Source organism: Artemia franciscana, chromosome 1, assembly GCF_032884065.1.
Source record: "Artemia franciscana chromosome 1, ASM3288406v1, whole genome shotgun sequence".
Classification (NCBI taxonomy): Eukaryota; Metazoa; Arthropoda; class Branchiopoda; order Anostraca; family Artemiidae; genus Artemia; species Artemia franciscana.
This window is the reverse complement of record NC_088863.1, coordinates 16,925,934-16,998,022: the sequence shown is the minus strand read 5'-3', so window position 1 is coordinate 16,998,022 and position 72,089 is coordinate 16,925,934.

Here is a 72,089-nt window from a genome sequence, read left to right as displayed (position 1 = left end):
TCTGAAATTTGCCATAATAATGCTGTGTTTGTACTAAGTATGAAGAATAGAAAGTAATAAAAAAATCTACCAATAGGGAATTGTAGTCGAGATTTAACATTGTAAGTGTTTGAAGGTTTAAAAATATCAAAGTGATGACATAGTACATTAAGTTGACATAATCAGTAGATGAAAAATATAGACAGAGTATTGTGATAACTGTGTAGATAGTATGTATAGATAGCAGTATAGATAAAAGATAGATAACAGTATAGATAGACAGTCTATTGTGAAAAAGTCGACCACACTATGTTAACTAATTTCTATCACATTGGAACGAAATAACACAAAACTATTTAAGATTGAAAATATAGAGGCTATTCTAAAATTAATTCGTAAGTTAAAATCAGAAGCAGAATATTGAAAGTACCAAGAAAAGAAAAGGCAGAACTGATTCTAGGAATTAGCAAAAGTGAAACTTGCACAATCATTTCTTATGTGGGAATTCAGTAAAATTGGGAATTCAATTTTTATTTAAAAAGGACCTCCATATATAGCTATGCAGGTTTTGGTAGCGGCGCGCAAAAATTAAAAAGATAGAAGGAGAAACGAGGTTTCGACTGAAGCCTTACAATACAGCAAAATGAATGCTTTCCTTTAGCCTAATTCGCACTTTTTTAATTTGATTAATTTCAGTGTAAGTAAATGAAAATTTGTTCTTTCAGTACAATTGCTAATTAGTACCTCTTTGCTTAGAATCAAAACTTTCCCAACATCTCCTTGACTGTGTCAAGATAATTGACTATTTTGTTTATTATTTATCAATATTCACATCTCTTTGCTTAACTTAGTCGATTTGTAAAAAAGGATATGCCTAATGAATATTTTCTTAGTGCAACTAAATGGCAGTATTACGCGCATTTTCAGGCAACTTCTACCTAGTGGCTCTTTGTTTACAACAACAACTTTTCCTCACCGGTGGATCCGGCCAGCATGTTCAACTTTAAAGCAAAGCTTCTTTTCCAAGTGCTTTGGACAATTTGAGTGATTGATAATTTTGCATGAGATTCATCAATGTTGACATCTTTTGGCTTACAGTAGTTTTTCAGATTTCATTTTACGACAGTGTTTTACCCATTTCCAAGCAATTTCTGCCTTATAGCCCCTTGTTTAGAATCACAACTTCTCTTCCCCAGTGGATAAAGTCAGCATGTACAGCTTGGAAGCAAAACTTGTTTTCCAAACGCTTTAGGCAATCGAGTTCTTCATTTGCATAATATAGATGTAAAATAAATTCCGTGTTTCCTTGAGTACTATCTTTAAACTCATTCAAGTTTAGAAAAACAAAGTTGTCTACTTTCTAGAGTGAATCAATTCGTAACAAACTGTACTTGGTAATTATTGTAAAAAAAAAATGTCTGTCACAAAATAATTTGTGGAGACTAAAGAGAATGGAACTAAAGAATTGTTTTTTTTCTAGTAGTTATACCTGTCACACAACAGGGAAAAAACAAATCCCTGTTTAATTAGGTACCTTTTCCACCCTGCATAAATAAGTCAAATATTGATTTCTTATGCCACAAACGCAACTTTTACGCCAAAGGTTGAGCAAGTTGTGCTTAAAATTGTATTAGTTATTAAGTAGGCTACTTAAGAAGTTTATTTATTCTGCCACAACCGTTATTAAGAGAACAGGGCTTTCAGTAATAGAGGAAATCGCCTTCATACGGTTCCCATCACAAAAGGGAAAAAACCATGAATGTAGAATGAGAGTTGAATAGGCAAGTGATTCAGTGATTCCCAAGGGGATATTTTTCTTTTAAACTGGATGTCAGGATTTTAATTTGATAGACGATGACGCAGCAGTTTTCCCGCAACTTCTTTTTACAAGATATTCCTTAGACAAGATCTTTTTTATCTTAGGAATTTTTCTTTTTTATTTGCTATCATTATTATTTTTGCATTTTCCTAGAAGGTGAAATTAAATTAGAGCTGTACTGATACCTTCTTTTTCCGCTCTTAGAACAATTGTAACCCATTAATTTTAAGTTGCAGTTTCTGCGTATCATACAGTTGGTTGGGACAAACTGAAAGTAAGGAGTGACACGTCTCAATAGTTTCTGAATCTCTAAAAAACACAATTTGATATCAATAGATATATCAGACGAATTGGTTTATGAAGTTTCAAATCAAAAGCTACGCGCTAGAGAAAATTTGCTTGATTTTTGAAAAAGGCGGAAATAGCCCCTAAAAGTGAAGAGATCTTAACGAAAATTACATCATCAGATTCAGCATATCCAAGAACCTTCTATTCTAAGTTTTAAACTCCCACCTACAAAAATATGGAATTTTGTTGTTTTTTTTCGCCAAAAAGAAGGGTCACGGATGCGTGTTGATTTTTTGTTTGTTTTTTTCCTCAGGGGTGATCACATCGAACCAAATGTCTTAAAACATCGAGAAAGGGCTCATTTGAACGTAAATTAAAAGTTATGTTGCCATTTCTAAGTGACCAAAAAGATAGGAAAGAAACTAGTCTCCTCCCACCCCGTTTTTCCTCAAAGTCGTCCGATGAAAATTTTGAGATAGTCGTTTATTTCAGTATAGTTGAAAGGGCCAATAACTGTGCCGTTGGAAATAACAAGACCCACCAGATCTCCTGGGGTAAGGTCTTTAAGTTATAAAATTTGCCCATTGTTTACGTAAAGTATTTGTTATCGGGGAGTATGCATGCATTTTTCAGGTGGGAAGAGGGGTGGTGAATTTTATGGTGGGGATTTTGAGGGGATATTTTTAAATGGAGAGGGAAGTTTCCGGGTCGTGAACTTTCCAAGAGAAATTTTACACTAGGGGATTTGCTCGAATTCCTATACACATTTCTTTTTATTAGTCTTAATTTCTCTTTGCTGACTGAATTTTACATGTGAAGATGTTAAGGGAAATTGTCCCTGGGAGAATCTTTACCGGGTTGGAGTTGTCTTGAGTATCTTTCCGTAGGAGGAGAGATTTTTGATGGGAGAAATTCACCATAAGGTAGTTTTCCAAGGGATAAATTCTCCAGAGGGAAGTTTCTGCGGGAGTAATTTTCTACCAGGGGTGAGTTATTTGCAGAAAAAATTTTCCACTGAGGAGGGAACTTCCAGCACGATTTTAAAAGTAATCTTTTCAAATGAAAGATTTGTTTTCAAATTAAAGCGTGCAAAGAATATTTTTTGAACTGGGATCGCCCGCAAGAAATTTTTGAGGGGGAATTTTCTAAGAGAATTTTCCTGATGCGGGGTGTTTTACGTGGGAATAACTTTCTATGGTATTATTGTCAATGGGGAGAAGTAACTCTCCATAGAATGGGAGCCAGATTTCTTGAAATTATTGAAAAACGATCCGAAATTAAATAAAAAAGTATTTTTCAACTGAAAGTAAGGAGCAACATCAAACCTTAAAACAAACAGAAATTGTTCTTTATATGAGGGGGTGGGGCTTCCCTCTCCTCAATTGCTCGCTGTTTATACCGAAGTTTGACTTTTTCTCCCAATACTTCAAGAACGATTCATGAACCACGCAGTTCATGTATTCTGAATAATAAGCTTTTTTTAAATGTTCTAAAAAAAAACTTCTGCTTAAAGAGCGAAGTATTGTGGAGAGGTGAGCCCCCCTTTATATATCTATCTATATAAGTAATAGTTTTTGTTCGTTTTATGTTTTGATGTTGCTCCTTAATTTCAGTTAAAAAAAACTTGTTTTTTTAAATATTTAGTTTCTTGAAAGCTTGAAGGACATGCAAAATATACACAACGTTTAATTTCTTTCAGTTATATTTTATGTGAAATATGAGCTTATAAAATTAAAAAATAAGACCACTCAACTCCTAACTTTGAATATGCCAACCCTGAAAGTAAACGATATTTCACCATTACCGGCATATTATCTAATATGTTTTTTCGATCTTATAAGAATCTTTACTACACATTTTGAACACCAAACTACTCCTTAAATTAAAACCACAGAAAAGCAGTGGGACTATTTGTAAACATCTTGTGACTCAGACCATACTGGTTCAATGTTACAAAATGGCTGGGGCTGAGGACAGGTGGAAACTCCTCGCCCCACACTTTCGAATAATTCTGAATGCTTTGTTTGAAATAAAAGTATAGACAGCTTAGAAAAGTCCAGTTTCGAATCGATGACAACGCTCTTGCGTAGCCTGTAGAAAAGAGACCCCGAGACTTCAATGTTTTTTCTTTTTTTTATGACCATATCACTTGTACTTACTTGTACTTGGGTCACGTTCGAGCCTTGTCCAGGCCCATCGTGGCATCCAGAATTTGTCGACATGCGTCTCTCCATTGCTCTCTTTCAAGTGCGATTGGCTCGATCAACTGGATCCATTGTCTATTCCATCGGTGCCCGTGCTTCTTGAAACCTCCCATGGGCTCGAGGTCGGCTCTGACTGTTGATAACCATGTCTTTTTTTGTCCTCCAGGCTTCTTCTTCCATTGCACGAGGGGTTGGCATTTCAAGCATTGTTTGCTGAACGAGTCATCCGGTCGGCGCAGTGTATGCCCGAACCATCGTTGACGTCTCGCTTTGACAACATCAGAGACAAGTGGTATATCACCACATCTTCTTCTGGTGACATCGTTACGGACGCGGTCAGAGAGACGCAGGCCAAGACATTCAGGTTATTAGCTTCCCAGCTCTGAGGGGCCACGTTTCGCAACCATAAAGAAGCACAGAGAGGACCAAAGCGTTATATATCCGGAGCTTTGTTCGAAGGGAGATTTCATTTCGTAGCCAGAGGCACTTCCGAAGCTGGATGAATGCTGCCCAGGCTGCGGAGATGCGGCTTTGTATTTCGCTTAGAGCTTCGCCCTTGGGATTTATTAGGGAGCCTAGATATTTGAATTTCTGGACGTCCTCGATTGGGATGCCATTCAATGTGATTGGAGTTTCATCTAGCCCAGAGGTGCGCACCGATTTTGTTTTCGATTGGCTGATCTTTAGTCCAGTAGCAAGGAGTCTAGCAGCAATGTCGTCTATCATGAGCTGTGCTTCTATTACCGACTCAGTCAAGATATCCACATCATCAGCGTAATCAAGGTCTGTTATTGATAGTGCTGGACTGATTGTCACACCTTTGTATTTGTCAAGAGTCTTCATGATCTGGTCAATGACAAAGTTAAATAAAATAGGCGATAAGGCACAACCCTGTCGCACTCCTTTGTCAATTGATATTTGATATTCCTTTGACCATATCAACGTAATATCGAGGTTTTGGCATAGGAACTTTGGACGGGGCTCCTTTATTCGAAGTAGGGCCCTTTTTGAGAGCCAAAAGTTTTTGAAGGGCAACCTCCTCCTTGGTATTTTTCGCTATCCGGTACCCCATAGCCACCAAATACATCGATCAAGATTTTGAGATAGCAGTTTTGTTCAAATAGTTGAAAAGTCCAACGAAAATAAATTCAGGGTTGACATGACCCCGACTGGCCTTGGATTAAAGATTATAAAATGGTATCTGTTTAATTATATACTTACAAACGGAAGAGGGGGCTTGTGTAACCTTTCAGGAGTATCAAAGGATATTAAGCTGAAAACAGGAATATAGACGGGATGTTGACCTAAATCAAAAGAAACTAGACCTACGTTGCCTGAGCAACGAGAAGTACTGCGGCAACCTTTGTCTGGCCTCACAGAATAAAATTTTGCGAGAGCAACACTTTGGTTTTGTTTCTTTGCTATCGGTTAAACGCTGAAGTTTTCAGCCTATCAAAGCTTTTAAAACATTATGTTCAAAGAAGAACGCGATCGTGACGGATCAGGACTTCGAACAATATCTTATAATTATAATCTAGTTCGTATTATAAAGCTATCCGTAACTTTTCAGGATCAAAATACCATAGATGACACTCTGTTAATAATTACGAAACTGCCTCGTTGTTTTACGTTATCGTTTGTACCCGTTTCGTAAACACTTAATTCTAGGTTACAGTGAGTATTGGTAGGCTACACCAACTAGAATAAGCTACAGACCCCTCTTCAATAAAGATGATTGTAGCCTAACAGTCGATTATTACTTACAAGTCCCCTACATGTCTTACCACTGGAACCAACTCGGTCTTAACATCAAATACACTGGAAACAAACAATAGGTATACCAAATAACAAAATTTGCAAGCCCCTCACTGCCGAAGATGATTATGAGCTAACAGCCGACCTTTCCTTACAAGTCCCCTACATGCCTCACTATTAGTATCGGATTATATTTGGTTTCAGTGTGTACCCTACTACTGAAGTTGTAAACCCCTTAAAACTTTCAAACTAGTATATCTCATGGAGGAATTTTTGTACCAAAAAATAGATGATATATACTTTGATCAGCTCATCAAGAGCTATCGATTGCCGTCGAATTTTTTTTTTCTGTCTTAGTTCAAAAGTTGATTTTTTTGCCGTAGGCCATCTTTCTAACGTCACCACTTAGAAAGGAGCAAAGGATAAGCTCCACTTTCCTTAGCAATGACAGAACTTTGAAAGTTGATGAGGTATATCTGATAACATTTCTCTACCTCAATCCCAAGTCCAAAAAAACAAATGATAAACCCAGCCAAAATCACGGCAGCACTTTCGGACCCGTGGGAAAATGGCGCTTTTTTGCTTCTGTAAATTTTTCTATTTATCACTCAAAGAAGATATATTGGCTGTGGGGCTGGGTGACTCCCGCATATATTTAACACTTATAGATTTTGGTCCATCTTCAATTTGAAAGTGGTGCCTGCCTGCTTGCCTGCTAGAACGGAGCTTTCCACTCGAAAGCAGAAACATGGTCTGATGAAACGAAAGCTTGGCTGTACAAATTCAGACACTCTTCTCTGACATAGGCTACATAACTCCACTTCACTTCGCACACCATAGGCTCTGGCTCGTGGCAAGCAAAAACCATCCTTTTTGTCCCCAGGCAAGAGTTCTGCGGAGCTTTCCAAAATGTAATTTCATATTCATCAATCCGTCCTGAGGTCCACACTTTCCGTAAAAACCGCACAGGTTAGACCCTTACCAGTTTCCAGGAATAAACCAACATCGGCGGCATAGGAAAAAAAAGAGACAAAACCAAAGTGTTGCTCTCGCAACACAACAATACACATCCCGGTTGTTATAAGGGATTGTCTGCAAAATCTAAAAAACAGCTTAAGGTATTAAGTTGAAACTTTCAAGGAATACTAAATCTAGTAAATCAAATGACACTCTGTTCATTCAGACTATCAAAAGGGCGTATGTGCAATATATCAGGAATGGCAAAGGGGGCAAAGTGGAAACTTGTTAGGAAAGGCTAAAGTTATTAAGCTGAAAGATCCAGGGAAAGTTAAAGGGTATGTTGGACTAAATCGTAAGACACTATGTATATCCAGCTTGTTCAAAGGGCGATTGTTGAATATCTTAAAAAGCCTAAGGACATTGAGTTGAAATTTTCAAGGAAAGTTGAGGGGGTTGAACTGAATCAAAAGGTGCTATGGAAGGGTGTATCTAAGGGAGAAGGCTATGGGTTTGAACCTCCCCCGAAATGTTTTTCCGAATCGTCCAAAAGTAACAAGAATACACATAATACATGTATATTAAATTTAAGACGATTCTAGGCCCTTACCTCCTGGAAAATACCCCCTAAAAATACGACACAGAAAAAAAACGGAAAATACCCCCCCGGATAAAACCCGCTGCAAAATACTCCCTCGAAAAATATCCCTCCGTGGAAAATTGCCCACTGTAGAAAATATCCCAAGCCCAGAAAATCTCTCTCCCCGAAAATACCCGCCACGCGAAAAATATCCCTGTAAAAATACACACCCCGCTGAAAGTAGGTTTTCCAAACTTGAGAATTTTATTTTAGTTGTGTTTTTTTTTTAGTTTTCTTGAAAAGTGCTAAGGGAAGTGAAAAAGAGGAATTTACACACCATAACTATCTTAAAACTTAAGAATAAAAACGTAATTCTATTTTTTTTGAAAGGACTTCCATACGGAGCTCCAGAAGTTTTGCCAGGAGTTGGAGCCAGAAAAACGAAGAAAAAAAAACAAGATTAAATAAATGTAGGTGAAAAATTATCAAAATTAGGCTTAAAACATATTGCACCAAATATCAAACGGTTCGTGGTAACGAACTGTAGTAAGGAGCGACCCGGATCAATAGTAAACGAAACTCTAAAAAATGGAATTTTGAAATCATACTATCAGATTCAGCGTATCAGAGAACTTTATATATTTATCAGAGAACTTTATTTATCAGAGAACTTTTAATATTTTCATGCTGATTTTAAATATACAAGTTACATCAAATTTAGTCTTTTTCATCAAAAGTTACGAGCCTGAGAAAATTTGCCTTATTTTGGAAAATAGGGGGAAACACCCCCTAAAAGTCATAGAATTTTAACGAAAATCACACCATCGCATTTGGTGTATCAGAGAACCGTGTAGCAAAAATTTTAAGCTCCTATCTACAAAAATGTGGAATTTCATATTTTTTGCCAGAAGACAAATCGCGGATTCGTGTTTATTTGTTTTTTTCCCAGGGGTCATCGTATCGACCAAGTGGTCCTAGAATGTCGCATAAGGAGTCATTCTAACGGAAATGAAAATTTCCGTTAATGAAATTCGTATATAAAAGGGGCTGCTTCCTCATCAACGCCCCGCTCTTTACGCTAAAGTTTGACTCTTTCTCTCAACTCTTCTTTTTAAAACAGTAAAAAACTTTGGCGTAAAGAGCGGGGCGTTGATGAGGAAGCAGCCCCTTTTATATACGAAGTAATTTCTGTTCGTTTTCTCAACTCTTTTGACTCTTTCTCTCAATTCTTCTTTTTAAAACAGTAAAAAATTTTAGCGTAAAGAGCGGGGCGTTGATCAGGTAGCAGCCTCTTTCATATACGAAGTAATTTCTTTGCGTTTTAAGTTTTAATGTCGCTCCTTACTTCCAGTTAAAAAAATTGTTTTTTTATTTAATTTCTGAACGTTTTTGAATCAATGCATGTTTTGATTTTGGCTCTCCGCAGAGGAATAATCAAAACGAAATTTTCATTTTTTTTTTTTTTTTTGGCTAAATAGCTTTCTCATAATTTTGATCGAATGATTTTGAGAAAAAAAGAGCGGGGGACGAAGCCTAGTTGCCCTCCAATTTTTTGGTTAATTAAAAAGGCAACTAGAACTTTTAATTTTTTACGAATCTTTTTATTGGTAAAAGATTTACGTAACTTATAAATTAGCTTACGTAAAGAACTTTTGTATTCTCATGTTTTTATTACATATATGAGGGGATTCGCCCCATCGTCAGTACCTCGCTCTTTACACTAAAGCTTAAATTTTATCCCAATTCATTAAGAATGACCCCTGAATCACAAAAGCCGTAGAATAAATAGTTGAAAGTACTAAAAATACTATAGCGTAAAGAGCGAGGTATTAGAAGGAGGTGAGCCCCTCATATGGGTAATAATTTCTGTTTGTTTTAAGTTTTATTGTTGTTCCTTACTTCCAGCTGAAAAAGCTTTTTCACATTTATTTTTAATTGTTTTTTTTTTTAAATAATGCTAGTAAATCCTGCTCTCCCTTCATGGAAATTTTCTTCTCCCATGACAAATTATCGATGTAAAGTTCCCCCAGCATATCCCTCTCTTTTCAACCCCTCCCCCAACCAAAATAATCCTCCTGAAAACGCCTGTATACTTCCCAATAACCATTACTACATGTAAGCACAGGTCAAAGTTTGTAACTTGTTGCCCCTCCCACGGGGACTGTGGGGGAGTAATTCGTCCCCAAAGACATGGTTATAAGGTTTTTCGACTACACTGAATAAAATGTCTATCTCAGAATTTTGATCCGTCGACTTTGGGAAAATAATTAGCGTGGGAGGGGGCCTAGGTGCCCTCCAATTTTTTTGGTCACTTAAAAAGGGCACTAGAAATTTTCATTTCCGTTAGAATGAGCCCTCTTGCAACACTCTAGGACAACTGGGTCGATACGATAACCCCTGGGGAAAAAAAACAAAAAAACAAAAAAACAAATAAACACGCATCCGTGATCTGCCTTGTGGCAAAAAATGCAAAATTCCACATTTTTGTAGATAGGAGCTCGAAACTTCTACAGTAGGGTTCTCTGATACGCTGAATCTGATGGTGTGATTTTCGTTAAGATTCTATGACTTTTAGAAGGTGTTTCCCCCTATTTTTTAAAATAACGCAGATTTTCTCAGGCTCGTAACTTTTGATGGGTAAGACTAAACTTGATGAAACTTATATATTTAAAACCGGCATTAAAATGCGATTCTTTTGATGTAGCTATTGGTATTTCTGGTCAACAGTATTATTATGAATGTAAAGAGTAACATTAAACCCAAAAATGCGCAGAATTTATTCCTTATTGGAGGGAAACTGTGCCTTCTTTATCCATACCTCCACCTCTTTGTCGCAAAAACTTTGAAATGCGCTCATTAGATTAGAAATTGAGAATTTTAGTTTTTTTTAAGTCTAAAATGATTGGAGACCAACCAGCCGCGTGGGGGTGGTATTTCTAAACGGACTGTTTACCAAGGCGATACTTTCGGCATAGGGTGTATTTTCTGCAGGGGATATTTTCTAGGGATATTTTCAATGGGTGAGAGGGGTATTTACCACGGGGGGTATTTTCCGCGTGGGAATATTCTCCGGGGGGAGGCCAAATACCGGACACCATGCAAGACATTTTCACGGAAATATCTTTTTAAAGATATCTTTTGGAATTTTTTTAGATATTAAAGATTCTTTAGATGGCGGGGCCTTCCCCCCAGAAAAAAACAATCCTTGTTACAGCCCTGGCAACTAAGTAGCTCTAGGTCAGTAAATAACATTTGTGCAACGTATCGAAAGAGCCTAAAGTTATTAAGTTGGGATTTTCAGGGAACGCTGTGAAGGGTGATGAACTAAATCAAAAGACACATCCTTGTTGTGAAAAGGGCGTGTGTAATAAATATCAAGAACATCTAAAGATATTAAGGCAAATCTCTTGGATAAAGCTGAGGGGGATACGGACGGAAACAGCAGGTATTACGAATATTCCGGTTGTCAAAGTGGTGTATCGGAAATATCTCAGGGACAGCTGTCTGTTTTAAGCTGAAAATCTCACCGAATGTTGAGAGGGCCATTGGACTAAATGAAGAGATGTGCATCTAGTAACACAAATGCGTGTATCTGCAACATCTTGGATATGGCTAAGGATATGAATTTGAAGCTTTCAGGGAAGGCTGGGGGGAATTTGAACTAAATCAACAGACACTTAGTTTATCCAGGTTGTAAAAACGATTTATATGCAATATCTCAGGGACGGCTGAGGGTGTTAAGCTGAAAAATTCACGGAGTTCAGCTAAAGCCGGTTGTTGAGTTAAAGCCGAAAATACTAAATTCATTCAGGTTGTCAAAACGGCGTATCTGCAAATTCCTGGAAAGGCTTAGGGTATTAATCTGAAACTTCTATGAAATTCTAAGGGAGATATTGAGCTAATGATATTAGTGTAAAATTTTCAGGGAATGATGATGGGATGCTGAGGCTAATCAAAAGCTTTTACATGCATCCAGTTTGTCAAAAGGACGGATCTGCAATATCTCAGAAATTGGTTAAGGGTATTGGGTTGAACCTCTCAGGTTACTTTGAACCAAAAGGTACTTTTTGCTGCCAGGTTCTCAAAAGGGTGAATATACACTATATTTGAAACGAGTTGGAACTTTACTTTGGAAACTCAGTTGTAACTTTTAAGGGAAATTAATTATAGCATTGCTAAGGCACTGAGATCAGGCCTATAGCCACTACTGTTTTCATCTATACCTGTTTAAGATCAAGAAGGAGGTTTAACGGTTATTCCCTCCGTTAAACCCATAGTAGGAAAACCCCACATGCAAAGAAATGATCTTAGTGCCTCCTAACAAATTCATTAGGCTTTTGGGAATCATGCCAAGCCATTTGGGCATTATTAAAGACATTAGCTCATTGTTTTTTTTTGTTATATTGCTTACTGTTGAAATTTCAAATGACCTTTGAAATGACAAACCTTTGAAGTTCAAAGACACTTGTTTTGATTACAAAAAACCTTTCCAATCCAGCAAAAATGGGGTTTAAGGACCGACGTCATTTTTTTGGTAGGGCTTACGCAAGATTTGTTTTGATTCCAACAAGCCTCATGGATATAAACACCGGATATTTTCCCTTATTTTGCTTACGCAATAGTTTGTTGATCCTCTTACTAGGCTAGTGGACCAGGTAGTTCTTTGTTCTTCTAAACTATAAACGTTTTAAGAGCAGTAGTGAAGTAGCTTTATGAATTTAAAACATGGTGAATATATCTTTTTGTTCACAGAAAACTTATTTTACTATTAGATATGAGTAGTTTTACTCTGTTGGATGTTGAAGGTGCTAGCAGCAGTGAAGTGAAACAAAGAATACCCAATATTACTATAGAAACTACAAGGGTTGGTCAGCTAACCCTTGAATGGTATGAGATGGTTGCAAGATATGTGATATCATTGAGTGATTTCAAATTGGAGGAACAGTTATTTTTCACAACAAAAGTGAATGTAATGCATGTACATAAACTACAAGATGTATTAAATGCACTAGCGAAATATACTGAAGAAAATGATCTAAATCAGAATGTCAAAAAGAATGAGATAACTATGTTACTCTTTTATTTTTGAAAATAAAAACGCTTAAAGTAGAATTTTTTTGCTAGATATTTTAGTAGGTTAACTCTCCTCTCTCTAGGGAGCCAATAAGCGACGAGAGGCACTAGAAGTAGAAGGAATCTTCATTCCTTGGCTATGTTAGTTAGTCTGTAATCAGCAATAAAAGTGTCAGCATTAAAAAATGAATCGACTCAAGAAACAAAAAATCATACGGAATCTAGCGACTTTGGGGAAATGTTGGTATCTAAATGATCAGTTTCAGAATTTATCAGTGCAAAAGAAAATATTGACCCAAAGCATCTTTACAGTATTATTAAAGAGGACTCCCTGGCCATGGATTATTGCATAATGCCTTTGCATCGTGGGTCAAACGTTTTTTATCAATTTATTGACATACTAATCGAAATAAAATAGAATGATATTGTAGATTTTTTTTAACACTACCTACACATTCAAGTTTTTTTATGCTGATTTAAGCCTCTATCCGAACGATTTTCAGTCACAGTTTTTCAAGATGACAACAAATAAGTAGACAATTTAAAAATTCTGTCCAAACCGGTTTAATGGATTTTAAAATTTTACGTCACTTGTTTAGTCCTCCTCTCGCTCTAGAAGTAAAATAACATTCCTTATTTAATCAAAAGTGTTTATATTTTGCAGTGTGAGATTCAACCGTGAAAAAATGTTCTACTCATGCCTGCTTTGTTTGTATGGGTTGGGATGTTGGTCATCATACGGGAACTGCACCAATGTTGATGATGATGAGGAAAAGTGTAGATTTTGCAATCCATGCAAATTGCATAGGGAAAATGCAGTGCAAATGAAAAAATTTAATTTCTATTTTGAAAAGGTTTGTGACTCTCACACTAGAGGTTTCCTATGCTTCAAATGCTTTTGTGATAAATATAATAAATAAAACAACTTAGAAACAATAAGGAAATTATCTCAAGACACTGGAATTCAATTCAATGAATATTTGGGACCTATGTCCAAGGGACGTCTTCAGCACAACTATATATATATATATATATATATATATATATATATATATATATATATATATATATATATATATATATATATATATATATATATATATATATATATATATATATATATATATATATATATATATATATATATATATATATATATATATATATATATATATATATATATATATATATATATATATATATATATATATATATATATATATATATATATATATATATATATATATATATATATATATACTAGCTGTTGGGGTGGCGCTTCGCGCCACCCCAACACCTAGTTGGTGAGGCGCTTCGCGCCCCCCCAAGCCCCCCCGCGCGCGTAAGTCGTTACGCGCCATATTAGTTATGCGCCATTGTAGTTGTGTCCCTGTGTCCCACCTGTGAATATAGATGGATTTATATATGTGTTTCAAACTACGTAAAAATTGCGAATAAACAACATTCTTGGCTTTCCCATTGTCTGTGCATATACAAAGCCGTATGTACTAATAATGACGTCATATGCAAACGCTCTTTTTACAAACAAACAAACATGCATCCACACAACTCGTTTTTATATAGATAGATAGATAGATAGATAGATACAATACAAATTAACTGCGTAAAACTTGCGAATATACAACATTCTTCGCTGTCCAATTGTCGCTGCATATAAATACATTGTCAGGTTTACCGACCCTCGAACATGCAACGTACAATTTTCCATGGGAAAAACAATCAGTATTAAGATCTATACCACATTTTTCTAATGATTGACCTTGAGCTTTGTTAATGGTGATTGCAAATACTAATCGAATTGGGAATTGCAATCTTTTAAATTGAAAAAGCAGATCCGTTGAAATCATGGGAATGCGAGGAATAAGAACAGCCTCACCCTCAAAAGGCCCTGTCAAGATTGTGGCCTCTATTAGGTTTTCCATTGTTTTTTTACGGCAAGTCGAGTGCCATTGCAAAGCTTTGATGGGTTTATATTTCTTAAAAGTATTATTGGTACGCCTATTTTTAGTTGTAGCACGTGTGGTGGAAACCCTGAAAGATCTATGGAATTTAAAAATTCAGATGGATAATTAACCGCTTCATTTGGTTCCAAAACTGTGTCGACTGACTTGTAAAGGACTGCCTGGTCTCGAATCTTGGTCAAAACAATATTGTTGATTTCGTGGACGTCTATATTTTTGGGTGCGAGAATCGCTCTTTCACTTAGCCATTTATTATTTTTATAATTTTTTAGAATATTCGGAAATACTTTTTCAATCAATTCATTTTTGGACGTCTAAATTACAGAAATCAGCAGGTAGTTGTATACGTCCTGAAATTGAGTTTACTGGGAGCTTTCCGTTTCCAATTGTCAGCAATTGATCTGAAAATATTTGACCAGAGTCATCGTTTTGCAATCGGACACGCATATTTGTAGTTAATTTTAATATTTTTACGTGTGCCCATAAATTAGAATTTTTCAGGCAAGCATTCATTCGTCTTCAATGGCTCTGGTGGTGCAGCCAATAGAGGAAGTTTAACTTTTCCTGAGGCGCAACACATTCCCATTGTTTCACCATTGAATTTCAAGGCCTTGCAATAGGGACAAATTTTAGACATTGTCCCGATTTGAACACATCTACTCAAGCTATAATCATCGACTGGGTTGTACCTGAATGCCAGGCGATAACTTTCAGGTTGCTCTGATTCCTCGGCACGAATTCTTTTCTTACTTTCTCTATCAGCAGCAAGCCTGATTTCTTGCTGTTCTTGTGATTCCTCGGCACGCTTTCTTTTCTTACTTTCTCTATCAGCAGCAAGCCTGATTTCTTGCTGTTCTTGTAATTCCTCGGCACGCCTTCTTTTTTCACTTTCTCTTTTAGCAGCAAGTCTGCTTCCGCGTTGCTCTGGTAGTTCCTCGGCACGCTTCCTGTTCTTTTTTTCTCTATCAGCCTCAAGCCTGTTTCCATGCTGTTCTTTTGATTCCTCGGCAGGCTTTCTGTTCTTTCTTTCTCTATCAGCCTCAAGCCTGTTTCCTTGCTGTTCTTTTGATTCCTCGGCAAGTTTTCTGCTCTTTCTTTCTCTATCAGCCTGAAGCCTGTTTCCTTGCTGTTCTTTTGATTCCTCGGCATGCTTTCTTTTCTGACTTTCTCTATCAGCAGCAAGTTTTTTGGCATAGACTCTTTGAGCATCTTCATCGGCTTTTGCCATGGTAAGTTCATCAGTCATTGTAAACTTAAACATTAATAGATTTCTACGTGAACATATGTCTTAAATATCTTGAATGACGTCACTGTCAAAGCAAAAATGACGACAACTAATTTCATGACGTCAGTCAACACAGAAACATGACGTCACCTGATCCACAGACAGACACACAGACAGACAACTTATTTATATATATATATATATATATATATATATATATATATATATATATATATATATATATATATATACATTAATACATATTAATATATAATAATAATATATATGCTTATATAATAATATATATGCTTGCTATTTATAAATCAGGTGAATTGGTACATGAAGAAATAATTAAGCAAGAAAATGAATTAAGCAGAACTGTACAGTTTTTTCCTCGTAAAAAACATATGAAACAAGTTAAATTAAATGGCTATAAATATTGCGTAATGTCTGTAGATTTTGACACATAAATAAAATCCTTCTTACTTTCCACCCCGCTCTTCAAAATACATGTTTACTTAGTAAGAATATCGTAGAAAAAAGCCAATAGCCCCTTTCTGTTTAAATTAGAATACAAGTAATTTTCTCTTCGGAGCCAAATAGAATCTTTTCACGGGAACCAACACACAGTGACGTCACAGGTTCGATTTCAAAAATTAATTATTGTGTCTTAGCTTTTGAAGGGTTTAGTTAAACTTAATAAATTATAAATATTTATAATCCTAGTTAAAAGAAAATTGGTTTGATAGTTATATTGAAAAAAATTACATCATCCCAACCAAAAAAACATGCTGAGAAAATATACACGCGAAAGTTTACTCATATGCCGGGTAACTAAATAGCAAATTACTACCAAAACGTTCTTTTTAAACAGATGAACTTTCTTTTCAAATATGAGCCTTATTAAACAAATAAGACACGATTGCGTACAGATTTCTGACGCGTATTTGGATTCCTTCCCGAAATTCCTCCATTGAGTAAAAGATTCTTGGGAAATAAGGCAAGACTATTTCACAAAATATTTTTTGTTTCATTTGACACATAGAATCACTTTAAAAATTTGCCGGCTAATGCGCTTGACCCCATAACTTTCAGGCTCCGATCAAAACATGTTAGCCAGTCGCGCTACAGTGACTTGTCTTGAGTTATATACTAATGGGATGGTAATAAAAAAAATATGGTTTAGAAAATTTATCTAATCAAATGATCTCTTATGAATGGAGAACATCTTAAGCGAAAAGAGAATAGAAAATAAATATAATTGAACTATTAGAAAAGAAGATTCAGACATTGGAATGGAATACACAATTGCAGGAGTGAAATAGTTGATCTATTTGCACCTAGGCTTTTCGATTATAAGGCAGCTGATTTTGAAAAGAAATTTAAGATATTAGATAAAGGTATGATTTTAGAGGTCATTGAATGAAAAAATAAAGACAAAATAAATTATTAAGATATTGAAATATCCTCTAAATATTACATTATCTAATTTTATCGGTAGTATAGAAAAAATGGAATATAACTGAACCCTTGTTTTGGAAGTCCTGTTATGATCTTAAAGCTCAGGATGGTAAATAATAAAAATGTCCGAAGTCTTCCTTTGAAAGGGGGTGAATTGATGGGGTGATCTAAATCCCATATTCACATTGTGAAAAGTATAAAAATAAGAACAAATTTGATTTCCAGGCACCTGTTCTCATGTTGAATGTAGGAATGAAAAATTGTAAAAATGTGGAATAATTGATATTAAAATGATGTAAAACAGACTCAAAATAATGTGAATTGATGGGGAGAGTTAGGTGGTCCATCAGCATAGTATAGTATAATAATTAATAATATATATATTAGCGGTAAAAAGCAGTGAAATCGATCAGTCTTATACAAGTAATTCGATCGCGTTAGATTAGACCTCGGATTGTGAGATAGCTTCAACTCAACGTACACTACAGTATTCATGGTATAAAATAAGTGATCAGTTTAAAAATAAAACGTTTTAATACAGGGAAAAAATAAGGATGAATAGGTCAACGATGTTATACCCACTGGGTTGTATGACGAAGCGGCTTTAAATTATTTATTAATTCGTTATTTTAATTCACCCCTAGATCGATGAGCAATCAGTAAATCATGCAATCTAGCAACAATGTAATTTGTTATTATACTGAAAAGGAAATATAAATCTTAGTTTAATAGTGATTTGTATTTTATTTTAGGATTTTAAGAATGAAGCTAAACTAAATAATAAATATAATAAAAGTACTAAAGTTTCTAGTATTACTAGAAATACTGATAAAATACATGTTCACTGCTCATTAGTTGATAGTTAAATTGTGAAGGGGAATGCAACCTCTGATGTAATATGGAGTTTTGCTCCAAAAACAGAACCTAGAACGCTACTCTGTGAGATTCCTATAAAAAGGCAATATCTTCAAATCAATCAGAACGATTATATCAACGCGCTAAAAATTACTATAACTGGTCAATTAGGAAGATTAATTGGCCTAAATGGAGAACAAATTCTATGTGTTTTGAAATTGAAAAAAGTTTAATGAGATAATTTAATAAAATTCATCTATAGCAAATTTCTAGCTATAAGAAAGAATCATTGCATACAAGGCAGTATGGTTATGGGATCAGTATTGTTCTTTTTAATATCGCCAATTCTTAATTATCCAGGATGTCCATAAAAAATATAAAAGATGAAAAGATGAATATAAAAGATGAAAGCTCATCTATGACACTATGATTAAACTTCAAATGGAATTCTTTAAAAATAGAGCGATTGAATATAGAAAAGACTGGAAATATTATAATCAAAGAGAGTTGAAATGATGTGAAATCTCTAAAAGATATAGTTTAAAATAATAAGAGATATTTGAACAAACATCTTGATGAATCAAGAAAAGGCCTATTGGACGCAATACTTTTAGGCAAGGAGCTTAAGGTACATCTCCGGTGATGCTCTTGTTGAGCATCGGTGACTCGGTGACAATCAAAGATCAGCCTCCACTGTTTGAAAATCCTTTAAAGTCTATTTAATAATTTCTACCATATTAAATTGTAGTGAATCAAGTTGTTGCTCCTTATTGGGAAATATTTGGAAAGCCATTTATTGATAATTTCTACGACCAAATATGAATATAAAGAAATTAGAGAAAACAATGTGAATATATCTCAACAATTAACCAATAGTTTCATTTAAAAGACCTGGAATCTTGGATTCTTCCAAGTGATAGTTACCTTAATGCAATAGTGAAAATAACACAATTGGATGGAATAAAATTTGCGAAATAATGATGAAGCTTTAACATATAATAGATTTAATTTGACCAGAAATGCTGAATATATAATCAATGGCAAGTGTATTGAAAGAATTAAATATGTAAGTATAACGACTACTGTTGAAAACTTATTAGAACTTTCAGGTGACTATAGTAAAAACGCAGCTACTAATATGCTTTGGTATAAAGATAAAACCCAATCCGTTGATTCCTTTAAAAAGGAAAATGAGTTTGAAAACACTTGTATACGTGCTGCAGCAGGTGGTGGGACCGTTACAACAAAACAAAGTAGCGCTTTAAATAGTGGTTTATTTAAGGTTGAATAAAACTAAAGAAAGTCACGTCGTTATTATGTATTTACCAGTACCATGATTATTTGGATTTTGTCAAGATATTCATCGTATTTCTAAATGTGCTACACACCAAGTTATGTTAAAAATAACGTTTTTGCCAATATATTGTAAAATCGGGAACTCAAAATTTTAAAGTAGACTTAATTCATTCATCAGCGATGTTACCAGCATTACATCCTAGTTTACACATAGCGACTAGTTCAGAAGCTGGATTAATAAAGAAGGCGGGACAATTAAAAGCTGAAATAGGAAAGAGCAGCTCATTTGAAATAAGAAGGGAAGTTTGTAATACCTATTAAAGTGATAATAAAACGGATAAAGAATTAACATGAAGGATAGTCAGTGAATGCTGTTATACAATTATAATTAATGTTATGCTACAGAAATCTGAAATTGATAAGATTTACACGAAACTTAATATGGTATTTGACCATTGGAATGCTAATAGAATTGAAGTGAGAGTAAATTGATATAAATATCGACAAGAAGATTTACAATGTGATTTCAATAATACTAATGAAGATTATTCTAACACTTATCAACGATTTTTACAATTATGATATAAATAAAAAAATGTTTTGATAGTGGAATAGTTCTAAGTTACATTGATTTTAAAAAGTATATTCTTTTCTTTTATTTAATGTTTCAAAGCATGAATCAAATATTTATCAAACTGGATCGATTGAGGATATAAAAATTTAAAGTTTATTATATCAAGTACCTGCTAATCCATATAACATTTATTGCGCTATAATTTCAGAACGAAAAGCGATCATGGAGGTCGTTGATAGTAAATTGTATGTTAATATATAAATTATTTTCGATTTGGAAATAAAAAAATAGGGTAATAGGGACTAATAAATGGAGAAACTTTTAAGCCAAATGAAGATGGAAAATATTACAGGAATAAAATTTTTTACAACTAAATGTGGAAATAAACTCGTTATTACTATTGATTTTAAAGGTGAAATGGTTGATTAATTTGCACCTAAGCGTTTTGATTCTAAAGAAGATGTACTTGAAAAGAAATTTAAAAAAATTAGATAAAGGTATGATTTTAAAGTCTGTTTAAAGAAAAAAGTTGAGATAATATATATTTTTTGATATTGATATCGAACTATCCACTAAATATTATATTGCTGTATTTTATCAGTAGTATAGGAAAAATGAAATATAATTAAATTCTCATTTCACGGATTCATCAATTTCCAATTTCACAATGCTCAAGCTCATGATGCGAAAATGTACAAATTTTTTAGATTTTTATTTAAAATGGTGTGAATTCAACTGAAAATGGGATAAATTAATAGGGTTATATATGTGGTGCTTAGAACCCGTGTTCAAATTGTGAAAAAATGTAAAAATGAGACAAAAGTAAAAATTTTGATCATTTCACGGATTCATCAAATTCTAATTTAACAATGCTCAAGCTCATGATGCGAAAATGAACAAATATTGGACATTTTAATTTAAAATGGTGTGAATTCAATTGAAAATGGTATAAATTGATAGAGTGATATATGTGGGGCTTAGAACCCGTGTTCAAATTGTTAAAAATGTAAAAATGAGACAAAATTGATTTCCAAGGACCTGTTGTCATTTTTGAATATAGGGATGGAAAATTGTAAGAAATCTGGAAATTTCAGGCTAAAATATTGCAAATTCGATTTAAAAGGGGGTAAATCTAATTGATTTAATGAGTGGTCATGAACATGCATTTACTTTACTACTGATTAGTTAAAATGATAGGACTGAAAATGTTTTTTTAAATGGTAAAAATAGATAGTTTTACAGGTGTCTTTCTGAATATAGTCAGGATTTTAATAAGTTTTGTTATTAAAACACCCCATAAGCTTGAGAAGGAAAGCCATCCCCCCCAAAAAAATCTAAAATAAAATAAACAATGAGTATAATTAAGTTTAAGCAGACAAGATTTTGTATACGAAACTAACAACTAAAACCTCAACCCTCCCCCTTATTTAAAAGAAATTTCGTGAGTATTATAATCACAGTTCATCAAGTCAAACATAGTTTAATTTTAGCCGGAAATATTTTCTTTGTAAAGGGGCTTAAGAGCTTCTGAGTGAATTTTGTCAGAAAGCGGTTGCTTCGGACAAAGAAGCCATTGAGATGCGGAAATAATGTGATCATAGAGATAAGGGAGATCATAACATAATATTGACAATAACATACTGAAATAAGGGTGATCAAACGTAAAATCCAATAATTGAGGGCTTTGAGCAATAGGTCGCAAATTTTCATAGATTTCTAAGTATTTCTCTAGGAAATTGATTTTTTATTAAAATTGAAAAAAAAATTGAAATAGAATGCATTTTTAATGACGATTCCATGTGAGAAATTGAACAGATTTGTTTTTGATTCTAAACACGACTTTGAATAAAGTTTCAGCCCCCTAAGTTGAAGGAGCAGAGGCCCCCTTAACTCTCTTAAAGTTTAAATCCCTTTCAGAACAAAGAAAGTGACGTATTATTTGCTATGATATGCCCCATAGTTTCATATCAGTACCATGTTTTTGCCTATATTGGGATGCATTAAGGTGGGATGAAGAGCAATGGGGATAACTTATTCGAGTCAAATTCAAAATGGACGGAATACTTGTTGGAATCATGATCTTTAAGGGTCAATTATTGGGAAAACTAAAAATTAGATCCAGGAAAACTCGGGTTTAGAAGGGTTTCCTTTTCCTAAGAAACCAAAGGTATGTGACAATGATTTAGGGACAACCATGCAAAGTGAATATATGGGACCCTCACGACCTGGTTTCAGCAATCAAAGTGTGGAGATTAGACCTTCATCTGCCACCATGATAATGGCCACCAATAGTAAATGCAGAGGTGCCATCTGGGGGTCAGGGGGGCAAATGCCCACCCCAGATTTTATAGGGGGCCCAACCTTCCACCACAAAGGGCCCTTTGCCGGCAATAATAATCCATTATGTCCAACACAATCCATTCTGTCCAATTAATTTGAAATTACTGCACGCCAATTAACCAAAGAGCGTAATTACCTGACGACCATTTGGATAATTACGCTATTTGCTATTAACCATTGTAAGCTTTGAAAGTAGGTAAGATTCATAATAAATGTCTCAAGTTCTGTCAAATGCCCATTTCCTAGGTGATTATATTAATATTATAAATTCTGAATATTTGCAGTAATTCCTCTAAGTTGACAGATTAAAATAGGTCAGTTCCTGTCAAATGTTTCGATGTTTATTTCCTTGTTTTAGTGAATATAAGCCACCGTTTTAGATTACTAGAGTCAGTTCTTATTCTGTTTCTGTCCTCGTTTTATGTTCATTTACTGTATCATATGTGCAAATAAACATTTTTATGCTTGACACATAAGCCTTATGAAAGTTAGAGATGCTTGGCATCCTATACCGGTCGAACCCCAGATTGTAGGCCAACGCTACCATAAGACTCTAAAGACGAGAGCACAGAGAGAAGTAGAAGACATTACATCATTAAGCCTATTAGCTTTTTAGTTAGGTAAATAAAAAGGTATTAATAGCCATTAGCATTAGAACTGAAAAGATCACGAAGCATCTAAAACAATTTGTGACAACTTCGTTTAATCAGGAAATCGGACTTCTACTTTGGTGGATGAAATCAAGCGAGAGTACTTCGAGACTTTCGACCGTCTACTAGTCGAATTTGACAGAAGGTTCACATATAACTTGCCAGTGCTGAGCACACTCGAAGCCTTGTGTCCAAGATCAACAAAGTTTATGGACACAGAGTTGCTCAAGCGTTTCTCTGCTCTTTACGCCGAGCTGGATATCAACGACATTCTTTTCGAATCTCAAGCTGGTATTGCCAAGCGTTTCTTGCTGGATGAGGAGAAAAAGCCGGAAAACTTCCGAGACATTCTCGACCATCTTCAGGAATTACCAGTGGCTTACTCAGAAGTAATTAAAGTACTTCGTATTGCTGCCACATTTCCTGTGACAACAGTGGGCAATATGCGTTTTTATTTTAGCCTAGAAATAGTGAAAAAATACCTGAAGTGTACAAAAGGAGACGATCGTATCAGTCACCTCCTTTTCCTTTTTGTAAATATATTTGATCTGAAAGATTTCTGCTGAAGGAAAACGGAGATTGTGGTTACAACCCTCAGCATGTTCATGAAGATTACTTTCACCGACGTATTGTTTACTTAAATATGAAAGTTTCTTGCTGAGGAAGGGCAGCCTGTAGTCTGGTTGAATTTTCCACTTTTAGTTTACTCGCTTAACCTCGTTGATTGTGATCTTCGATGTTATAATTAATCTTAGAGGTCAGTGTGGCTAAGTTCCATATATGGTTACAGTACATTTCCAAGCAACACATGGGTGCTGAAAATGCGTTTTTACTTAGAATATTCAATCGATGTGCTCCCAAAACCAAATAAAAACATTTTTTCTTACGCGACACGAAGTGAGTCGGGAGGGGGGGGGGGGCAATATGGAGTTCATACCCACCCCAAGAATTTGCCCAAATGGCGCCTCTGAGTAAATGGTGTCCATTTATGGATACAAGTAAATGGATATAAATATCCACAAGAAGACTTGAAGTGTGGTTTCAATAATGCTAATGAAGGCTATTTTAACGTTTATCAACATTTTTTGCAGTTAGGATTTAATCATAAAATACTGATATTAGAACAGTTATAAGTTCCAATGATTTTAAAACAATATATCCTTTATTTTGATTTGATGTTTCAAAGCATGAATCGAATATTTGTTAAAGTGGATCAACGGCTGATATAGGAATATAAATTTTATTAGATCATGTACCTGCTAATCCATTTAGCATATGATGCGTTATACTTTCAGAAAGAAAAGAAATTATGGAGATCATTGATAGTAAAATATAGGTTGATTCATAAATTATTTTCGATTTGGAACTTTTTTTCATGAAATAAGCAGATACTAAATGAAGAAACTCTTAAGCAAAATAACAAATTGAAAATATATGTGATAGAACTATTAGGAAAGAAGATTTAGACATTTAAATGGGATATGCGATTACAGGAATGAAAAGAAAATATGGAAATGAACTCGTTATTAAAGATAAAATGGTTGATCTATTTGCACCTAAGTGTTTTTATTCTAAAGTAGATGACCTTGAAAAGAAATTAAAAAAATTGATAAACTAGTAATTTTAAAGGCTCTCGAAAGAAAGAAAAAATGAAGATAATATAAATTACTCATATATTTGTATCTAACTATCCACAAAATATTAAATTATTACATTTTATCAGTAATATAGGAAAAATGGAATATAATTAAGCTCTTATTTCACAAGATCTGTTTTGATCTTAAAGCTCAAGATGCGAAATTGTAAAAATGTCGAAAATTTTAATTAAAATGGTGTGAATCCAATTCAAAATGGGATAAATTGATGGGGTGATCTAGGTGGGGTCTAGAACCCGTGTTCAATTGTGAAAATGTATAAAAATGAAACAATATTTTATTTCCAAGGACCTATTCACATTTTGAATGTAGGGATGAAAATTGTGAAAATGCCGCAAATTTTTTTTAAAATAAATTCAGTTGAAAAGGGTGGAAATTTAATGGATTTGATGATTGGCCCAGAACAAACATTTACAATACAACTCGTATCTGAAAAATTGATGATGAAAAATTGACGATGAAAATCGTGATGAAAAATTGCTTATTATATTTACAATAGATCTTTGAAATGGTGATATTTTAGTTGTTAATTTCGCAGACAAAATCTTATCAGCTTCAATTTAAGTATACTAATCTTTTTTAGAGCCCAAGGGGGGGGGGGAATACTATGGAAAGGAAACACCTCTATCCCTTAATGTAATTAAAAATTTATTTTTTAACTGTAGGTATACACGAATCATATCTTTTTTATAAATCCCTCTGTCACTGTTCATCCTGTAAACTACAATGATAACTGTCCTCACTTGTATGCACATTTAATACCCTGGAGAAACAGAGAACTATCTGGTCCACAAACCAGTAAAAGGATTAATAGACTCTTGTTTAAGCCAATTAACTAGAAATGTCCGGTACTTGTATCCATTAGACTTTTTGGAATCAAAACAAGTCTTGCGTAAACTCTACCAGAACAAATGATGTTGAGCCTCACACCCTATTTTCATCGGATTACACAGGTTTTCTGGGATCAAAACAAGTAACGTTAATCTTCAAACCTACATCATTTACAAGGTCATTTGGATTAACGTAAGTAAACATTAGACCTAATAAACAACGGATTAGCGCCATGAAGAATGTCACTAGGGCTTGGCACGGCTCAAGGAAGCCTTATGAATTTTTAACAGGGCACTAAGATAATTTGTTACATGCGGGGGTTCTATACTATGGATCAGCGTCATGGAGAAAACCCAGAAGTAATGGCCGTTAAACCTACTTCGTGCTTATAAACTAGTTTAGAAGAAATAATTAGTGGCTATGGGTGTGCTTGTAGTGCCTGTAGCAATACTACAATTATGCTAGTCAGGAGTTGGAGTATTAAGTTCTAATTTTCAGGGAATGTTGAAAGTTACAAATAGCTAAATCAAAATACACCTTGGTCAACCAGAAGAGGGTTCATCTACAATCAGAAGCGGCTTAGGGTACTAGGTCTAAACTTCCTCTTTTCATTAGCTTCTAACACTAACAAAAATGAATGGGATGAACGTTAAATTTTCTTCACAAGGTTTATTCTGAAAAATATAGAGCTTATTCCGTTAATAGTAGTATCCCTTCAATTACTCTGGTCAGGGCCCTATCCCTTTTGCACCTAGAGCCATTTATTTACGGACTTGTTTCTTCAAGGCCTTCCCCAAGACCCTAGCCCGAAGTGAAGAACATCCCGCATGTAAAGTTTACTGAGTCTGGGACAGTGGGTCACTGAGTATTCAGCCCATACTAGGGAATCATTGCATGTACATGACTTAGCCCTATGGCTCTTGGAAAGTCAACTAACTCTGAAACACCCAGTAATCACGATTTGTGCGTATTTGACAGGTATTGTTACGTAACCTTCGAGTGAGTGGAGACTGGGATTGAAAGGTCTAAGGCTTACATATGGAAATCTTAAATCTGGAGTTATCAAACGACCTTGTCTAGGAAATATATATATTTTATTTTACACATTTAAGGGTGTAATTTTTACATGATTAATAGTGGCTGTAGGAATATATTGTTTGTTATTTAGTAATCTTTACTTGGCATTGTATTCGGATTTTTTGCCTCTAAGCAGTTGCATTAAGCTTATGAAATATTTGTGCATTGGAATTTTCTCTGATAAATGTGTGACACATTGGTCAACTGAACCAACAAGTTAGTGATATTCTGATATTCTTAAAATTTTAAGCTATATGTTTCGTGTTAAAGAAACTCATCCCTATAAATCAATTACTATAGGATTTCGAGAGGGAACTTGTGATCATCAATGCTTCGACCTACCCTCAGACCAACGTCCTAATGACCCCATGCTCCTCAAGGGGCCTTAATGTCGAGAAGTTTTGTGCTAACAAACTTCAACCCCTGTGAATCAATTAACCTTTGATTATATGAGGAAACTTATAGTTACCAATACCTCCATAAACATTAAGCTCTCTCAAACTAACCTCCAGAGCACTTCATACCCCACCCAGTGGCCCAAATATCAATAAGTTTAGTGCTAATGATCTCTGCCTCCTATGAATAAATTACTATGGGATTTCTTAGGGGAAAACCATGGGGCTCCATGCCTCCACCAGCCCTGAACCCCTTTGGACAAACCTTCGCAGGGTTTCGTACCCATTCAAGGGGGCCTTAAGTATCGTTCTAACGATAGCGAACTTATTGACACGAACTTATGGCAAGTGCTAACGTGCTAACGTGCTAACCTTTGAATCGATAAGTAAGATACTTTCAAACGGAACTCATGCAACTCCATGCCATCACCAATCTGAAGCTCCTGGAGCCAACCTATAGAGGGCCACAAGTGTCCTCTAGGAGCCTCGATTTCAATAGGTTTTGCGCTTGCAAACTTTGCTCCCTACGAATCGATTAGTATTAGACTTTCAAAGGGAACCTATGAAAACTCCTTGTCCCATCAACCCTAAGCCCACTTGAGCCAACTTTAGGAGGGCCTCTGCCCCCTTCCATGGCCTCACTACAGATAAGTTTCGTGCTAGCCAACAATACTCCTTATGAATCAATTAGTATGATACTTTCTAAGGGAGCTAATGGGACTCCATGCCACCACCAGCCCTGAACCTCCTCGAGCCGACGCTCGGAGGTCCCCATGGTTCAGAGGTCCTCCAGGCTCCCTCAATGTGAATATATTTGTGTCTTGTTTTCTAACTTTGTTTTTTAATTCAGTTCTTTATATTTAAAAACAAATTTACTTATTTATTTATGTTTTATTTAACTTTTATTTATTTCGACCATTTTATTTTTACTTTTTGGAATAGTTTTTTTTAATTTAGTTTTTTACTAATTCTTTAAACTTAATATTTTTAACTTAGCTTTTTCCTTACTTAATTTTTTTTACTTTTTTGTACAAATTTTTTACTACAAATTTTTACTACAAATTTTTCAACTTTTTTTGTGTCATAAAAAGACTGTGTATGATGAGAGTCAAACACACAGACAAACGCAGACACAGAAACAGACAAAGCAGACTTGGTATTTCGGAAAACTGCGAATCTCAGCTTCGAATATCCCAGGAAAATATATTTGAGAAAGTAATTTTATGGATTGATGCTAATTATCTTGCCCTAAATTTTTCTAAGTCATGTTTTTTTTTCCGTGTGTATTTCAAGTTTATTCCCAGTTATCTGAAATTCACCAGCCTAATCCGATAATACAAAGATCTAACGATCCATATGTTTGTTTTTTGGGGATTACTTTTGATGAAAACTGTCTTTCAAGCGTTATACCGATTTGATTGAAATGAAGATATGAAGGAGTCTCGGTATTTTATAATAATAATATTTATTGTATAATAATTATATAATAATTATATTATATAATAATAGATAATAAGAATATTTTTATGCTGATTTTAAATATATAACTTTCATCAAGTTTAGGCTTACTCATCAAAAGTTGAGTGCATGAGAAAATTTGCCTGTTATTAGGAAATAGTGGGAACACCCATTAAAATCCATAGAATCTTAACAAAAACCACACCATCAGATTTAACGTATCAGAGAACCCTACGGTAGAATTTTCAAGCTCCTATCTACAAAAATGTGGAATTTCGTATTTTTTGCAGAAAGACAAATCATGGACACGTGTTTATTTGTTTATTTTTTTTCCCATTGGTGATTGTATCAAGCCAGTGATCCTAGAATGTCGCAAGAGGGCCCATTACAAATCAAATTAAAATGTCCTGACCCACTCCCTGAGTGGGTCAGGGAGAAAGGGTTACGTGGAAGTATCTTTCTATGGAAAAAATTATCATGAGGGAAGAGAATTTCCATGAAGCAGAGCTGGATTTTCTAGCATAATTAAAATAAAACAATGAGAAAATAAAATAAAAAATTGTTTTTTTCAAAGTAAGGAGCAGAATTAAAACTTAAAACCAACATAAATTATTACGTATATAAGGGTCTTCGTCTCCTCCTCAATACCTCGATCTTTTCGCTAAGTATTTTTAGTAATTTCAACTATTTATTCTACGGCCGTCGTGATTAATTTTTTTTAGTGTAAAGAGCGAGATATTGACGAGGGGCCGAACCCTCTGATATATAATAAAAATATGCGAATATAGAAGTTCGCTACGTAAGTTAATTCGTAAGTTACCTATATTTGTTATTAATAAACACGGACGTAAAAAACTAAAAAGTTAGTTGCATTTTTAAGTAACCAATGATTGTACAGTATCTAGGCCTCTTCCCTCACCCTTTTTTGTTTCAAAATTATCCACTCTAAAGTATGAAAAAGCCATTTAGCCAAAAAAAAATTATACGCGAATTTCGTTTTAATTATTCATGAGTGATGGGACAAAATTAAAACATATATTAATCCAAAAACGTTCGGAAATTAAATAAAATACAAGTTTTTTCAACTGAAAGCAAGGAGCAACATTAAAACTTAAAATGAACAGAAATTACTCCATATATGAAAGAGACTGTCCCCTCCTCAACTTCCCGCTCTTTACGCTGGATTTTTTTTTTAACTGTGACAAAGAGTCAAACTTTTGTGGAGAGAGCGGGACGTTGAGGAAGGAACAATCCCTTTTATATGCGGAGTAATTTCTGTTCGTTTTAAGTTTTAATGTCGCTCCTTACTGTAAGTTGTTTTCTTATTTAATAAAGATCCTAAAATGACACATTTAAATTTAATGTCACTTGAGATATCATGCGCGAGTATGAAGAATTTAGCAAGTTGCGAAAGTAAGTGTGTGGAGAATTAAGCATGATCAGAGATAGCTGGCAAGTATAGTTCCTGATGGGTGTTTTTCAAGGGTATCTAAGCCTTCCCAGCTAAGTGGTTGGCGCGCTGGAGTCAGAATTCATTGTCCTTGGGGCACGGGTTCGATCCCAGTCTTAGCCAGTCATTTGGCTTGGGACGGGAGTGAGTGGAGTGACTCCATGAGCTCAGCTAGAGTCGGCCCAGCTCTTAATTGGTGCGTGGAGAAATCTGGTGAATGTAAGCAGGAAAGGTGTGCGAAAGCAGAGGATGGTTGGCACCAAACCCTCCACCGTGCTTCCTAGCTGAAGGGCCACGAAACAGAGATCAGCACCGCTGGTTTGGACCTTAAAGGTGTATCGCCGTCTTACTTTCTTATTTACTTAAGTGTTTAATGTTACGTCGGTTTCTCAGAGTAGCAGCAGAGGACAGAAACAAATTTTTCTTACTTCTGTAATGTCTTTGTTTTCACAATGTCATTAGATTATATATGATTTTTTTATTTTTTATTGTTAGGGCCCTTGGTCCTTGGGACGAATAAAGATTTTTATTTATTATACATAGTTTTCAGTCACAGGAGCCTTCATTTTTGGAAACACTATTGTATCCATTGGCGAAGGGAGATTAACTTAATGAGGTTTGCTTATCCAGCTACACTTTTATCTATTTATTGATGAGGTCTCATTCATAGTCATCACAATGAAATACTTGCCTTCAAAAGTTGGAAATTTCCCAGTGGTTTTTGCTTAAGTTAGTGTTACATTCTAGCATGCTATTTAGGCTTATTCTCGACTAAGAGTAGTAATTCTTCCACAAGGGAAAACTTCACTCTATATTTTCATGTGATTCAATTAATGTCTTATTTTCTGACTAGAAAATTATCCTAGATCTCCATAATCTTGTAGTAAATTTTCAATCCTAAACTTGGGAAATTTGTACTTCTTGATAAGTGTATATATTTCTGGTCACTTTCTTGAGGGAAGTTCAACTATCATAAATTACATTTTGTGTGATTTGAGTTCTAATAGATGTCAAAATGAATTCTCTATTTTTCATATAAATTACTAGGGACTTGAAAATTTTTATCAGTTTTTAAGTGAGTTGGGTCAGCTGACAGAACCTCTTCAAAGATTTGGTTACAGAATTATAATTTTTCGTTACTAGAAATAAGTAATTACAAGCTATATGTTAAAAATATAGAAAAACGTCAACAGGGACGTTTAGTAGTTTATGCACGTGATTTTTAAGTAATGATAAGGAATGATATGAGAGCAAACTATGAAATGGTATTCAAAAGCATGGTATTGAAATTAAAATTTAAGAATTTGAAATATTTTATAGTTTTTGTATACACCTTGTAATATTGACGAATTTTGCCTATTGGACAATTTACGAATTTCTACTAAACTTTATTTTATTTGTGGTTTGGATTTGAGAACAATAAATAATAATAGAAAAGTACGTTAGTATCTAAGCACTATGCTAGATTATGGCTCAAGCCGACTATTAGTGACCCATGAAAAATATTAAAAGCAAAAAATTACATATTAAATAGCATTAGAGTGTTCCGTAGTTTTGAAAAAAAGTTTGAGTCATATTCAAGTGTTAAAATTGAAAACAGAGCCTAGAGATACATATTTTGATTTTTTAGATGATAGTGATATAAATTTAAATGATAAGTTTATAAGTTGGTATCCAATGGTTAAGACAGTGAATAGCTATGTGAAGTCAAACTAAAAAGAAAAAAAAATATTATGATACATCAAAGAAGCCCAGGATCACGAAGAGTATTTTGGTTTCAATAGCAAAGAAACATGAATTATACAAAATGTCAGTGTTAAGTTATGATGTTGTATAAAAAATGTTATATAATCTATATATATAAAAATGAGTTGTTTGTGTGAGGACTGACGTTATGTTTGTTTGTCGACTGAAGTCATGTTTGTCAACTGACGTCATTATAAGGATTGAGCGCTTCGCCCCCCCCCCCCAAGCCCCCCCGCGCGCGTAAGTCGTTACACGCCATATTAGTTACACGCCATTGTAGTTGTGTCCCTGTGTCCCACCTGTGAATATAGAAATATATATATATATATATATATATATATATATATATATATATATATATATATATATATATATATATATATATATATATATATATACAATATATATATATGTGTGTTTTTAACTACGTAAAACGTGCGAATATACAATATTCTTCGCTGTCCATTGTCTGTGCATATAAATATATTGTCAGGTTTACCGACTCTTGAACATGCAACATATAATGGTCCATGGGAGAACAATCCGTATTCAGATCTATACCTCATGATTCTAATGATTGCCCTTGTGCTTTGTTGATGGTGATTGCTAATCGACCATTCCCTGTGTTGCCGTTGTCATTTATATATCCCCCTGTGCCCCCAGGCGTCCCCGTTGTAGTTGTGTCCCTGTGTCCCGGTCGTCATTTATATTCCCTGTGTCCCGGTCGTCATTTGTGTCCCGGTGTCCCAGTCTGTAATTTCTCTTTGAGTGTCCCGGTCATCATTTATATTCCTTGTGTCCCGGTGTCCCGGTCATCATTTGTATCCAGGTGTCCCGGTCTGGTCCCGGTCGTCATTTGTGTCCCGGTTTCCCGGTCTGTATATACATTCGTTTTAGAATTGGTATATGATGAAATAAATTTTTGTGTTTTTCCCCTTTTTTCTTTTTATTTTTTTGGGGTTTTTACTTTTTTTTTAGTTTTTTTAGTTTTTTCTTTTCTCTTTTTATTTTTTTTTTAGTTTTTACCTTTTCAGTTTTTTATTTTTATTTTTATTTTTTTTTGTTTTGTTTTTCTCCTTTAATTTTCAGTTTTTTCCTTTTTTTTTTTTTCGTTTTTTAGTTTATTTAGTTTTTAAGCTTTTTTAGTTTTTTAATTAGTTTTTAGTTTTTTTTTCTTTTTCGTTTTTTTTTGTAGTTTTTACCTTTTTTTATTTTTTTAGTTTTTTTTACTTATGTCCTGGTTGTCATTTATATTCCCTGTGTCCCGGTCGTCATTTGTGCGCCGGTGCTTTATTGATGGTGATTGCTAATCGGACATTCCTTGTGTCCCGGTCGCTTTCTCTTTGAGTGTCCCGGTCGTCATTTATATTCCCTATATCCCGGTCGTCATTTGTGTCCAGATGTCCCGGTCTGTAATTTCGTCAGTCGACAAACATGACGTCACTCGACACACAGACAACTTATTTATATATATATATATATATATATATATATATATATATATATATATATATATATATATATATATATATATATATATATATATATATATATATAAATAAGTTGTCTGTATGTGTGTGGGTCTATCGGGTGACGTCATGTTTGTGTGTTGACTGACGTCATGTTTTCGACTGACGAAATTACAGACCGGGACATCGGGACACAAATGACGACCCGGACACCGGCACATAGGGAATATAAATCACGACCGGGACACTCAAAGAGAAAGCGACCGGGGCACAAGGAATGTTCGATTAGCAATCACCATCAACAAAGCACCGGGACACAAATGACGACCGGGACACAGGGAGTATAAATGACGACCAGGACATAAGTAAAAAAAACTAAAAAAACTAAAAAAAAGGTAAAAACTACAAAAAAACTAAAAAGAAAAAAACTAAAAACTAATAAAAAAACTAAAAAAGCTAAAAAACAAAAAAAAAGAAAAAAAGAAAAAAAAATAAAAAAAGAAAAAAAAGAAAAATAAAGGAGAAAAACAAAACTAAAAAAAAAGAAAATAAAAAAACTAAAAAGAAAAAAAGGGGAAAAATACAAAAATTTATTTCATCATATACCATTTCAAAAACGAATGTATATACAGACCAGGACACCTGGATACAAATGACGACTGGGACACAGGGAATAAAATGACGACCGGGACACAGGGACACAACTACAACGGGGACGCCGGGGGGCACAGGGGGATATATAAATGACGACGGGGACACAGGGAATGTTCGATTAGCAATCACCATCAACAAAGCTCAAGGGCAATCATTAGAATCATGAGTTATAACTAAAAAAACTAAAAAAGGTAAAAAACTAATAAAAAGACCAATTCAAAAACGAATGTATATACAGACCGGGACACAAATGACGACCGGGACACAAGGAATATAAATGACGCCCGGGACACTCAAAGAGAAACCACAGACTGGGACACCGGGATACAAATGACGACCGGGACACAAGGAATATATATATACATATATTTATATATGTATATATATATATATATATATATATATATATATATATATATATATATATATATATATATATATATATATATATATATATATATATATACTAGCTTTTGGGGTGGCGCTTCGCGCCACCCCAACACCTAGTTGGTGGGGCGCTTCGCGCCCCCCCAAGCCCCCCCCCCGCGCGCGTAAGTCGTTACGCGCCATATCAGTTACGCGCCATTGTAGTTGTGTCCCTGTATCCCACCTGTGAATATAGATAGATTTATATATGTGTTTCAAACTACGTAAAAAATGCGAATATACAACATTTTTGGCTTTCCCACTACTGGGAGCTTTCCGTTTCCAATTGCCAGCAATTGATCTGAAAATGTTTGACCAGAGTCATAGTTTTGCAATCGGACACGCATATTTGTAGTTAATTTTAATATTTTTACGTGTGCCCATAAATTAGAATTTTTCAGGCAAGCATTCATTTCGTCTGCAGGAGTTAAACTACGTAAAAATTGCGAATATGCAACATTCTTGGCTTTCCCATTGTCTGTGCATATACAAAGCCGTATGTACTAATAATGACGTCATATGCAAACGCTCTTTTTACAAACAAACAAACATGCATACATACAACTCGTTTTTATATAGATAGATAGATACAATACAAATTAACTGCGTAAAACTTGCGAATATACAACATTCTTTGCTGTCCAATTGTCGCTGCATATAAATAGATTGTCAGGTTTATCGACCCTCGAACATGCAACGTACAATTGTCCATGGGAAAAACAATCAGTATTAAGATCTATACCACATTTTTCTAATGATTGACCTTGAGCTTTGTTAATGGTGATTGCAAATGCTAATCGAATTGGGAATTGCAATCTTTTAAATTGAAAAGGCAGATCCGTTGGAATCATGGGAATGCGAGGAATAAGAACAGCCCACCCTCAAAAGGCCCTATCAAGATTGTGGCCTCTATTAGGTTTTCCATTGTTTTTTTACGGCAAGTCGCGTGCCATTGCAAAAGCTTTGGTGGGTTGATATTTCTTAAAAGTATTATTGGTACGCCTATTTTTAGTTGTAGCACGTTTGGTGGAAACCCTGAAAGATCTATGGAATTTGAAAATTCAGATGGATAATTAACCGCTTCATTTGGTTCCAAAACTGTGTCGACTGACTTGTAAAGGACTGCCTGGTCTCGAATCTTAGTCAAAACAATATTGTTGATTTCGTGGACGTCTATATTTTTGGGTGCGAGAATCGCTCTTTCACTTAGCCATTTATTATTTTTATAATTTTTTAGAATATTCGGAAATACTTTTTCAATCAATTCATTTTTGGACGTCACTAAATTACAAAAATCAACAGGTAGTTGTATACGTCCTGAAATTGAGTCTATCGTATCATAAATGTCTTTTTGTTCCGACGTTAACTTGGAAATGTTATTTTGTACATACGACAATAGATCACTCGTACTGTAACTTTGTTCACGATCCAATTTTACACATGTCAAAACAGCAGCGATACGGTTAGGTGAAGGCATTCCCAAATCCTGAAGAGGTTTGTTTGCCCTACGTACGCACAAATCTTCTATAATAACTAAAGTGTAGTTATAAATTTCTGATGTAAAATCAAAAGTCATATCTGACGTCTCTAACTGTTTTCGATGGAGTATATCTTCGGACATTTTTGACTTATATTTTTCCCATAACTCTGTAGGAGCTGATGGAGAGCAAGTTGTTAAAATGATGCCAAATAATGCACGAATTTGACTTGGGGTTGACGTTTCGCACGCGTCATTGATGCAGTTATCCCAGTGTTTGTCATTCTCCAATAAATTCAGAGCTTGGCATGCACTACGGTAAGTGTCATGTATAGTACCGTTTACAGTTCTCAAATACTCAAAGGATGTCGGACCGGGTACATTCACCAAAAGCAGGCGTAGAAAGAAGCATTCATGTTGATTGGGGTGAAAGGTGTAGAGTCTTCCTATCGTGGTATCTTTGAAGATGGTAGATTGGCCGTCGACTGACTTACCCTGTTTTCGAGTTCAAATACTTTATTTTTAGTATTCCACGTGTAATACGAAGGCACTTCAGTATACAGCAGTTTTTTTGCAAAAGAATCATTTTTGCAAAGCGAAAAAAAAGCTGTTAATTTTGTATCCGGTGGATTCAGGGCTCTTTGTTGCACGTTGGTTTCCGAGAAATAAACACGTTGACCATTCTGTAAATGTACCGCTAAGTGAACAACAGCTGGACTACGTTCATGTATCGGAAATGAAAGAATTTGCCAAACAGCTTCATGGCTGCTTATGTATGTTCCAGCCTGATATTGTACGATTTCGTCGAAATCTTTGATTTCGGGCTGCAAGCCAAAAACTGCCATGTCACTGCCTTTGTAGACGTATTTACATATGTATTTGATTGCCTTTACGGAGTTACAGTAGTCAACGTTTATGTGTGCATTAAATGTTTTTGATAATAATGGGGAATATGGAACAACCCACTGGTTATCTACTTCGATGGTGGTACCGTTGCCATTGTAGGTTCTTCAGTCATTTTACAATTAGAAATTTCTCTTTCAACGGTCTTCTTACAATTAAAAATTTTTCTTTGAACGATATTCTTAAATACCTGTGTCCTGGGCGTCATTTATATTCCCTGTGTACGGGTCGTCATTTGTGTCCCGGTATCCCAGTCTGTAATTTCTCTTTGAGTGTCCCGGTCGTTATTTATATTCCCTCTGTCCCGGTCGTCATTTGTGTCCCGGTCTGTAATTTCTCTTTGAGTGTTTTTTCTTTTTAGTATTTTTTTAGTTTTTTACATTTTTTCTTTTTTCGGTTTTCTTTTTCTTCTTTATTTTTCAGCTTCACTATGAAATACATATCGCCGAACCTTTGTTTTTTAACTAAAATCTGGTAGGCATTGATGACCTTATCCAAGTCAAAATCCCAAACCCAATCATCATCGCTATCATTTTCAGTTTTGATATGTTTTGACTCTCGCTGTCCAGGTGGATCTTCATCTAACTGCGCGGCTTTGCGTTCTTTAGCCTCAAGCCTGTTTCCTTGCTGTTCTTTTGATTCCTCGGCACGCTTTCTTTTCTGACTTTCTCTATCAGCAGCAAGTTTTTTGGCATAGACTCTTTGAGCATCTTCATCGGCTTTTGCCATTGTAAGTTCATCAGTCATTTTAAACATAAACATTAATAGATTTCTACGTGAACATATATGTCTTAAATATCTTTAATGACGTCACTGTCATAGCAAAAATGACGACAACTAACTTCATGACGTCAGTCAACACAGAAACATGACGTCACCTGACATACAGACACACAGACAGACAACTTTTTTTTACATATGTAGATATATATATATATATATATATATATATATATATATATATATATATATATATATATATATATATATATATATTTATGTGTTTTTAAGTACGTAAAACTTGCGAATATACAAAATTCTTCACTGTCCCATTGTCTGTGCATATAAATAGATTGTTAGGTTTACCGACTCTTGAACATGCAACATATAATTGTCCATGGGAAAAACAATCCGTATTCAGATCTGTACCTCATTATTCTAAAGATTGCCCTTGAGCTTTGGTGATGGTGATTGCAAATCGAACATTCCCTGTGTCCCCGTCGTCATTTATATATCCCCTGTGCCCCCGGCGTTCCAGTTGTAGTCGTGTCCCTGTGTCCCGGTCGTCATTTATATTCCCTGTGTCATTGTCTTCATTTGTATCCCGGTGTCCCAGTCTGTAATTTCTCTTTGAGTGTCCCGGTCGTCATTTATATTCCCTGTCTCCCGGTGTCCTGGTCGTCATTTATATTGCCTGTGTCCCGGTCGTCATTTGTGTCCTGGTTGTCCACGGAAAAAAAATCCGTATTCAGATCTATACCTCATTATTCTAATGATGGCCCTTGAACTTTGTTGATGGTGATTACAAATCGAACATTCCCTGTGTCCCGGTCGTCAATCTAATGATTACCCTTGAGCTTTGTTGATGGTGATTGTTAGTCGAACATTCCCTGTGACCCCGTCGTCATTTATATATCCCCCTGTGCCTCCTGGCGTCCCCGTTGTAGTTGTGTCCCTGTCTCCTGGTCGTCATTAATATTCCCTGTGTCTCGGTCGTCATTTGTTTTCCAGTGTCCCAGTCTGTAATTTCTCTTTGAGTGTTCCGGTCGTCATTTATATTCCCTGTGTCCCGGTGTCCCGTTCGTCATTTGTGTCCCGGTTTCCCGGTCTGTAATTTTGTCAGTTGACAAACATGACGTGAGTCGACAAACAACTTCATGACGGCATCATTATATCATGACTCAATCATTATAATGACGTCACTCGACAAATATGCATGACGTCATTCAACACACAAAAAACAACTTATTTATATATATATATATATAGATAATATATAAAGTTGTTTGTGTGTTGTGTGTTGACTGACGTCATGCATGTTTGTCGACTAACGTCATTATAAGGATTGAGCATTATGCCGTCATGAAGTTGTTGTTCGACTCACGTCATGTTTGTTATGAAGTCAAAGGCTTTGTGAATGACGTCATTATAAGTATAGAAGAAGGCCTTTCAAAGAGAAATTTTTAACATAGATTTTAACATGACAAAATTACCTACAATGGCAACAGCTGAGGAAGCTGCTCAAAGAGTCTATGCCAAAAGGCTTGCGGCTAATAGAGAAAGTATGAAAAGAAAGCTTGCCGAGGAATCACAACAAAAGCGTGAAAACAGGCTTGCGGCTAATAGAGAAAGTATGAAAAGAAAGCGTGCCGAGGAGTCACAGGCTAATAGAGAAAGTATGAAAAGAAAGCATGCCGAGGAATCACAACAACAGCATGAAAACAGTCTTGCGGCTAATGGAGAAAGTATGAAAAGAAAGTGTGCCGAGGAATCACAACAACAGCGTGAAAACAGGCTTGCGTCTCAAAGAGAAATCACCAAAAGAAAGCGTGCCAAGGAATCACAAGAGCAACCTGAAAATTTTCACCTGGCATTCAGGTACAGCCCAGTCGATGATTATAGGTTGAGTAGATGTGTTCAAATCGGGACTATGTCTAAAATTTGTCCCTATTGCAAGGCCTTGAAATTTAATGGTGAAACAATGGGAATGTGTTGCGCCTCAGAAAAAACTAAACTTCCTCAACTGGCTGCACCACCGGAGCCAGAGAAGACTCTGCTTACTGGAACTACGTCAGAATCTAAGTGTTTTTTGTCAAACATCAGAAAATATAACTCATGTTTCCAAATGACGTCGTTTGGTGCCCAAATGAGAAAATTAAGATCAATTTATGCCTACTTTCAAAGTAAAAGGGCAAATTTATCATAGAGCAGGGTTCCTTCTACCATTCTCAGGTGAGAATCATAAATTTTTACAACTGTACTTCATCAGTGATAGAAATTCTGAATTGAATGCACGTTGCGAAATTTCTCCCGACGTTGAAAGGACTATCCTTTTCCAATTGCAACATCTTTTCCACGAAAATAATAATTTAGTGCTTCTGTTCAAAACAGCCGTCGATTTGATGCCTACTGATACGCATAAAATTGCTATTTCCGCTGACAAAATGCCTACTGGCCAATATATGCGTAGATACAATGCTCCAACTATCGACGAAGTGGCAATCGTTATGGTCGGTGATCAGTTTTTACCTCCAGATATTATTCTAATAAGGCAAAACGCTCAGTTGGTAATAATTGCTGAAACTCATCGATGCTACGATGCCCTACAATATCCTATCATTTTTGGGATGGAGCCGACGGCTATCACTTTAATAATAAATTGCAAGATCCATCCACTAACAAACAAGCGGATAAAAAATGCAGCGCAATGCATTATTATTCCTATAGACTAATGATTCGGCAGGATGAAGACAATTATATTATAAAATGCCGTCAATTGTTTCACCAATACATCGTTGATATGTATGCGAAAATTGAATCAGAACGTTTTCTATTTATTCGTCTGAATCAGACAAAGCTCCGCTCTGAACAATACATTCATTTGCAAGATGCAGTTGTAAATGACGGTAATACCACAAACGTTGAAAGATTAACGATTTTACCTTCGTCACATGCTGGCAGTCCCCGTCATATGCATGAATATGCTCAAAATGCTATTGCGTATGTTCGTCTCTATAGTCGTCCAGATTTATTTATTATATTTACATATAATCAATTTTGGGACGAGATACGGCAGCTTTTACTTCAAAGACAATCGGCGGTTCATAGACATGACATTACGGCCCGTGTCTTCCGGCAAAAGTTGAAATCACTGATAAACTGCATAGTAAAACTTAAAGTGTTTGGGTCAGTGCGATGCTGGATGTACTCAGTGGAATGGCGAAAACGAGGATTGCCCACACGCACATATTTTAATCTGGCTACATGATAATGTTACTTTTAATGAAATTAAAGATGTGATTTCCACTGAAATTCCTGATGAAAATGTTGATAAGGGGTTATATGATATTGTTGTTAAAAATATGATACATGGACCTAGCGGTGCACTGAAAGGAAGGTGCATAAAGCAATATCCTCGACTTTTAGTACCCAACACAATTACTGGCAATGATGGTTACCCACAATATAGAAGAAGATTTACTGAAGATGGCGGCAAAACAGCAATAATAAAGAAGCATAATGGTACCACCATCGAAGTAGATAATCAGTGGGTTGTTCCATATTCACCTTTATTGTCAAAAACATTTAATGCCCACATAAACGTTGGATACTGTAACTCCGTAAAGGCTATCAAATACATATGTAAATACATCACCAAAGGCAGTGACATGACAGTTTCTGGCTTCCAGTCCGAAATCAGCGATATCGATGAAATCGTAAAATATCAGGCTGGAAGATATATTAGCAGTAATGAAGCTGTTAGGCGAATTCTTTCCTTTCCGATACATGAACGAAGTCCAGCTGTTGTTCACTTAGTGGTACATTTACAGACTGGACAACGTGCTTATTTTACGGAGTCAAACGTGCGACAAAGAGTGCCAACCTACCATATTCAAAGATACCACGATAGGAAGACTCTACGCCATTCACCCCAATCAACATGAATGCTTCTTTCTCCGCTTGCTTTGGTGAATGTACCCGGTCCGACGTCCTTTGAGTATTTGATAACTGTAAACGGTATTATACATGACACTTACCGTAGTGCATGCCAAGTTCTGAATTTATTGGAGAATGACCAACACTGGGATAACTGCATCAATGACGCTGGCGAAACGTCAACTCCAAGTCAAATTCGTGCATTGTTTGGAATCATACTAACAACTTGCTCTCCTTCAGCTCCTACAGAGTTATGGGGAAAATATAAATCGAAAATGGCCGAGGACATACTCCATCGAAAACGGCTAGAGGCGTCAGACATGACTTTCGATTTTACATCAGAAATTTATAACTACACTTTAGTTATTAATGAAGGTTTGTGATTATGTATGGCTAACAAACCTCTTCAGGGTTTGGGAATGCCTTCACCTAATCGTAACGCTGCTGCTTCAACATGTGTAGAATTGGATCGTGAACAAAGTTACAGCACGAGTGATCTATTTTCGTATGTACAAAATAACATTTCTAAGTTAACGTCTAAGCAAAAGGACATTTATGATACGATAACGCATTGTGTCGATAACTACGTTGGAGAAATCTTCTTTTTGGATGCCCCAGGAGGTACGTGTAAAACATTTGTGATAAAATTGATTCTGGCATCAATTCGATCAAGACATAGCGTTGGCAATTGCGTCGTCCGGAATAGCTGCAACGTTGCTACCTGGTGGAAGAACTGTTCATTCCGCTTCGAAATTGCCTCTGAATTTGCATTCTACAGAAACTCCCACGTGCAATATTTCCAAATCATCTGGAATGGGTAAAGTATTGCAGGAATGCTAACTTATTTTTTGGGACGAGTGCAAAATGGCACACAAAAAATCGCTCGATGCTCTGGATCAATCGTTGAGAGATTTGCGAGGGAATTCGAAACCCTTTGGCAGCACATTAACATTGCTTGCGGGAGATTTCAGGCAAACATTACCTATAATACCTAGATCAACCCCTGCAGATGAAATGAATGCTTGCCTGAAAAATTCTAATTTATGGGCACACGTAACATTAAAATTAACTACAAATATGCGTGTCCCATTGCAAAACGATGACTCTGGTCAAACATTTTCAGATCAATTGCTGGCAACTGGAAACGGAAAGCTCCCAGTAGACTCAATTTCAGGACGTATACAACTACCTGCTGAATTCTGTAATTTAGTGACCTCCAAAAATGAATTTATTGAAAAAGTATTTCCGAATATTCTAACCAATTATAAAATAATAAATGGCTAGGTGAACGAGCGATTCTTGCACCCAAAAATATAGACGTCCACAAAATCAACAATATTGTTTTGACCAATATTCGATACCAGGCAGTCCTTTACAACTCAGTCGACACAGTTCTGGAACCAAATGAGGCGGTTAATTATCCATCTGAATTTTTGAATTCCTTGGATCTCCCAGGGTTTCCACCACACGTGCTACAACTAGAAATAGGCCTGCAATGGCACTCGACTTGCCGTAAAAAAAAAACAATGGAAAACGTAATAGAGACAATAATCTTGACAGGGCCTTTTGAGGGCGAGGCTGTTCTTATTCCTCGCATTCCCTTGATTCCATCGGATCTCTCTTTCGGGAGATATCATATTATGATGTTATTTAAAATATAAATAAAATATCAAACAGTTCGTAGTAACAAACTGTAAGTACGGAGCGACTCGGATCAATGGTAACCGAAACTCTAAAAAACGACGTTTTAATGTCAATAGATGTATTAAGGTGATACTTCCGTTTTATAGTGACTGCGCCAACGAAATAAAGTTAGGTTGACCTTAATTGAATATACCATAGCATGATGACAATATAATACTTTAGTAACAAAATTAGGGAAACTACAACAGAGAACAATGGAAAGCTGGCCGACCAAAACGCACTATATTAGATACCTAACCACCTCGATATACTAAATACTTAATCAAAATATAACTGCATAGATACCGTTTATGTCGCTAAGCTGATTGACTCCGAGTGGACAAAGAAAACTGGTTTTATCAAATAGTTCGTGGTAAAGAAATGTAGAAAGGAGCGACCCGGCTCAATAGTTACCGAAACTCTAAAAGACGGTATTTTGATATCAATAGTTACATCAAAAGAATCGCACTTTAATATTGATTTTAAATATATAAGTTTCGTCAAGTTTAGTCTTACCCATCAAAAGTTACCAGCCTGATAATTTTTGCCTTATTTTAGAAAATAGGGGGAAACACTAGTTAAAAGTCAAAGAATCTTAACGAAAATCGCACAATCAGATTCAGCTCATCAGAGAACCCTTTTGTAGAAGTTTCAAGCTCCTATCTACAAAAATGTGGATTTTTGTATTTTTTGCCAGAAGACAGATCACAGATGCGTGTTTATTTTATTTTTTCCAGGCGTGATCATTTTAATTCGATGGTCCTAGAATGCCACAAGAGGGCTCATTCCAACAGAAATTAAAAGTTCTAGTGACCAAAAAAAAATTGGAACTCACCAAGGCCTCCTCCCACATACTTTTTTCCATAAAGTCACTGGATCAAAATTTCAAGATAGCCGTTCTGTTCAGCTTAGTCGAAAACCTAATTAATATGCCTTTGGGGACGACTTAATCCCCAGAGTCCCTAGAGGAGGGGCTGCAAGTTACAAACTTTGACCATTGTTTACATGTAGCAAGGGTTATTTGAAGGGTACAGACGTTTTCAGGAGGATTTTTCACGTTGTGGTGGGGGTGGGTCGGGGAAAAGAGTTACGTGGGAGTATATTTCCATGGAGGAATTTATCTTGAGGGAAAAGAATTACCATGAAGGGGGCGCTGGATTTTCTAGCATTATTAAAAAAACAATGAGCAAATAAATAACAAAATTTTTTTTACCTAGAAGTAATGAGTAGCATTATAATTTAAAACGAACATAAAATATTATGTATATAAGGGGATTCGTCTCCTCCACAATACCTTGCTCTTTATGCTAAAGTATTTTAGTAATTCCAAGTACTTATTTTACGACAAGTGTGATTCAGGGGTCTTGCTTAAAGACTTGGGATAAAATTCAAGCTTTAGTGTAAAGATTGAGGCATTGACCAAGGAGAAAACCTCCTCATATACCTAATAAAAGTACACAAATATAAAAGTTTGTTACATAAATTAATTCGTAAGTTACGTATATTTTTTACTAAGAAAACGTTCGTACAAAAATAAAAAAATCTAGTTGCTTTTTAAGTAACCGAAAATTGGAGGACAACTAAGCTTCCTCCCCCATCCCTTTTAAAATCAAAATTGTCCTATTAAAAAATGAGAAAGCCATTTAACAAAAAAAAATTAATAATATGTAAATTTCGTTTTAATTTTTCATGTGCGGTGAGCCAAAACCAAAACATTCGGTAATTCAAAAACGTTTAGAAATTAAATAAAAAAACAAGTTTTTTTAACTACAAGTAAGGAGCAACATTAAAACTTAAAACGAAGAGAAATTATTCCGTGTATGAAAAGGGTTCTCCCCTCCGCAACGCGTCACTCTTTACGCTAAAGTTTTTTATTGTTTGAAAACGCAGAGTTGTGACAAAGAGTCAAACTTTAGCGTAAAGGGTGGAGCGCTGCGGAGGAGAGAACCCCTTTCATATACGGAATAATTTCTGTTCGTTTTAAGTTTTATTGTTGCTCCTTAATTACAGTTAAAAACATTGTTTTTTATTTTATTACAGATCAAGAACAAAGTGTGGTTACTATAACACGTAATTACCAACATTATTATTTATGATGCTTAGTTTATAACTATAGTAGACTTCTATTCTGGTCGTACTTTTTTATTCCGTCGGCAAAGATAAATAAAGGTAATGAGGTTCGCTTATCCAGCTACGCCTTCATTTTATTTATTGAAAAAAGTTCATTCATATTCCTCGCGATCAAATACTTCCCTTCATAACTAGAAAATTTCCCAGTGGCTCTTACTTCAGCTAATGCTACATTCTAGCATGTTATTCGGGCATGTTCTAAATGAAAAATGGCAAGTCTCTCCCAAAGGAAAATTGCACTTTTTTACAATTTCACGTGGTTAAATTAATGTCTTAAAGTCTAGCTGGAAAATTATTCTCGATTTCCATAATCCTGTTGCAAACTTCAATCCTAAGCTTAGTAAATTACTGCTTCTTGTTAATTGTATATATTTCTGGTAACTTTCCCGAGGGAAGTTCAACATCACAAGTGACCTAAAAAAATGAGCACTATTTGTGAATCTTACAAAATTGTTGATTGTTGTTAAGGTTTTAAAATTGAACATCGTACTAATCGTTTTATTATATCCAGCTTTTCGAATAGCCCTGATATTTCTCTCAGCATATTACCCAGACATCCTCCCTCCTACCTCTGTAAAAAAAGTAAAAACAGAAAAAAAACTAAAGCCAAAGGAGTCCATCTGTCCGACCTATGGATTGGGTAATTGCTAATGACCCGCAGGTCAGATGCTGTTTTTGATTTTTGAGGGCATTAACCAATAAATTAAATAAATGTTTAATTGAAAAAGAGTTGCGAGTTTGTAAATAGAGGTAATACAAAGCAAGGGATATCAGCACTAGTGGAAATTCACAAGTGTATTATTATTTTTAACCGCTTCAATAGAAGTTTACTCGCTATGATGAAATGGTTGTGGGGTACAAGGAACTCCCTTTGGAAAATTTTCCACTGTAGAATTCTCCCCGCATGTAAAATAGAGCAGCCAAAGGGAAATTAACCCATTGGTGCCATACGTTACCATTTGCGAACGTCTTACTTTATGTATTGTTTGCCCGAAAGGTAAGTTTTAAACTTTCTATAAAAATCTAAGGTTAAAGAGTAAATTATACAAATTTGATTCACTTGGAATTTGAATCTGGTGAGTTTTCAGGTTTTCTAAAATCTAGCTAAAAGTGAGTTTTTCTTTGTTTTTTAACGGTAGTTTTTTTTTGTGAAATACAAGCAAATTTGAGTCTTGGTAGACCTCACTATAGTGTTTAAGATTTCTATACTTACCTGGCTTAGGATCTATGGAGTACTTGTAATAAAACAACCACAGAGTAATAAAAATGTATCTAATAACTAGTGTTCCCAATTGGGAACTTTGGGTGTTTCTCTACCAAAAAAGATTTTATGGGTCTGAAACTGATGGTATGTTTATCTTGAAGGTAGCTCCTAAACGATTATTAGCTGTTAAAGAAGCTGTTGCTACATATAAGAACTAACTGATGATGAGGAAGAGACTGATATGGTCTTAATTCAACTCCCACATGTGGGGGTAGTCAGTGACAAAGAGCAAGGGGACGAAGACAACATATAACCTTTGGATGATCTTCCAAGTGACGAAAGGTCTCGATATCACTCAAACTTGTGTAACAGACGGTACATCTAGAGATAATCCTTCCAGACTTTCTTCCACCTTTACTTTGGATGTTGCTGATTCAGACGACGTTTCAAGAAAATATCGTGGAAAACAGTCCCAACAGTATCGCAAAAACAGTCTTCAAGCTTTCATCTAAAAAATCTGAATCTTCTAAAAAAAAGAAAAGGGATATGCCGAAATAGAAAAAAATGGCATAGTTTGGATAACTTCCATCAGAACCAAAACCTAGGCTGGGAGATAATATCAGTCACATGGGAGTTTCTTGTCAGTCCTACGAAGAAACTATTCATGCTATAATTACACACTAAACAAAACTATTTGAATAACTTGAAAATTTTTAGGGAATTTTGATACTATCAGGATATCATTGCCTTCCCAGTGAAAGAATGCATTTATCCTGGTCAGAAAACCTAGTCATTCTCATAATTGGATAAGTCTTGAGTCACAGTAAATTTCTAAATATAAAGAATAATCTACAATATGCAAAGAATAAAAGAGTGACGAAACGGCTAAAGTGAGGCCATTGGTAGATACCGTGAAGACTAAATTTCAGCAACTTCTCCAAGAACAGGAAGAATGAAACAACAATAAAGAACAAACAAATAACAAGAACAAACAAATGAACAAACAAAAGAACAATCAAAATTGTTCCCAAAGAACAAACAAATTATAACTATCTTCTGTAGTCACCGTTACAAAATATTTATCCGCAGGAAACAAATTTCGATTTGGATATAAAGCAAGGGTGCTAGCTTGTTCTCAAGGATATCCCTTCAAAATGTATCTAGCCATTTGGCAAAATAAATAAATATACAAATTTTGCTTTAATTATTCATCTGCGGAGAGCCGAAATAAAAACATAGATTAATTAAAAAACGTTCAGAAATTAAATTAAAAAACAAGTTTTTTTTAACTGAAATTAAGAAACGACATCAAAACTTAAAACGAACACGCTAAAGTTTATACTGTTTTAAAAAGTATAGTTGAGAGAAAGAGTCTAACTTTAGCGCAATGGCAGGGCGTTGAAGAGGGAACAGCCCCTTTCATATACGGGGTAATTTCTGTTCGTTTTAAGTTTTAATGTCGCTCCTTAAATCAGTTAAAAAAACTTGTTTCTTTTATTTAATTTTGTTAAAGCAGTTCATCTTCGCATACACAATGAGATATGGGTGTTTTTTTCCACCAACCCACTATTAGTACCGGTCTAACTCGTACAGTAAACAAAACTCCATTTCTTACACTTTTATGGCGACTTTGAGTTTCAATTTTAACTATTATCCGCCTTCTGGATTCTGGGGAAGTCGTAGGATGTGCCTCAAGTGTGTTAGAAACTGCCAGACAAAAGCTATGACAAAAGATTCTAAACTACCATGTGGAAACCTCATGAATTTGAAGGGGCTACTAAGACCAATTTGATGAAAAACACATGTGAAAAACTTTTTTCATGAGGTCAGGCAAATATGAACAGATTATTTCAACGGTCAAAGACCTTTGCTCCAAGCTGATAACGCTTGTATAGTGTATGACGTTAAATCCAGCTTCATGGAAATCCATCAATCAAACTTGACAATTCTCGTGTTATATTTGCATTGACATTGGAGCTATGCCTTAGCAGCCGCTATCAGAAATGACAAGTAATATAATATCAAAGTTAAAAGCAAAAGCCGTACAAACAGGATTGAACGGGATTTTAAATTCCCATATAAATTCTTCTTAGTACTTAGTAACATTAAAAAAGTTTAAGCATGTTTTGATTGGTTAAATACGTTTAAGTAGTTTAAACACGTTTGGACGAGTTAAAAACGCTTTTGTATGTGACCTTCTCATTTTTACATCCTTAGGGTAATAGATGGCAGTAGTGGGGAATTGAGATTGCAGTGCCTAGGCTCCGTCTGAACGCTGACGGGCCATATCCCCTCCAGTTTTGAATTGACGATCAGAATAGAGACAATTTAAAAAAGTTGCCTAAAATTAATCACAAAAAGCATAAAGTACCTTATATCTCCGTTCTTCAGACAGCTAATTTTGTCCCCTTCAATGAAAGTAGGACACAAATTTATTACGATTTTCCACAGAAAAATACATTAGACGTTTTTTGTGTATAGTTTATATATTAAATAAGAAAATCTCTATCCTTCACTCATTTTGTAATACTTGCCCTAAAAATTTCGAACATAAAAAAGATAAATACTTTATTTGCTAGATAAATGAGTCAGTCATTTCTTAGTAGCTAAGTGAATACGTTTTACCCCTAGTCAAACTATTAAAAATTGAAAAAGTGGTGTTCCTACCCAAATTTTAAAAAAATCATCATACAAATTTGAGTAATTGACATGGCGATGGCGATGGAAGAGATGTAAGAAAAGAGAGAAAATTGGGTCTACTCTCTCCGAAATATCTTTTTGCGTCTTCCCCTATTATTATGTTTTTCTATATTATTCGTCTATTGTTTGTTTCCCATCAAGGTACTGTTCCTTTTTATCAACTAAACTAAAAAGAAAAACTACAAATAACGTTTTTGAAATTGAAGTAAAAAGGTCTAAAGAAGGACGTCATTTATACTCTACTGAAAGCAATTTTTGTTTCTAGCGCATGTTTGTATTTTGCCTCTCATGAAAAAAATAAATCCGTATAATAGGCAAGATCACTGAAAATCAGTAACGAAATGTAGACTGAAAATTCAATATGTATCCATGTTCATTTCTGAAAGTCTTTGCAATGTCGGATTCGTTCATGTTATAATAGAGAATTTTTTTACAGAATTTTCCTTACACATCTTATACATTATTTTGATCTAAGGTAGGAAATAAATTCCCCGGCTCAGACCACTTTTAATCTACACTGGGTGGGCTAACTCCATCCTACCTTTAATTTATATGCTTGGCTTACTCTAGATTGTAAATAAAAATAAATACATTTATCTTACAGCCCTTTATAAGCATAAGGCTGAAACTTGCCGTTAAATGTTAACACAACTAATATATCTTTAATTAAATTCGGCTGATTACTTGACATTTTAAAATTATAATTATTAGTAAGATACAATTTTATTCTAAACTTTTTTTTCTATTGTCCGTCAAAAACACTGAAGACAATGGTGTCAGTGCGGATAACTGTTGATTCAGTGTTTCCACTTCAAATTTTTTCAAATCCCTAAAAGGCTGTTGTAAAATCCCTAGATATCCCTATTTTCAATACCGAAATCTGTAAAAGTTTACCCTTTTTCTGAATTCTTTCCAAGTTACAAGTAAAGCCTTATTATTCTGACTTATAATAGCATTTTTTCAAGAGAACATATTTTGTAACTCAAGACCTTTATCTTGTAGAAAAATATCTTCTTCAAACGTCTAAAACAGTGCTTTCTATTTATCAACTAGTTAAGTTCGGTTTTCATTGATATATATCGGTGCCACATCTCAGGTTCTGGACCGTATGAATATATTTTATTTATTTATTTTTCTTTGCCATTATTTTTTCCTTCTCTATTACTTTTTTTTTGCAACAACCTCGCTTTTATTTGAATTGGTATGAAGGTTGGCAAGAATGATATCCAACCGATCGCTTTCTCAAGCATTATTTTTGTTCCGACTTTCGTCACATTGAGTTGCGCTTATGTTAATAAAAAAGCCTGAAATTTTTTTCTAATTAGAAAATCCAATTTTACAAGAAGGGGGTTTGAACGCCTGAAAACATGTCCTAGATGACTCTTTGGGGTTGCCAAAGGGTGAAAAAATCACTAGGCTCTTGAATAAAAAAGCACTAAATCAGTACATAAATCACTAGATTATTGAAGAGAATCACTAAATCAACTAAATCACTAAATCAACAGATAATTCACTACTAATCTGTAGTTATTTGTTTCTTTACAATGTTCTATAAAGACGTACTAATGGGAAGGGTGTAAAACTACTCCCTATATGTGGAAAAATACCTTTAAATTGGTGCTTTGCTTTTCTCAAGGGAAAATTACTTTTCAAATTTTGAAATATGCCTGTTCACATCTTTATTCAGAGAATAGAACAAATTCCTTTCTTCCTCCTTGTATTTTCCGGACTTGGTACCCTGGATTTATCCCCGGTCGGTGAAAATTGGTTTTCGGTGATCTAATCGAAAAATTTAGTTTTACTAGTCAATTTTTTTCCTTGTCCATGCAAAACCCCAGTTTTTTCCCCAACAAATATGAGAACTATTTTCTTTTTACTCTAGTTGAGCCAGTGTAATTACTGGACACCAGCGACAATTTTAAAAATGACCTTGTTTAAACATTTTTATGGAAAAAATTTGTCCTGCCCTTCACAAATTTTAATAGGTATCGGCCTTATTGTTACTTTAATAGAAAATATCCAAAGAAAATGTTTTTCTCAATATATTTCCGTTTATTACTGATAATTAATTAAAAAAAATTCCGCATAACAATTTTGAAACCAAGATTTTTATTTTGGTTTCAAACCAAAAGTTGAAACCAGAAATAAAATCCAATTATAAACCAAGCGTAAAACTATCAAAAATCAGCATCAATGAATAGATCAAACCCAAAACAGACAGAAATTAGTATGATTATGGCTCACAACCCCTATGCCTTCACTAGGCCAGGACATAATTTAAACTTTACTCAAAAATCTTTAAAATCTTAATATTTTTATTCTTTTTCTTAATATTTTTTATTCTTCTTTCTTAATTATTCTTTAAAACCTTAATATTTTTTTATTTGTTTAAGTTATTAAAGTGAAAACATTTAAGTATGTTTTACATTTAAACATTTAAGTATGTTTGTCAAGTATTAAGTGAAGTGCAAATTATGTTCTGACCTTGATTAGGTATAGGTTTTCTGAACCCTAATCGTGTTATTTTCTGCTCATTTTGAGCTTGACTCAGTTATTTATTTAATTTCTCTTCGTTTTTGGGTTTCATTTATTTATTGATGCTGATTTGTGGCTGTTTTACGTTTGATAGATTATTTTATACTATTTTTTCTTATTTTTGGCTTAAAGGAGTTCATTACTTTTCCACGAAAAATTCATTGTGCGGAAAAAGTTGTTTTTTTTAGTTAATTGTCAGTAATAAACAGAAATATATTTGGAGAAAAAATTTTTCTTTAGATCCTTTTTTTATTAAAGAGACGATAAGACCGATGCTTATAAAAGCTTGTGATGGGTGGTATACATTTTTTCCATAAAAATATAAAAAGACCATTTTAAGATTGTTACTTTTGTCCCAGTATTTACTCTACACTTTATGACTGTTTTTCCATTTTTAGATGGAAACCTGGAAAAATTTCTGCTGGAAAAATTGCACAAAAGTTTTTCTTCTGTGAATTTGGGTGTTCGGGGTATACATTTTCGGAGGGGGCAGGGTACATTGAATGTCATTTTATGTCTGAAATTACTCTCACAGATGGAAGTTTGGTCTACTAGTACTGCTTATTGTAACTGATAACCATTGAAAAAGTGTATAGGTTGATACCTTTTATATGTGTGTATAGTTTTGGAACCTTTCAACTATGCTGAACAAATGGCTATCTCAAATTTTGGTCGAACGATTTTTGAGACGGGAGGAACATGTGAGGGGGACCGTTTGTTCTCCAATTCTTTTGGTCACAAAAGAGAACACTAGAAAACTTAATTTCCGTTCAAATGAGTCATCTCCCAATGATCTAGAACTATGGGTTCGATACGATAATCCCTGGGGGAAAAATGCACACCTGTGATGTTTCTTCTGACAAAAAATACCAAATTCAACATTTTTTGCAGATAAATGCTTGAAACCTATAGAATAGAAAGTTTATTCGTGCTTTTTTGGCATTTCAATTACAAACAAGATAATTTCGAGAATTATTGAAGTATCGATTAGATATTAGAAGTAAAATTTAAACAATTAAACCATTCCCAGAGGAGATACCCGCCCCCTCCTCCCTACTGACTTCTAGTCTTCAAACTCTAATCGATTTAACCCACCTAGTTATACTGCAAACCTTATTATGAAAAGCACCAGGTCCTATTTTCTTTTTAACTAATTTCTTTTTTCATTCAGAAAATTATATTTAATTTATAGCTACCAACCTTTTTTCAGTAACTAATTTCTGGTTTATTTGCAGACATAGAGGGTGTATGCATATCCAATCCATTTTCAAAGATTGACCTGAGCAAATGTTGTCAAATAGGAAGTATAGAACGTATTTGCAATTTTATGATTAACTAGGTTCGTCTACCGAACCTAGAATAGGAACCTAAATAGGAAGTATAGAACGTATTTGCAATTTTATGATTAACTAGGTTCGTCTACCGAACCCAAAATCGGAAGTTTCTAATGCAGAATATTTGCATAAATGCTAATTTGGCACATATTGAGAGGTGTAATAAGACCACTATTTTTCATTTGTTCTTATCAGTTAGATTCCTCTATGATTTATTCGATTGAATAATGAATCTATCCGCTATGTCGTGAAAAATCCCTAGATTTAGGAAAAACCTAGAAATTCCTTTAAAAATCCAGAAGACTTATAAAAATCCCCAAACCCTTAAATGAAAAAGTTTGCCCCTAACAGACCTCAAAAATCCCTGGATAATGAACAGATACCGTATATTGAAGAAGAGTAAAACGTTTGTAAATAGAGTTAATTTGCTCCGAGGGAAATACTAGTCAAACTTATGTTTGCTATTAAGAGACAATATAAAAATACTATTAGATTTAGACGAAAAAGTTGAACGTGAACAAAAACATACACACTTAATGTTCGGGGAACTGAAAAGTATATTGTAATTAGCAGCATTTATTCTCACGAGCCTTCAATAGCATCTAAGTTGTTTTGAGACATGCTGCTGCCACAACTAGGAGTATCACAACATAAATTGCTGCCACAACATAAATTGCTGCCACAACATAATTTAGATTTTAATACATGCACACTTAATATGTAAAGCAAGACCACTATCATCATGACACCAAGGATTATAAAAATGAACTGGAAAAAAAAAAACAGCACACAATAGAAATTTCTTGCAAACATCATTTATTGAAGAAAAAACTGAAGTTAATCTTAGAACCCCAACAAACCATAAAACAGAGTGGAATTTACAAGGAGCTAGAGATATACAAGTTAGGTAGTGGAGTATTATATAGATAGGAAATTATTTAGAAAACGAATTAAATTTATAAGAGTTAAGTTTAAATTTAAAATAAATTTAAAGAGGCATTTTGTTGTGGTTCAGCTTCAGCGTTTTCTGATAATAAACAGCTAAATAATAACAATTTAGCAATTGAAAGACTCAATAGATTTATCAATTGGTTTAGCCTCTGTATACAATTTTTAGATTTGAAAAATGTATGCTTAGTAGGAACATTTTTTAAAGATTCGGTGACAATTAGGGTTTGGTCAAACTTTATATAGTTTGATGATTCATACATTTATTATCAATTTTTTTTTTGTCAAAAATCATTTTCATAAATAGGCATTTTGCTCTTGCTCCTGCCCCCCCCCCGAAAAAAAAAAACTAAGACTGTCATTTTTGTTAAACTTTAAACTTGCCTACCTCCCGAAGCACAAAAGATGACCATGAAGCACAAAAAAAATACCGTGAGGAAGCACATAAGCTTCCTCACGGTCTCTTCTAAACTCGTTTCGTTGAATATTCTCTTCATAATTTCAGTAATCTACATGGTCGAATGCTTTAAGCACTTCAACAAACCAATCGTAGAAATAACTTATCAATAGCCAGCATTACTAAAATACAGTAGTGGTAAATTTTACTGAAAATTTGTTTTTATAATCTATCTTCATACTAATATCGTGTTTTCAAACACTTCAGACATTTCTGAAAACAAAGTTGTAAAACGAGAATTATCTTCTCACCTAAACTCAACTCAAAAGTTAAACAAAGCGAGTTTTCCAAAGAAGTAAACTACATTTAAAATGACAATATTTGAATTAAAAATAATTTTGTAAAAAGATGAAGCTGAATCTCAGCTACGAATTGATGAGAAAACTTTCAACTTTTGTTAAATCATCAGAACTGTAGGACTTCTGAAAAATATTCTACCAAAATCATATTCGGGGAACATTAATCCTATCAAAACCTTCTGAAGCATAGCAAAAAAAGATTTTTGTTATCGTTACCGAAAATGTTTCAGCTCTCATATCCCTCTGTTTGTTTTGGAAATTATTCTGAATTTGCTTATTTAGGCCTGGAATTCAATACAACTAAGAGCGATAAAGTGAGATTTTTGTTGTATTCATTGCGATTATTGTCTGCAAGACTTGAGCTATGTGATATTATTAATGATTCAGCACCTACTCTGCTTTGGCTGGGTTTAGCTTACTGATTTCGTCATATTTAAATACACGTGTTACACTTTTTAGACATTTTAATTTAAAATTAGGAGCCGTTTTGGAATGTTCATGCGAGCTATGTCTATCTATAACTGTGCCTTGTGAAACCGCCTTTACAACTTGGCTGTGATCCCGCAGGTACCGTATTTGGTACCTTTTTGGGGGTTTTTCAACCTCCAAAGAATACAAAAAAAAATAAAAACAAACAATAAAAGGGCAAAAGATAAAAAAAAGTGGTTCATATTGTTAGGCTTCTACCTTTTCATCTGTTTTTAAAGCTTAGATTTCGAAAATCATCCCCTGGATGGTTGTTTTTACTTTAATGAAAACTTCCATACCTCCTGAAGCATGAAAGAGGCATTTTGTTGTGGTTCAGCTTCAACGTTTTCTGATAATAAATAGCTAAATAATAACAATTTACCAATTGAAAGACTCAATAGATTTATCAATTGGTTTAGCCTCTGTATACAATTAAATAAAAAAACAAGTTTTTTCAACTGAAAGTAAGGAGCGACATTAAAACTTAAAACGAACAGAAATTACTTCGTATATGAAAGGGGCTGCTTCCTCATCAACGCCCCGCTCTTTACGCTAAAGTTGACTCTTTCTCTCAACTCTTCTTTGTAAAACAGCAAAAAACTTTAGCGTAAAGAGCGGGGCGTTGATGAGGAAGTAGCCCCTTTCATATACGAAGTAATTTCTGTTCGTTTTAAGTTTTAATGTCGCTCCTTACTTTCAGTTAAAAAAACTTGTTTTTTTTTATTTAATTCCTGAACGTTTTTGAATCAATGCATGTTTTGATTTTGGCTCTCCGCAGAGAAATAATTAAAACGAAATTAGCATTTTTTTTTTTTTTTTGGCTAAATGGCTTTCTCATAATTTTGATCGAATGATTTTGAGAAAAAAGGGCTGGGGAGGAAGCCTAGTTGCCCTCCAATTTTTTGGTTAATAAAAAAGGCAACTAGAACTTTAAATTTTTTACGAATCTTTTTGATAGTAAAAGATATATGTAACTTATAAACTAGCTTACGTAAACAAATTTTTATTCTCATGTTTTTATTACACATATGAGAGGATTCGCCCCCTCGTCAGTACCTCTCTCTTTACACTAAATCTTAAATTTTGGCCCAATTCATTAAGAATGAGCCCTGAATCACAAAAGCCGTAGAATAAATAGCTGACATTACTAAAAATACTTTAGCGTAAAGAGCGAGGTATTAGGAGGAGGTGAGCCCCTCATATGGGTAATAATTTCTGTTCGTTTTAAGTTTTAAAACTGCTCCTTACTTCCAGCTGAAAAAAAACTTTTTCATATTTATTTTTTCATTGTTTTTTTTTAAATAATGCTAGTAAATCATGCGCTCCCTTCATGGAAATTTTCTTCCCCCATGACAAATTCCTCGATGGAAAGTTCCCCCAGTATATCCCCCTCTTTTCAACCCCTCCCCCCAACCAAAAAATCCTCCTGAAAACACCTGTACACTTCCCAATAACCATTACTATATGTAAGCATTGGTCAAAGTTTCTAACTTGTAGCCCCTCCCACGGTGACTGTGGAGGAGTAAATCGTCCCCAAAGACATAGTTATAAGGTTTATCGACTACGTTGTCAGAATTTTGATCCGTTGACTTTGAGAAAATTATTAGCTTGGGAGGGGGCCTAGGTGCCCTCCAATTTTTTTGGTCACTTAAAAAGGGCACTAGAACTTTTCATTTCCGTTAGAATGAGCCCTCTCGCAACATTCTAGGACAACTGGGTCGATACGATCACCCCTGGGAAAAAGAAAAAAACAAACAAATAAACACGCATCCGTGATCTGCCTTCTGGCAAAAAATACAAAATTCCACATTTTTAAAGATAGGAGCTTGAAACTTCTACAGTAGAGTTCTCTGATTTGCTGAATCTGATGGTGTAATTTTCGTTAAGATTCTATGACTTTTAAGGGGTGTTTCCCCCTATTTTCTAAAATAACACAAATTTTCTCAGGCTCATAACTTTTGGTGCGTAAGACTAAACTTGATGAAACTTATATATTTAAAATCAGCATTAAAATTTGATTCTTTTGATGTAGCTATTGGTATCAAAATTCCATTTTGTAGAGTTTTGGTTTCTATTGAGCCGGGTCGCTCCTTACTACAGTTCGTTACCACGAACTGTTTGATTTTTAGATTTGAAAAATTTATGCTTAGTTGGAACATTTTTTAAATATTCGGTGACAATTAGGGTTTGGTCAAACTTTATATAGTTTGATAATTCATACATTTATTATCAAAATGTTTTTTTTTGTCAAAGATTGTTTTCATAAATAGGCATTTTGCTCTTGCTCCTGCCCCCCCCCCCTGAAAAAAAAAACAAACTAAGACTGTCATTTTTGTTAAACTTGAAACTTGCCTACCTCCCGAAGCACAAAAGATGACCATGAAGCACAAAAAAAGACCGTGAGGAAGCACATAAGCTTCCTCACGGTCTCTTCTAAACTCGTTTCGTTGAATATTCTCTTCAATTCTTGCCACAATGATTTTCAGAGATTTAGCCAAATCTTCCATAAACCCTGACATCAGAACATCACGAAGACTCGAGAGTCCTTGTCAATACTCTAGGTACACCTGAAAGCATAAGACGATCTAAGACCGAAGGTAAGATAAAAAAAGGTAAAGGATACGGCATTAGACTTTACAGTCCGTACCGGCGGTGCTGATCTCCGTTTCTTGGCCCTATAGCCAGGAAGTGCAATGGGGGGTTGGGGGCCAGCCATCCTGTGCTTTTGCACACCCTTCCTGTTTACCTTCCCCAGATTTCTCCAGGTACCCATTTGGAGCTGGGTCGACTCTGGCTAAGCTTACAGAGTCACGCCACTGACCCCCGTCCCAAACTGAAGAATTGGGTACACTGTGATTCGAACCCGCGCCCTCTCAGACAAGGGATAGAAGGTGAGGTATGGTTTTTTACGTTTTCTTCTGTTTTTAAAGCTCTTTAAATTATTCAAATAGACTAATGTGGTTTCTTTTTAACACCGATGATAATTTTTTACAGGACTTACAGGATATTTTTTATGCTCTGCACTTAATTTCTATTTCTATTAATTGCTATGACTATTTGTCTTGATATGTAGTATATTGAATTTTATGGGATATTGTCGATTAAATCCCGTTATCATAATCACAGGACAACCTATTGACAAGGTTTTTCATGTGAAATTCATTGAACATCAAGAATATGATTCAATATCTGTCATACTGGGCCCAAAACCTGGAACTTAAATCTAGCTGAAATCTGGGAACATTCCGACGAATGACTGTTTCAGAGATTACTGAAAATGTATGTTAAATTTGGAAGTTAAATCTCTGGAAGTTAAATTTGGGGGGGGGGAGGAATAGTTCCAATTTTTCGCTTAACCAGCCTCTGTTAGAAAATGTTCTCCTTGTGCTTATTTCTTATTTCCATTTTGAAATGGGTACTTTATTTCAGTTGTAGACAAAAACAAATTAAAAAACCAACAGAAGAATCTATACTGTTTGGAATAGTTTATCAATAAATAAATTAAGTGAATATGAAAATAAACAGCTGAAAGACTTGAAAATCAATTAAAAATTTTTAAGACAATACTGTTGCTTCAGAAATCATTTTATGATCAAACAGTTCGTGGTAACGAACTGTAGTAAGGAGCGACCCGGCTCAATAGTAACCAAAACTCTAAAAAATAGAATTTTGATACCAATACCTACATCAAAAGAATTGCATTTTAATGCTGATTTTAAATATATAAGTTTCATCAAGTTTAGTCTTACTGATCAAAAGTTACGAGTCTGAGAAAATTTGCGTTATTTTAGAAAATAGGGGTAAACGCCCCCTAGAAGTCATGGAATCTTAACGAAAATCACGCCATCAGATTCAACGTATCAGATAACCCTACTGTAGAAGTTTCAAGCTCCTTTCTACAAAAATGTGGAATTTTGTATTTTTTGCCAGAAGGCAGATCACGGATGCGTGTTTATTTGTTGTTTTTTTTTCAGGGGTGATCGTATCGATCCAGGGCTCATTCTAACGGAAATTAAAAGTTATAAAACGGAAGTTATAATGCCCTTTTTAAGTGACCAAAAAAATTGGAGGGCAACTAGGCCCCCTCCCACGCTAATTATTTTACCAAAGTCAACGGATCAAAATTCTGAGATAGCCATTTTATTCAACATAGTCGAAAAACCTTATAACTATGTCTTTGGTGACGACTTACTCCCCCACAGTCCCCATGGGAGGGGCAACAAGTTACAAACTTTGACCAATGCTTACATATAGTAATGTTTATTGGGAAGTGTACAGGCGTTTTCAGGAGGATTTTTTTGGTTGGGGGAGGGGTTGAGAAGAGGGGAATATGCTGCGGGAACTTTCTATCGATAATTTGTCATGGGGGAAGAAAATCTCCATGAAGGGAGCGCAGGATTTACTAGCATTATTTAAAAAAAAACAATGAAAAAATAAATACGAAAAAGTTCTTTCAGCTGGAAGTAAGGAACAGCATTAAAACTTAAAACAAACAGAAATTATTACCCATTTGAGGGACTCCTCCTAATACCTCGCTCTTTACGCTAAAGTATTTTTAGTAATTTCAACTATTTATTCTACGGTTTATTTATTCTGGGGTCATTCTTAATGAATTGGGACAAAATTTAGTCTTTAGTGTAAAGAGTGAGGATCTGACGAGGGGGCGAACCCCCTCATATATGTAAGAAAAATATGAGAATACAAAAGTTCTTTACGTGAGCTAATTTATAAGTTACGAAAATCTTTTACTGATAAAAATATTCGTAAAGAATTAAAAGTTCTAGTTGCCTTTTTAATTAAACAAAAAATCATAGGGCAAACAGGCTTCCTCCCCCGCTCTTTTTTTCTCAAAATCATTCGATCAATCAAAAAATGCAAATTTTGTTTTAATTATTCCTCTGCGGAGAGCCAAAATCCAAACATGCATTGATTCAAAAACGTTCAGAAATTAAATAAAAAAACAAGTTTTTTTAACTGAAAGTAAGGAGCGACATTAAAACTTAAAACGAACAGAAATTACTTCGTATATGAAAGAGGCTGCTTCATCATCAACGCCCCGCTCTTTACGCTAAAGTTTTTTACTGTTTTAAAAAGAAGAATTTAGAGACAGAGTCAAACTTTAGCGTAAAGAGCGGGGCGTTGATGAGGAAGCAGCCTCTTTCATATACGAAGTAATTTCTGTTCGTTTCAAGTTTTAATGTCGCTCCTTATTTTCAGTTAAAAAAACTTGTTTTTTTTATTAAATTGCATAAATAAACGGATCGAAGATCATTCTTGTAGTTCGATTTTTGTAATCCATCTCAGATATTGGCTAAATAGGTATTGACAATTTTTGTCATATTTAAGCTCATTTGCTTTTATCTTTTGCAACCATACATCTTAATTTATTTCAGCTGTGGAAACTGCATGAAATCCCATTAAGTTGGAATAAGCCATTCATGATAGAGAAAAGGAAGCTCTTTCTCCAATCTTTTGGGAAATTGGGTGATACTGAGGTCTTCGATACGATACTAAATACTAGACTTGTTTCCTAAAGATTTTGTGATTGGCTCATTAAAAATTTAGGTGAGTATTTCGTTTTTTAAATGAACAGCACCAGCGTGGGGAGGGAACCCAATTCTCCCCTAAAAACAAAATGGATTACATTTTTATACACAGCTCTTAAACTGGTAATTCTACTGTTACCTACAGTAATTTCTACTGTCTAGAACCACATCACCTGTGGTCAATAAGGTTGTGAATTCCTAACTTCTGTCTGCTCAAAGCTTCCTTCTTTTTTCCCTTAAGTCCTGAAACTGCTTAAATTCTTTCTTAAGAATTCTTATCAATCCATCCGAGTCGTGCTGCGTACATCCTAGTGTGACGTTAAAAAAAGAGCTTAAGTTTTTCAAAGTGTGAAAACATTTCTCGACAACAGCGTATCAGTGAATCCAAAGAAAGAGGTATTGGCACCACTTTTTGCATTCACTATTGTATGTAGTCGTAATCACATGGTCTTTCGGTACACTTTGGGAAACAAACTGTTGTTTTGCCTTGCAAAATGACAGAAGACGCCACTTTGCTGAGGAACAATTTTATTGGTACTTAAAAAAGACAACATAATTGTTATTTTCCGTTTGAATGGGCATTTTTACTGAATTTCAACCAGTAGTTGTTGCAGTCACAGTCGCATGTAGTTGCAATCACATAGCTTTCTCGCGCATTTTGGGCCAAAAATGTTGTTTTGCACTGTAAAATGGCAAAAAGTGCCACTTTATTGTGGCAGAGTCGTTTTTTGCTACTTAATTAAGTCAATAGAACTTTTAATTTATTCTCGGATGAGCCTTTCAGCAATTTTATAGGACTATTGGTTCAATCCAACAACCCTGGGGGTTAGGGTGAATACTACAAAAAAAAGCATTCGCGATTTTTTTACCGGGACACTCAAAGAGAAAGCGACCGGGACACAAGGAATGTTCGATTAGCAATCACCATCAACAAAGCACCGGGACAAAAATGACGACCGGGACACAGGGAACATAAATGACGACCAGGAAACTCAAAGGGAAATTACAGACCGGGACACCGGAACACAAATGACGACCGGGACAAAAATGACGACCGGGACAGAGGGAATATAAATGACGACCGCGACACTCAAGGAGAAATTACAGACTGGGACACCGGGACACAAATGACGACCGGGACACAGGGAAACAACAACAACGGGGACGCCGGGGGGCACAGGGGGATATATAAATGACGATAGGGACACAGGGAATGTTCGATTAGCAATCACCATCAACAAAGCTCAAGGGCAATCATTAGAATAATGAGGTATAGATCTGAATACAGATTGTTTTTCCCATGGACAGTTATATGTTCACAGACAATGGGACAGCCAAGAATGTTGTACATTCGCAAGTTTTACGTAGTTAAAAATATATATATCTATCTATATTCACAGGTGGGACACAGGGACACATCTACAATGGCGCGTAACTAATATGGCACGCAGCGACTTGCGCACGCGGGGGGGCTTGGGGGGGGGGGGTGCGAAGGGCCCCCACCAACTAGGTTTTGGGGTGGCGCGAAGCACCACCCCAACAGCTAGTATATATATACATATATATATATATATATATATATATATATATATATATATATATATATATATATATATATATATATATATATATATATATAAGTTGTTTGTCTATTGACCGGCATCATGTTTGTGTGTCGAATGACGTCATGTTTGTCGACTGACGTCATTATAAGGATTGAGCTGCATGCCGTCATGAAGTTGTTTGTCAACTGACGTCATGTTTGTCAACTGACGAAATTACAGACCGGGACACCGGGACATAAATGAAGACCGGGACACTCGAAGAGAAATTACAGACTGGGACACCGGGACACAGATAACGACCGGGACAGAGGGAATATAAATGACGACCGGGACACAGGGACAAAACTACAACGGGGACGCCGGGGGCACAGGGGGGATATATAAATGACGACCAGGACACAGGGAATGTTCGATTAGCAATCACCATCAACAAAGCTCAAGGACAATCATTATAATAATGAGGTATAGATCTGAATGCGGATTGTTTGTCCAATGAACAATTATATGTTGCATGTTCAAGAGTTGGTAAACCTGACAATCTATTTATGTGCAAGGACAATGGGACAGCCAAGAATGTTGTATATTCGCAAGTTTTACGTAGTTAAAAACATATATATATATATATATATATATATATATATATATATATATATATATATATATATATATATATATATATATATATATATATATATATATATATATATATATATATATATATATATACTAGCTGTTGGGGTGGCGCTTCGCACCACCCCAACACCTAGTTGGTGGGGCGCTTCGCGCCCCCCCAAGCCCCCCCGCGCGCGTAAGTCGTTACGCGCCATATTAGTTATGCGCCATTGTAGTTGTGTCCCTGTGTCCCACCTGTGAATATAGATAGATTTATATATGTGTTTCAAACTACGCAAAAATTGCGAATAAACAACATTCTTGGCTTTCCCATTGTCTGTGCATATGCAAAGCCGTATGTACTAATAATGACGTCATATACAAACGCTCTTTTTACAAACAAACAAACATGCATCCACATAACTCGTTTTTATATAGATAGATACAATACAAATTAACTGCGTAAAACTTGCGAATAAACAACATTCTTCGCTGTCCAATTGTCGCTGCATATAAATACATTGTCAGGTTTACCGACCCTCGAACATGCAACGTACAATTGTCCATGGGAAAAACAATCAGGATTAAGATCTATACCACATTTTTCCAATGATTGACCTTGAGCTTTGTTAATGGTGATTGCAAATACTAATAGAATTGGGAATTGCAATCTTTTAAATTGAAAAAGCAGATCCGTTGGAATCATGGGAATGCGAGGAATAAGAACAGCCTCACCCTCATAAGGCCCTGTCAAGATTGTGGCCTCTATTAGGTTTTCCATTGTTTTTTTTTACGGCAAGTCGCGTGCCATTGCAAAGCTTTGGTGGGTTGATATTTCTTAAAAGTATTATTGGTACGCCTATTTTTAGTTGTAGCACGTGTGGTGGAAACCCTGAAGGATCTATGGAATTTAAAAATTCAGATGGATAATTAACCGCTTCATTTGGTTCCAAAACTGTGTCGACTGACTTGTAAAGGACTGCCTGGTCTCGAATCTTGTTCAAAACAATATTGTTGATTTCGTGGACGTCTATATTTTTGGGTGCGAGAATCGCTCTTTCACTTAGCCATTTATTATTTTTATAATTTTTTAGAATATTCGGAAATACTTTTTCAATCAATTCATTTTTGGACGTCACTAAATTACAGAAATCAGCAGGTAGTTGTATACGTCCTGAAATTGAGTCTACTGTTTGACCAGAGTCATCGTTTTGCAATCGGACACGCATATTTGTAGTTAATTTTAATATTTTTACGTGTGCCTATAAATTAGAATTTTTTAGGCAAGCATTCATTTCGTCTGCAGGAGTTAAACTACGTAAAAATTGCGAATATACAACATTCTTGGCTTTCCCATTGTCTCTGCATATACAAAGCCGTATGTAATAATAATGACATCATACGCAAACGCTCTTTTTACAAACAAACAAACATGCATACATACAACTCGTTTTTATTTAGATAGATAGATAGATAAATAGATACAATACAAATTAACTGCGTAAAACTTGCGAATATACAACATTCTTCGCTGTCCAATTGTCGCTGCATATAAATAGATTGTCAGGTTTACCGACCCTCGAACATGCAACGTACAATTGTCAATGGGAAAAACAATCAGTATTAAGATCTATACCACATTTTTCTAATGATTGACCTTGAGCTTTGTTAATGGTGATTGCAAATGCTAATCGAATTGGGAATTGCAATCTTTTAAATTGAAAAGGCAGATCCGTTGGAATCTTGGGAATGCGAGGAATAAGAACAGCCTCACCCTCAAAAGGCCCTGTCAAGATTGTGGCCTCTATTAGGTTTTCCATTGTTTTTTTTATGGCAGGTCGAGTGACATAGCAAAGCTTTGGTGGGTTTATATTTCTTAAAAGCATTATTGGTAGGCCTATTTTTAGTTGTAGCACGTGTGGTGGAAACCCTGAGAATAATATCTCGAGGTAAAAACTGATCACCGACCATAACGATGGCCACTTCGTCGATAGTTGGAGCATTGTATCTACGCACATGTTGGCCAGGAGGCGTTTTGTCAGCGGAAATAACAATTTTATGCGTATAAGTAGGCATCAAATCGATGGCTGTTTTGAACAGACGCACTAAATTATTATTTTCGTGGAAAAGATGTTGTAATTGGGAAACGATTGTCCTTTCAATGTTGGGAGAAATTTCGCAACGTGCATTCAATTCAGAATTTCTATCACTGATGAAGTACAATTGTAAAAATTTATGATTCTCGCCTGAGAATGGTAGAAGAGACCCTGCTCTATGATAAATTTGCCCTTTTACTTTGAAAGTAGACATAAATTGATCTGGATTTTCAATTTGGGCTCCAAACGACGTCATTTGGAAACATGAGTTGTATTTTCTGATTCATTTATAAGAGGGACACAACTAAAACGGGGACGCCGGGGGCACAGGCGGCATATATAAATGACGACCGGGACACAGGGATTGTTCGAATAAAAATTACAGACCGGGACACCGGGACAAAAATGACCACCGGGACACCGGGAAACAGGGAATATAAATGACGACCGGGACACTCAAAGAGAAATTACAAACTGGGACACCGGGACACAAATGACAACCGGGACAAAGGGAACATAAATGACGACCGGGACACACGGACACATCATTAGAATAATGAGGTATAGATCTGAATACGGATTGTTTTTCCATGGACAATTATATGTTGCCTGCTCAAGAGTCATTAAATCTGACAATCTATTTATATGCACAGACAATGGGACAGCGAAGAATGTTGTATATTCGCATGTTTTACGTAGTTAAAAACATATATTTATATCTATCTCTATTCACAGGTGGGAAACAGGGACACAACTACAAAGGTGCGTAACTAATATGGCGCGTGACGACTTACGCGCGTAGGGGGGCTTGGAGGGGGGGCACGAAGTGTCCTACCAACTAGGTGTTGGGGTGGCGCGAAGCGCCATCCCAACAGCTAGTAGGGAATATAAATGACGACCGGGACAAAGGGACACAATTACAACGGGGATGCCGGGAGGTGACACAGGGGGATATATAAATGACGACGGGGACAGAGGAAATGTTCGATTAGCAATCACCTTCAACAAAGCTCAAGGGCAATCATTAGAATAATGAGGTATGAATCTGAATACGGATTGTTTTTCCCATGGACATGTTCAAGAGTTGGTAAACCTGACAATCTATTTATATGCACAGACAATGGGACAGCGAAGAATGTTGTATATTCGCAAGTTTTACGTAGTTAAAAACATATATATATATATATATATATATATATATATATATATATATATATATATATATATTCACTGGTGGGACACAGGGAAACAATTAAATATATATATATATATATATATATATATATATATATATATATATATATATATATATATATATATATATATATATATATATATATATATATATATATATATATATATATATATATATATATATATATATATATATTATATATATATATATATATATATATATATAACTTGCTACTTTAATTAACTACGTAAAACTTGCGAATATCCAACATTCTCTGCTGTCCCATTGTCTGTGCATATAAATAGATTGTCAGGTTTACCGACCCTCGAACATGCAACGTACAATTGTTCATGGGAAAAACCATCTGTATTAAGATCTATAACGCATTTTTCTAATGATTGCCGTTGAGCTTTGTTGATGGTGATTGCAGATGCTAATCTAATTGGGAATTGCAATATTTTAAATTGAAAAGGCAGATACGGTGGTATCATGGGAATGCGAGGAATTATGATTCTCACCTAAGAATGGTAGAAGAGACCCTGATCTACGATAAATTTAGCCTTTTACTTTGAAAGTAGGCATGAATTGATCTTGGTTTTCGATTTGGGCACCAAACGACGTCATTTGGAAACATGAGTTATATTTCGGATGTTTGATAAAAAACGCTTAGATTCTGACGTAGTTCCAGCAAGCAAAGTCTTCAATGACTGAATGAGTATGAATGAGAATGAGTATGAGTCTTCGGAAGGGGGGAGGGCAGAATTTCGTCGTTACAGCTTGGATGTTTTATGCCTAGTGGAGATGAGGCTTAATGACTGGAGCAAAAGATCATTCACGAACCAACTGGCAAGAAATATCATTTCTACAGCCCTGGATCCAGCCATAGATCCGGCCTACATGGGAATGAATTCTTCCTACAGGAAAAAGCTCTGACAGTTTTTCTCGAATAGGAGCCAACATCAAACCCCATTGCACGTATCAGAATACTTGGGCATCCCTTCAATATAACAATCATATTTGCTTACGTATCTATTCGTGACTCACCTGGCCAGCTGAAAGATATACTCCCAAATTTGCCCCGACTGGACCCTTCCGATCAAGTTACTATTGGACCACACGGACGTGGCATTTGATGTCCTAATGGCAAGAGGCTGCATCTGATTGCAATGTATAATAGCCTATCCATCATGAACACGTTCTTCCAGCACAATAATACCCACGCTTTTACATGGAAATCCAGAGAAGGCCATACCTTTGTTCATATCGAATAGATACTGACCTGCCAGAAATGGAGATCATCGGTAGTCAACTATCGAGTTCAGAGGAATCAACATTGGGTCAAAGAACGGCTCAGACAATTTCCTTCTAGCTACTACAATAAAACTGAAGCTATCGAACCGTCAGACTACCCCCAGACTACCAGACTACCCCCTAGATATGACACTAAGACACTCGAAATCCCAAAAGTCAGAGATGTTTGATATGGAATGGAGGAACCACTTTCTAGAGCAGGAACAAACGTAACAAAAAAAAATGAGAGTCCAAAAGAAGAAGTCATAAAGATGAAATGGTCGAAAATAAACCATACTACGCAAGATATCGCTGCTCAATTCCTTGGATTGAGACCAAAAGGAACTAAAAAGTGGTGTACCAGCAAAATACTCACTGTCCTGCACGAGAAGAAAAACGCATCAAACATGACGTTATTCAGAGACCTCCGTAAGAAAGCTCATAAGCTGGTAAGGAGAGATGAAAATGCCTACTGGTCAAAGCTGGCCACAGACCTAGAAGATGTTACAGCTATAAGTGAGACCCGTAAACAATATATGCTCCTCGGAGAGATGAACTTGAAAAAGAAAAGGAATACCAACGCAGAAAATGTCAAAACATCGGTTGGAATTGTCATCACAGGATGACTAGAAAGAATGAACCAATGGATAAAACTGTTCAAGGATCTGTTAAATAGGAGAGGCCAGGCTACAAGAAAAACTTTCTCCGTCCACTCCAGCCGAAATATACGATCCACCAACTCGATTACTCACAGATCAGTGTTCTTGCAATATATCTCCACCTTCTATGAAGGAAGTCAGAAGCGCCGTCAAATCTTTCAAGAAATACAAGGCCCCGGGTAAGGACTCCATACCAGCAAAAATATACTAGGTAAGTCTGTCGCTCGTTGAAGCCCTAACGAACCTATTTAGCAAAGTCTAAGACATTGAATATGTTCCCCACGACTAGCATAACACAACTATAATCCCTATATTCAAGAAAGGAGATGAAAGAGACTGTAAAAATTACCGGTGAGTCTCACTAATAGATATACCTGGAAGATTTTTTCTATAGTTTTAGTGGACTGCTCTAGAAAAGAGCGAGAGCAATGGACAAGGGAGAACAAGGTGTGTTTTTGCCCTGAAATGGGGTGTGTAGACCATATCTTTACCCTGAGACTTCTTCTTCACCAACGTTTCATCCGCGGATTAGATACCTTTGTAGTCTTTCTTGAATTAATCGCTGCATTTGACTCGGTTTTATGACCCTTGTTATAGCAAATAATGCTCAAAGACGATGTTCCAACGAAAGTAGTCAACCTGCTAAGAGCACACTTTGAGAATACCTTGATTAACGTGCGAATATATATGCTAAGAACTGAACTATTTGAAATAGCATATGACGTCCGTCAAGGATGTCCAGAATCACCAATTCTTTTCAGCTATATTGTAAATTGGATTATGAATAACACATTGAAAGAAGATGATGGTGTCGCCTTTTCTGCACAACAAAAAATTGCTGACGTCGAACATGCAGACGATGGTACTCTACTAACAGACTCCGCTCAGACAGCACAAAATATGATAGAAAGAGTAGTGAAAATGGCTAGTGAGATAGAACTCGTGATCAATATACCTAAAACAAAGTATCTTTAAACCAAAGAGAAGAGTTCTATATATATATATATATATATATATATATATATATATATATATATATATATATATATATATATATATATATATGTATATATATATAACCTATTAAGACGGTGTTAGAGTTCAAATCCTTGGGCTCATCTATAGATGCTAAAGGTGGAGCCACTAATGAAATTCAAGGCAGGATTAGCAAAGCTTGGTCCGTCGTTGGCCAGCTCTGTAAACCCCTTTCAACTACAGGGGAAATCGAAATCATGACGAAGCTCAGGATCTACTTAGCATGTGTGTGTTCAGTTTTGTTATATGGATTTGAGACATGGTCCGTCAAGGTGGAGGAAGAATATCAGCTAGACACTTTTGACCGAAAATGTCTATGGGCTATTAGCAACAATACGGCTAGTGCAAAGAATCAGCAACCAAAAGCTGATGAAAGCATGCAGACAAAAACGCGACGTTTCCACCATGATCAAGAAAAGACGTTTTATTTGGCTAGGTCATATAATGAGGTGCCCAGAAGAGACCCTGACACGCCAGATACTACTAGCAGCCCCTGCTTCCTCAGGGAAGAAAAAACCAGGTGATAAGAGGAAATTTTGACAAAACGTTGTCAGAAAGGATGTTGAATCACTTGTCACAGTAGGTCACAAGTAGGAAAAGACGTGGCTGGATTTTCATGCAGGAGTGACATGCATTTCACTTATAAGAGAAAATTTTCTATTATAATTGAAAAAAGGCATGGCAGAACCTCAACAGGTTGACTCTAGTTCGGCATCGTGGAGTGGCATGAATGAGAGGAAAATTTCCAAGTATAGTTGAAAATTTTCAAGTAAACTACTGTCAACCAGCGTGTGTTCCCCGGGGAGACCCTACAACAAGGTTGACTCCAGTTCGACATTGTGTAGTGACATGCATGAGAGGTGTAGAATAAGTGGGAGACAGTAACAACGACAATGAAAGGGGTAAAATTAATCTTGACTTGATGCCCACTTAATTGGACAATCTACCTGGGCTTTTTCTACAGTTGGCCATGACTTGACTTTTCCCACAATTGTTCTATTTTCAATTTAATATATATATATATATATATATATATATATATATATATATATATATATATATATATATATATATATATATATATATATATATATATATATATATATATATATATATATATATATATATATCATGAAAAGAGAAATCACCAATGCAACAGCACAAACACATAAAAAAAAAGAGACAGAAGGAGAAAAGGAAGACTGTTTTCCTAAATTAGTGATTAATATAAACCAGCACTTGAATGAGGCCTTAACCCTACTCATCCATACAATCACATAGGTCAAGCAGCATAGCCAAACACAATCAACCATAAAGAATAATCCATGGACAGGCAGTCATGTCGTCAATAAGTATAAGTCGTCATTTACCAAACAATAGAAAAAATAATAAAGACAAATAATTCAGAGGCAACAACCCAACACAAGGACTCATCAGGAGAATACGCTGGCCTATAGGGTTTCGCCACTTTCAATTCTCTACCCAGCCAAGTGTTGTGGCTACCACAGGATATCCATGGCATCCCCGTGTCAGGTATCACCCCCAAAATACATGCCTATGAAAAAAAAACAGCAAATGTAAAACAACCAAGTAACACCAAAACAAGCTTATCCTGTTAATATATCCCTCTTTTTAGCAACAATAGGTAAACTGAATATGATAAAATTTACCAACAAAATTTACCAGTATTAACACATTGCAAAAAAAAAATTTAATGAACTAAACAATTATAGAATTCATCTTTACCATGTGGCTATTTTTTAAAAAAATCCGCTCTTTTAGAAACACAACTCAAAATAAATGGCGCTGCATCATCATTTGTCAAACCTCCGAAATTAGTTGAAAATTTCTTTAAGATTTCCAGATAATTCTTTTGATATTTATTTAAAAGTTCGTTATAATGAAAACTAAATTTTTTAAATTGCCAAGTTAATTTATTTGCAGAAAAACCTTTTGATATCAATTTTTGGCTTAAGATTTTACATCTATTTTTAAAATCAATATAATTACTACAAATCCTTGCATAACGAGGTAACTGTGAGAAAAAGGCAGAATATGTGATATTTGAGTGTATATTACTTTCAGGGAATGGGAAACTAATCACTTTAAAATCAAAATCATCCGTTTTATTATACATTTTAAAACTTAATTTATTATTATCACAAATATTAACATTTAAATCTAAGAAATGATCTTCATGACAAGCGCCATGACTAGGTTCAAGAGTAAGCCCTGATAGATATATATTTTTAGAAATATCAATGAAATCCTTACAATTTAAGACCAAAATATCATCTAAATATCTTTTATTATTTGACAAAATATGTTTTAAATTATTTGGATTATTCTTATCCATCATATATTTATATTCTAGTTGACTTAAAAACAAGTCAGCTATAAATGGGCTGGCATTCCCCCCCCATGGGAATTCCCATGGTTTGCTGGTACAAATCACCACCAAAGCTTATATAAGTATTGTATAAAACAAATTCTAATAACTCAAAAATCATATCCAAGCTGTAACATCTCAAGTTAACTGTGGTATTAAAGCAATTTGTCCATAGAGCTTTTTTTATTATAAGTGTCTATTTTTAAGAACCTTTTACTAGATAAGAGGAAAGATTTCTTGATAACAGTTTTTAAATTATCTAACACTACATTAAGTGATAAATTAGTATACATTGTCGCAAAATCGAAAGACTCACTTTGTTAAAGACTCTATCACCTGCAGTGAATTATTAACACTCCAATATGGATTAAAATTCGAAAACTTTTTAATACCAGAACAATAGGCTTTAAGTTTATTTATAATTTCCTTTAAAATTAAATAGAAGTCTGTAGCATTAATGCGGGCTGGACATTTAGCTGCTCCAGCAATAAACCGTGGTTTAGGGGGATTCTTATGAAATTTTACAGTCCATTATAGGAAAGGGAACTTTTTATCATTGTCACTTATTTTATTATTAAAATTTTTTTAAAGTATTTCTTCGGTCTTGTCAATTAAATTCTCATCCTCTAAATTTACCTTTTCGTAAACACTAGTTGTGCATACTCCCTTTTTAAGATATCACAATACAGCTTCTGACAAATTATGGCAA